General features: G+C 37.6%; 2 pseudogenes; both read right to left on the reverse strand.

Moving 5' to 3' along the window:
- Positions 1 to 26,406: 26,406 nt before the first annotated feature.
- Positions 26,407 to 29,026, reverse strand: LOC124917334 (annotated as a pseudogene).
- A 14,571-nt stretch (positions 29,027 to 43,597) lies between these two features.
- Positions 43,598 to 48,738, reverse strand: LOC124917335 (annotated as a pseudogene).
- Between the last annotated feature and the right edge of the window lie 23,351 nt (positions 48,739 to 72,089).

The raw sequence follows: 72,089 nt of genomic DNA on the forward strand, positions 1-72,089 counted from the left end.
CCAGTTTTTATCATTAAAACACAAACATTTTATCAACCATTAAATCAAATAATCTTATTATTTAAATACCAAAATTACACTCTAATTTAATTTAATATTATTTTTATTAATTACCTTAAATAAAAATTAAAACTCAATAAAAATTCAACTTAACACACTATATTATCTAATATAATATTTAAATTTTAAATAATTCAAATAAATAAGTAATTATACTAAAAAAATAAAATTAATATATTTGACTAACAAATATTAATTAATTTATAAATATACCTTATTTCTTATATTTATATGATTAGATTATAAAATTTATTTTCATATAAAATAAATTAATAACTTATATTATATTTAAATTATAATAGTAATGATTTATAAAATTAGTATTTATTTAATTTTTTATTTATGTATTAATAAAAATTAATATTAACATATCTTTAATTTTTTATTATTTATTTTATTATATTTTAAATTTTAATTTAATTTAATTTAATTTAATATAAATTAAATTATTCTATTTAAAAAAATATTATTAATTATAATACATATATAGGAGAGAGAGGAGGGTATAATTGGAAAACAAAATTAAAAACCTAAACTTTTATCAATTCCATCAAACAAAGGAAAACTCAGACTTTATTCAAAAATACCCATCCATGAAACAAGCTCTAAAAGATATTTGATGACCTAAAGAATATGTATATATAATATATTATACTATAAAAAATAAAATAAAAAATACTTTGATTGGATGGGCTTGACTAGGCTTAACTCTCATCTAACTTATTTAACTCCCTATATATATATATATATATATATAAGTATAATATATATGCATAAACAAATTAATTTGACTAGGGTGAGCTTAAGTTCCCACAGCCTCCTCATACATCGCTCTTCAACACCACTACAAATAAATGAAGTAGCGGACTAGAGGAGAAACGACGCACGATTAACGTCGTTTATTATTTGCGAAGGTTCAGAAGATGGCGTTGAAGGGAATCTTTGGACGGACGAAGATAACAATCCCACATTGTTAGGGTTTCCTAATTTTTTTTCTTTGTTGTGTATAAATAGGGATTAGGGATTTTGATTTTGGGCAAGATTTTTTTGGAGAGGGAATCCTTGAGGACTTGCTCGACATTTTTGACTTATCAAAGTTTGTTTTACTTATGCGATTTGAGTGTGAAATCCGGCGAGAACATTTAAGGACATAATTTTTTTATATATAAATATTATTTCGTAGATGTGAAAAATTAATTAAAAGAACAAAATAATACATTAAATAATTGGACGGATGAAGAGAGAAATTTGATGAAATGATCCTAAAGATTCGCTTAATTGCATCTGTGGTCACCGCATTATTTTTAATGCGTTGGTGACCACTTTAACTTTTTTGGACGAAAATACCTAGTCGCGAAACGCGATGGATTTTCACGTTTTGCGAAAAAAAAATGTGTGAAAAGTCTAGAATACCTTTACTATTTAATATAATTTCGGTATATTTTTTCATTTCTCTTCTTCTGCTTCTCTCTCTTCCCGTTGTTCTCCTCATTCTCTGTAAACGGCGGCGATCAAATCGACGGACAGCCACGGCGACGATCTTCGACGGACACCACAATGAGAACGACGAGTACGAGCACTGTGGCAACTAGTACGTTTGTTGTTTTATTGTTTATTTAAATGCATGGGGACATCCTTCGGTTCTGATTTGTTTCTAATTCTGAATCGGTTCTAAATTAAATCACCACCACCATGATGCTCTGATTCGGTCCCTTCCCGTTTCACAAAGGTCCCTTCCCATTTCGCGAAGGTCCCTTGGTCTCTTCCCGTTTTGCAAAGGGTCCTTCCCGTTTCGTGAAGGGCTTCCCTTTTCGCTTTTAATGAATAATTACATGACTTCAATAGTATTATTTATCCGTTCATGTTTTCTCTTGTATTTGAACTATTCGTTTTCTATAATGGAGAGTGAAAATTTACTACTGATGGTATAATGTATTTTCATGTAACTTCAATCAAAACTTTGGATTTACACCAAAATACTACATTTGCCGAATTAGTTGATATCCACTATGATAGACAAAACGTTCAAAAATTTACGTATGATTTAGTGCTTCAAGTTAAGTATGATATTCCGCATATCACAAATCCTCCCCTTGTTGTTATTGATCAAGACGAGGATGTGAGCACATATTTATCACGGTTGATTTTGGGTCGCACTGTGTCACCATTGTGTGTCTTTATAGTAGAGAAGTCGACACTTACTCAAGAAAAGATACCACTACTTACATACCCAACTCAAGACAGTATACTACCACCATCACTTACTCAAAAAAGTCTACTAGGAGTTGTACCCTCGAATGTCTTTGAAAGTCAAAATGAAGCAGGAGAAAACTCTTTACCTCATTATAGGATACTTACTCAGGACTTGCATGTTACTACTAGTGTCACATCAGCAATTGCACCCACACCTCAAAGAACATCAATACTACACCATCTAGTGTAAGAGCATCAATGGATACACCATCTAGTGTAAGAGCATCAATGGGTACACCATCTACTGCAAGAAAAACATCAATGGGTACACCATCTAGTGCAAGAGCATCAATGGGTACACCATCTAGTGCAAGAGAATCAATGGGTACACTATCTAGTTCAAGAAGAGCATCAATGGGTACACCAACGATAGACACATCACCAACAGACCCCTCATTTACGATAGCATTAAGTAGTGAAACCGTATTTGAAGTCGGTGCGTTGTTTAATAATAAAAAAGAACTTCAACTGAGGTTATATAAATATGTGATGGCTAATCATTTTGAATTCAAAGTGGAGAAGTCAAGAAAACATCTTTGGTATGTGAAATTTTTGGATGAGACATGAGAGTGGAGATTCCGTGGTGTGAAAGGTAAATTATCTGAGATGTTTGAGATTCTGAATTTCAACCAACAACACTCATGCTCAATTTTGTCGAGGGCGGAGAAGAAAATGCAAACACCAGCATGGGTTATTGGGCAGTGCATGAAGAGTAAATACATGGACCATCACTATGACCACTTACCTAAGAAACTAATTGAAGACATGCAGACAACTTATGGAATACATTTGACTTATAATAAGGCTTGGAGGGAAAGGGAAAGATCTTTAATGGCGATGCGAGGAACGGTAGAGGATTCCTATGTACAATTGTCTTCATACCTTTACATATTGGAGAAGAATAATCCGGGTACCATAACAGACATCCAGACAGACGAGTTCGGCCACTTCGGGTATATGTTCATGTCACTAGGCCTCTCAATTAGGGGTTTCAAAGCCTCTTGTCGTCATGTACTGTGCATTGATGCCAGTTTTCTTAAGCACAATGTTGGAGGTCAACTATTGGTAGATATTGCATTAGATGCGAATCAGCAACTATATCATGTCGCATTCGGCGTTGTTGATTCAGAGAATAATAACTCCTTGACTTATTTCATGAAAAAATTGAGAGAAGCAATTGGATTAGTTAATGATCTCGTCTTCGTATCCGATAGACACCCAAGAATCGGCAAAGCCTTGTGTGCTGTTTTTTCCAGAAACAGACCATTGTGCGTGCACATATCACAAAAAGATGAAATTTATGGCCAAATTCAAAACTGATTAATGTCATCTGAAGTTTGATTTGGCTTCTCGTGCGTACACTATCTCCAACTTTAATTTGTTTTTTGACAATATCAGGGAGTAGAACATTTTTCCCTAGTAAGTGATACAATCAACTCACAAGCAATTATACTGAGAGTTTTAATAGTTAGAACAGGGAAGCCATAAAGTATCTCATTTCAACAATGGCTGAGTATTTAAGATTCACAATACAACATTGGTTTAATGATAAAAGAGAAAAAACGTCCCACCACCAATAACTTTTATCTCCAACTTATGAAAAGTTATTACGTTAGAAATTAGAGATAGCCAAATTCTATACTGTATCATCGCTTAACCAATTCGAGTTTTATGTGCATGACAATGAGCCGGGAGCGAGATGGGCAATTGATGGGTTACAAATTCGACCCATGAATTTGAAAGACATGAACTGCACTTGTAGGGTATTTGAAGTATCTGGTCTTCCTTGTACGCATGCACTAGCTGTTGTCCGTCAATAAAATTTGGTTTTTTATGACTTCTACTCAAGGTATTATTCAACGCACATGTTCAATCTATTTACCCAATTTTTTAATCGTTCTATTTTACTTGCTCACAGGTATTACACAACTGATTCTTGGATGAATGCATATGCGGAGACATGTTATCTTTTTGTTGATGAAGACAATTGGAATGTTCCTGAAATTATCAAATAATGCGTGTGTCTAAAACCACATGTTAAGGTCAAGAAAGGGCGGCCACAAACAAATCGTAGGTCATCCCAAGGTGAGGTCTGTAAGGTCCCGAGACAATGAAGCTTAGGTTCTACATTAGGACATAATAGGTAAACATGCAAAGCAGTGATGCATGCACCATCTACTACAAGAGCATCATCATCTCAACAGTATAAGTCATCATCTTAGCAGCATGAGTCATCATCTCAGTAGTATGAGCCTTTAGCTTGAACTAGTTATTATTGTAACTCCTCTAGTGTACTATATTTTTAAGATTGTGGTGGTTTGGGATATGTCATATTATGTTCATTGAACCATTTATTGTAAAGTGTATAAAGTTAAAGCTACACTTCTTTTGGGTCCCTTCTTTTTATGTTTCTTTTCTTTATAAATAGAGGTAAAATTTATATTGAAGGTTATCTTCAAGATTTTTCATTAAAGGTTATCTTCAAGTCTGAATAACAGTCAAGGAAGGATACTCATTTTAGGATCCTTCCTTGTTGCTTTTCAGCCTTGAAGTTTCTTTACACGCAATGGTTTTACATTGAAAGTTATCTTCAAGTCTGAAGTTCAGACATGGAAGGATACTTTGATTTAGTATCTTTGGTATGTTTTAGATGTAAAGTTAATGTTCATTTGGTATCTTTGGTATGAATGTTTGTATGTTTTAGATCTAAAGTTCACGAATCCTGAAGTCCATTCGCGAAACGGGAGGTACATTCGTGAAGATCATTCACGAATCGTGAAGTCCATTCATGAAGACCATTCGCGAATCGTGAAGTCCATTTGGGAATACTATTCGCGAATCCTGATGTCCATTCGTGAAGACCATTCGCGAATCGTGAAGTCCATCGTGAAGAACATTCGCGAATCGTGAAGTACATTCCCTAGATGCTTCAAGTACAAATTATAAAAATTGTCAAATGTAAATAAGCCAGATATTCTACAAAATATACAAAATTCACTTCAAATTCACTTCAACTTCAAGAACAAAATATAAAAAATATTAACATTGTATCAACTTTACAAAATATAAAAAATACAACAACTATGGTTCTATAATTTGATGGAATAACTTGACCTCCCACTTCTTTCAAAAATTCATTTCATAAGAGGTCACATTTTGTACACCATTGTTAGCAGTCAAGTATTCTATATACATTAGTATGAACATACCACAGTCCCCGCTCTGTGTTGCTTTAAGGACATCCCCTTTCTTAGCTTTATTTCTTGCAGAAGAGGTTGTCTTTATCAGTAACTGTGGAATCATTTCACATAATGGTCTCAAGTATGGAACAAGATTCTTAAAAATATATGCATCGTAGTCATAAATGTCAATGCGCCTTTGTTGTTGACGAGCAACACACAGTATCCAGTGCTAGTTAATAATGTTAAGAGGAATATATATATTGTCTATTGATGCCCAATCAGGCATATATCGATGTTCAGTACCCCAGTAATAATCGAGAAATTCTTCATTGTTATATGTTTCAGGATCTTTATTGCAAGTACCGTACTTTCCCCTAAGTTTATCTCCGAATAAGAAATCCCCTATTGTTACTTTAGAAATCTTATATGTCTTGGGATATACTGCAATTCTTTTCTCAACAAGTGGCAGCATGCGTCGATTTCCTGCACAATGGGAAAACATTCAGTAAGTATATATATCAAAGAACCTTGTTATAATAAAGTTAATGATGACTAACACGACTTACCATATCTTGAAGCCATGTGAACCTTGTTAGAATTCTAACAAACACCTCCTTCCCTGATTCGCATGTATGGACATTATTTTTCTCATTTATGGTATATGGATCATTCATCCATGTTTGTACTTCTTCGAGCAGCTCATCTTCAAATTTTTGAAGGGAATTGACTGTCATTGGATCTTTGATGTATTTCAAGAAGTAAAAATATAAGCGTCCGAATATGTGCCGTAAATCTTGTTTGATTTATCCATGTGATTTGTTTGATATTATATATTTAAAATTTGATTAGAATTAAATTAATGATAATTTTATTGTTTATTTTCCAAAGTTAGTATTCCAATAATATAATTAAACACTAAAATATAATATAATAGAATTAAATATTTTTCAAATTCATTAAATATGTTTTCCCTATAAACTAATTAACATTAATATAACCTTATTTAAATATGAACAAAATAACATTTCAACTTGTCAAGTTTTGCAACTTGTCAATCTTCGCTGGTTTTACTTTTATAAAAAATAATTTAAAAAAGAAATAAAAAAATAAAGAAAAGCTGGTCAATGGAGTCAGCATCACTTTTATGAAATGACCATAATAATGCTTTCTTTTTTTGGAAATGACCAACGCTAGATAAAGTTCACAAAAATGATCATTTAGACGAAAATATCTCTTCGCGTCACGTAACGCAACGTGATGGTATGTGAAAGGTCAGAATACCTTTAATATTTATTATAACTAAAATGATTTCCGTGCAATGCAAACGGACAAATATATATAAAAAAATCAAAATTTATATATAAAAAATTTGAATCACACCCTATAATATATTAATCGTTGCTATATTCAATAGTTTAAAAATATTTAATCAAATATAATAAACATAAATTTCACTTTAATTAAATTTTGTTATATAAAAATTGACACATTTAAGTTTAATATTTTTTTTATTACATATTTCACTGGTGAAAAAGGGGTAAAAAATGAGAGTAAAAACTCTCGATTTTGACCCTATAACTTTCGATATAGACACATTACCGAAAGTTTTGGTAACTCTCTCCATCCTTTGGTATTGACCCTTTCGTTAAAAACAATTGGACATTTACCGAGAGATATCGTAGAGTTTTCGGTTTAGATACCCTAGAGTAAAACCGAAAGTTAATTGAAAAACTTTCGGTTTTTCTACAAAGAGGAAAACCGAAAGTTTTACAAATAACTCTCGGTTTTACTCCTTAGGGAAAAACCAAAAGTTTTACAAATAACTCTCGGTTTTTCCATTAGATGAAAACCGAGAGTTAATTAGAAAACTCTCGGTTTTCCCCGTAGGAGTAAAACCGAAAGTTTTCTAATTAACTCTCGTTTTATCCATTTGAAGAAAACCGAAAGTTAATTAGAAAACTTTCGGTTTTACTCATGAGGGAAAAACCGAAAGTTTTCTAATTCACTCTCGGTTTTCTTTAAATGGAAAAACCAAGAGTAAAACTATCGGTTATACTCCTACAGGGAAAACCGAGAGTTTTCTAATTAACTCTCGGTTTTCTTTTAATGGAAAAACCGAAAGTGTTCATATAACTCTCGATTTTTCCATTTGAAAAAAAATCGAAAGATTTCAATATTACTTTCCGTTTTTTTCCTGTAAAATTTTAAAAATATGCTGATTATTTTGCTCGCAACCAAAACCTGTTCATCCAAACCAATATATCAATGTATGTGTCATTTCTTTTATTATTGATATATTGGTTTTTTTTTCGTTCTAAAAAAAACAATATATCAATAATAAAATAAATGACACATACATTAAACGATCACATTAAATGATCATTATCATTACAAAATTCGCAACCAAACTAATAATCCGAACAATCTGTTATAAATTCAAATCGACACAACTACTAATGAAAATATGTTTTGAATCGAAAACAACCAATGAAAACGTACTAGAATTAGCTTGTGGGGGGAGGAGGTGGTTGTTGCCTTATAAACAATTCGATTCTCTCCATTCTTGCATTCATTTCTAACTTCTCCCTCTTCATTCTTGTCACAATTTCTTCTTTTTCCGCTTGCATTTCTTGAATTGTGCGCATTCTTTCTTCATCCCTCTTCTACAGTTCCTCCAGCTTGAGCGCCATTCTTTGATTCTCTTCAAATAATCGCTCATTGTTTCGTTGTGAACTGTTTCCACTTCGACGATCCTCATAAAAGTGTGTGGGCCGGACGCCTGATCCCATTCCGAACACTACCCCGTGTTTTTGTTGTTCGAACACCCTCTCCGTTAATTCAAAATTAGATATTCCAGGTTCGTTACTAAGAACCTCCTCCATCTCAACCTGCACAATTGAAATAAAGTATCATTTCTATAATAAAAAACTAGACATATTCAATTCACTTACAATTTTCTCTTGCACGTGTTCGTCTGGGACGGGTGTTGGGTTTTCTTTTGTCGGTTTTGGGGTACGGGTCCTCTTGAATACTTCAATGACAGACGGTGCCCGTCCCATTTCAATCGCCTGTTGAAATAAATGATTTATATAATTAATAACAATCTTTAGATTAAATTATTACAAATAATGTACTTACCAACTCTTCTTCAATTTGTGCAAACGATCTACTTCCCGTGTGATGTGGGAATTTCGCTTCTTCATGTTAATCATATTTGTACGACTGTTTTGCTGTATTTGAATTAAAAAATGAAGTTAGATTAATTAATATTAACTTTTATTTGAATTATGAAACCGTACCTTAAATTTTTCTGTGAAGAAATGGTTGCGACACACAAACTCCCAATCATCTCGATCGTAGTCTGGTGGAGGATTAGCCAGTACCGCCGCCTCGTCTCCTTTGTGGACGCGGATATATGACTTGTTCAAATATGACCGCCATCTATCCCATATCTGCCTGGCGTGTCCCAATCTGGTCTTTCGAAATGAATCAATAGAACCATTAGTAGCTTCGAACGGATCCTGAAAAAAATAACATTCAAATGTTTAAAATAATTGTTTAATTAATAATGTATAATTTAGTAATAATTATTTCTTTGATAGCAGTCCAAAGTGAATCCAATTGGTCCGCACTTAATGCCTTCCACTTTAGAAGACGGTGTGAGACGGCTGCGGGGTTCCGGATAATCGACCCCACATGTCTAGACCACCGTGTTGTTCACACGTCAGCACCATCTAGCCTCCCATCTCTCTCTCTAAAAGTTAGAGGAATCCTTGTCCCCGCTACCCTCTTAGACAGCGCAATATTCTTGTTCTTCCCCCGTCTCTTACGGGCAAAAGATTCTTCAAAATTATCAAATTCATAATTAGATATGTGAATTAATTGAAACAATAACTAATTTGTAAACGAGTTACCTGTCGATGATGGGTCGGAAGTGGAACTGTGCTCCTCCTCGTCATCCTCCTCGTTAGGCTCCTCGAGACCCTCGTCTTCAGTCTCATCGTCATCCACCATATCAGCAAACGTGCTCTCTATAAACTCTTCGGCCTCCGTAACCTCAACATCCTCGTCTGTTGGGGGAGCAGTAGCTATCGGGACCACAACAATAAGTGGTTCATCTCTAAAAGACAATCCTCGGAGCCTTAAGTTCTCTAATTGGGAAAGTAAGTTCTGGTATGGCTTTAATAATTTGTTGGGTGTTTTCCTCATACTCTTCCAAGTTTCTTTACGACCTTCAGACATTCTTAATGCATACAATTAATAAATGACAGAATAATTGAAATGAAGTAGTAATAAGAACGAATATAAAGTAAAAAACATAAATCTACCTAATTAATTAACCTGAACTATATGTTTGTAAACCGCAGATTTATTTTTGTCACAATCTTCCAATCGGGTCGGGCTGACATATTAGGGGCGTAGAATACTTGTTTCGCTTGACTGGCCAATATATACGGGTCTTGACTTTGGGTTTTCAAAATTTGGTTTACATTTACACTTACGAAGCCATATTTATCCACTTTCACTCCTAGTTCCCCTGAGTGTGTATCAAACCACTTACACTTGAATAAAACAACTCGTTTGTGAGAAAAGTATTTTACTTCGATTATATCCGTTAAAACTCCGTAGTATGACATAGTTTCAGACCCGTTATACCCCTCAACAACCACCCCACTATTTTGAGTGGTCAAACCTTCGTCGTGTTTTTCTGTACAGAATTTGTATCCGTTGACTTTACACCAAACATAAATAGACGAGTACATACTTGGACATTCTCCTAAGATCTTGAGGTCTCTTGATATGTCATTAAATTCTGCTAAATGGGAGACCTATATGTATATCCGAAATGAAGTTGTTAAAATGAATAAAAAGAGTTAGGATATATGGTTTATATTTTACTCACTCGATGCTTGAAATAGGCGGAAAACGTTTCTCCACTGGACTCGTTGTTATTGCAATACTGCATATAATCTCTGCAAATAGATCGAATATTAAATAGCACACTCTTTAATGCTAATTAGTAACAGCAACATAGAAACTTACATGTAAAAAGGTTCTGCTTCGGGGCAATTTTTTAAAATATAAGAATGAGCTGTCACTCGATCGATATAATCCAAGTTGTATATTTTCCCGTTAGATAAGTCTTTCAACGATGCAAATATTGAAATGCCCGAGATTTCAGGTTCTGCATTTTCTTGCTCTTCTTCCTCCATATACCTGGCACATAAACTAATACTCTCATTCACAAGATAGCTCTCATTTATAGAGGCTTCGGGGTGGTTATTATTTCGCAAATATCTTTTCATTGTACCTATGTAATGTTCAAACGGATACATCCATCGATACTGAACAGGTCCTCCAAGAAAAGCCTCAAATGACAAGTGAACCGGGAGATGCATCATGATGTCGAATATTGACGGCGGAAACATCATTTCAAATTTGCAAAGTGTTAATGTAATATCCATGTAAAATTGTTCGAGGTCCTCTTTAATCAACTCTTTGAAGCACAACAACCGAAAGAAACGAGACAAATTTACTAACGCATCATACACATTATCTGGAAGTAATCCACGAGTTGCTAAAGGAATAAGATATTCCAATAAAATTTGACAATCATGACTCTTTAATCCCGAATTCTTTTTCTCTTCCAAATTTTCACAACCGCCGATATTTGAGCAAAAACCATCAGGCAACTTGAGATCTTTCTAGAAGTTACAAAGACGTTTTTTATTTTCGGATGTCAAAGTGAAAGGCGTTTTTGGATAATGAACAACTCCTTCATCATTTATAGGATGTAACCATGATTTTATGCGGCAAATCTTGAACCGTAGAGGCGTTGGCGGCTTCAAGAGGGCGGCATCTTTGCGGCGTTGTCTTCTACGGGCGGCATCGTCTTCTTCATCCGGAGGGAGTCGGATGGCGGGAGGCGGCGAGTCTTCTTGTAGGCGGCGCTGGCGAAAAGAAGCGGGGAGAGAGAAAGTGATTAGGAAAAGAAACGGGGAATAGAGAAAGAAGGGTTTTTTTAATTAAATAGGTGATTCTGAGAGTTATATGAAAACTCTCGGTTTTTATTTAATTAAATCCGAGAGTTTTCATATAACTCTCGGTTTTTATTACCAAAATAAATTCCGAGAGTTATATGAAAACTCTCGGAATTAATTAAATAAAATCCGAGAGTTTTCATATAACTCTCGGTTTTGATTATTTTTTTAACATTTATACAATTAAATTTAAATACACAAAACCGAGAGGTTTTGGTATATCTGTCGGTTTTTATGCATATTTCCGAAAGTTATATATATAACTTTCGGTTTTAGAACATGACAAATTGTTAAATTATTTGGTTTCTCACTTTCAAAAAACGTTGAACAACATTAATTTAACACATTTGATATCCTTAAAACATTTCACAATCCATATGATCAAACATTACACAAATAAATAGGATAATCCTACATAAACATTCATATACACTTCTCTATATGATCAAAACATTCATTAACATTTTAACATTAAACACAATCTAAAATTTTAAAATAAACCACACACTTGATAATATTAGTTAGAAGTCTAGATTACAAGGTAGAAAACCAATTAATTTAACAATTTGTGAAATAGTAATTCCGAGAGTTAATAGTAAAACTTTCGGTTTTTATGGGTATTTCCGAATGTTTTACTCTAAACTCACGGAATTACCATTTCACAAATTGTTAAATTAATTGATTTTTAATCTTCTAATGACTTTGAACAGTGTTAATTTAACAAATTTGATAACCTTAAAACATTACATAATCCATATGATCAAACTTTATACACATTCATGCGATCATCAAACACAAACATATATATACACTTCTTTATAAAATCAAACACAATCATAAACATTTTAACATTAAATACAATCTTAATTTATAAAAAAACAACACACACTTGATTAGATTATTTTGGAGTCTAGATTAGTATGGGAAAAACCAATTAATTTTCCAAATTATGAAGTGGTAACACCGAAAGTTAATAGTATAACTTTCGGTTTTGATTGGTTTCACCGAAGGTTTTGAACAAACCTCTCGGTCCTGACCTTAAACAGAATGTTTTTGGGAAGGGACAACACCGAAAATTCATTTGAAAACCTTCGGTTTTTAACCTTCCCAACACTTAGAAAATTTTCTGTTTTTTTAAACAAGGATCAAAACCAAAGGTTTTCAAATAAACCTTCGGTTTTTACCCTTCCCAACACTTAGAAAATTTTCTGTTTTTTTTAAACAATGGTCAAAACCGAAGGTTTTAATATAAACCTTCGGTTTTTACCCTTCCCAACACTTAGAAAATTTTCTGTTTTTTTTAAACAAGGGTCAAAAACTGAAGGTTTTTAAATAAACCTTCGATTTTTACCCTTCCCAACACTTAGAAAATTTTCTGTTTTTTTAAACAAGGGTCAAAACCGAAGGTTTTCAAATGAACCTTCGGTTTTTACCCTTACCCATACTTAGAAATATTTTCTTTTTTTAAACAAGGGTCAAAACCGAAGGTTTTCAAATAAACCTCCGGTTTTTACCCTTACCCGTACTTAGAAATTTTTTCTGTTTTTTTAAACAAGGGTCAAAACCGAAGGTTCATTTGAAAACCTTCTGTTTTTACCCTTACCCATACTTAGAAAATTTTTCTGTTTTTTTAAACAAGGGTCATAACCGAAGGTTTTCTAATAAACCTTCGTTTTTAACCCTTACCCATACTTAGAATTTTTTTTCTATTTTTTTAAACAAGGGTTAAAACCGAAGGTTTTCAAATAAACCTTCGGTTTTTACCCTTACCCATACTTAGAAATTTTTTCTGTTTTTGTAAACAAGGGTCAAAAACGAAGGTTCATTTGAAAACCTTCGGTTTTACCCTTCCCAACACTTAGAAAATTTTCTGATAGGATCGGCTTTATCGTTAGAGACGGGGGTCTGGCTAAAGATGAAGGTTATGAAAAACGGTTTGATAGAAATCCTGTTAGGGATTAATATCTCTTTCTATTCTACGCAAACTTGTGTAAACACTTGAAACAGATTCAAGGCGGAATTGTTTACTTGGGTTTGAAGCACAAGATGAAATATGAAAAGATGACAGAAATGAAGAACACAACAGTTTGTTTATGGATGTTCGGAGAAACTCTCCGACGTCACCCCTTCTTCCAACCACCGGAATGATTCACTATAATATGATGATAATCAAATACAGTTTACACACACTTAGCTCACTATTGAACAAAACACTTTCTGTTCAATTACAAGATGAAGAATATCACTCAACTAAAGGTGTTTTGATTCTAGCTCTCTCTCTCGATTCACACTAAGTACAATCAGAAAAAAGCTTCACAGAATGAGTTCAGTAAGCAAGATGATTGAGTAGTCTCTCTCTGCAAAATCAGAATGCTTGTTCGTTTGTATTCGCTTGTTCGTTCGGCAGATTGTCCGTTTTCCTTAGGATTTGATAAATACTGAGCAGGAGCTAACGGTCGAATCTTCAAGAATGATACGTGGCACTCTTCAATTGGAAGGCCTCCATTGTACACAGCAAGTTCTGAGCACAAGGATCGTGGCCGTACCGAACTGGTAGTGCGTCGGATATTCCATCAGGGATGTACATGCAAAACGGGTAATATGAGGAAAATTCTCTTACGTGACATTCCTTGATTGGATGCATATAGCTGTTGTACTAATCTTCACTGGAAAGTGGAACAGAAGTAGGGTACAGCTATAGCACATGGGTAGTAGAAATGCTAGATTCAAGCGTACTACTTAAGTAGAGCATTAGACGTATTTCAGTTAGACGGATTTGTGAAAATCAGTCTAATGAAATAAGTCAAGTCCTTCTAATGAAAAACGTCTATTAGACCGCCTGCTCTAGTAGAATTAGATTCACGTCTAATTATAATAACCATTAGACCGGCATGTCTAACTCCACTGAGTTAGACTGACGCGTCTAATTCTGGTTCTACCTCAGACTTGTCTGAAGGAGTTAGACTCACATCTAACTTTCACTAATTAGACCACACGTCTAATTATTCAATAACCATTAGACCGGCACATCTAATTCCACTAAGTTAGACTGACGCTTCTAATTCCGGTTCTACCTCAGACTTGTCTGAAGGAGTTAGACTCACGTCTAAATTTCACTAATTAGACCACACGTCTAATTATTCAATAACCATTAGACCGGCACGTCTAACTCCACTGAGTTAGACTGACGCGTCTAATTCCGGTTCTACCTCAGACTAATCTGAAGGAGTTAGACGCACGTCTAACTTTTACTAATTAGACCACACGTCTAATTATTCAATAAGCATTAGACTGGCACGTCTAACTCCACTGAGTTAGACTGACGCATCTAATTCCGGTTATTCATTAGACTTGCGTCTAATTCTTTACATCTATTAGACTACACGTCTAACTCCGATGAGTTAGACTGTACGTCTAATTCCGTGTATTCATTAGACCATCCGTCTAATTCTTTACATCTATTAGATTACACGTCTAACTCTGATGAGTTAGACTGTACGTCTAATTCTATTAGACTCACGTCTAATTCTATTAGACTCACGTCTAATTCCGTGTATTCATTAGACCATCCGTCTAATTCTTTACACATCTATTAGACTTACACGTCTAACTTCGATGAGTTAGACTGTACGTCTAATTCCATTAGACTCACGCCTAATTCCGTGTATTCATTAGACCATCCGTCTAATTCTTTACATCTGTTAGACTTACATGTCTAACTCCGATGAGTTATACTGTACGTCTAATTCTATTAGACTCACGTCTAATTTACACGTCTATTAGACTGCACATCTAACTCCGATGAGTTAGACTGTGCGTCTAATTTTATGCGAATGAAAATCAACATCGGTCTAATGGCCATCATTAGATCCAAGTCTAATAATATGTTGTCTCAATACACCTGTATCAAAACTCATAAATTATTTCATCATCAAAATATCAGTGGGTAAATTATTTCAACACTTACTCAAAATAATTTGACCCAACATTTTCTGTTTTTTTTAAACAAGGGTCAAAACCGAAGGTTTTTAAATAAACCTTCGGTTTTTACCCTTCCCAACACTTAGAAAATTTTCTATTTTCATTAAACAAGGGTCAAAACCGAAAGTTTTCAAATAAACCTTCGGTTTTGTCCCTTCCCAACACTTAGAAAATTTTATGTTTTTTTTTAAACAGAGGTCAAAACCGAAGATTTATTTGAAAACAATCGGTTTTGGCTATGCTGTTTTAAAAAAAAAGGCGAAAAGCAAACCAAAATAAAATTATTCATGAAAACATATTAAAAACCAAACCAAACATAATAATAATAATTCATAATTATGAAAACAAAAGACATCAAAATGTCATCGGTTCGTACGGAAAAGAAAACACATAATTAATCAAACGATATAATCTAGAAATTATTAGATGGGGGGAGGAGGGGGTGGTTTATCCAGTCGACTCCTCAACAATTCAAGTTGTTGTTCGAGATTCTCCAATTTGTGTCATTTCAGCCCTGTCCGCTTTAATTTCACTCAGCAATTGGCCTCTTTGCGCATTTCTCAATCGAATTTGCTCCATTTCCAGCGTCATATTTCTCACATCTTCCTCACGTGCCGCAATTTATGTTTGTGCTAGCAAATTCTGGTAACACCGAGACAGTTTCTCCGGTGTACGCCGAAGACTGTGCCATGACTCACCCATCCTAAATGCATTTAATATATATATATATATTAATCAAACAAAATAACTGTAACCTAAATCTAATATAACTTAAATCAAACACAATAACAAATCTAACAAAATCATATATATTTAACAAACTAACCTAAATCTAATCTAAACAATAACAAATCTAAATCAAACTACCAAACAAATAATCTAAACTAGCCTAAATCTAGATAATATAAACTACATTATAAGAAATCTAAATCTAAAAATAAAAAACAAAAAAAAAAACGAATTTAACCTGAACGCGAGAAGATAAAGAAGAGAAGCGGCGGTGGAGGCGGCGGCTGCGGCGCGGGAGAGAGTCGAATGAAAAAGAGAAGGGTTAGGGTTTGTATTTATAGAGGTAGTTACCGAAGGTTTTCATATTACTTTCGGTTTTGATATTAGTCAAAATCGAAGGTTTATTGAAAACCCTTCGAAAATAACCATCACCAAACTTAGAATTATTTTTAATTCTTTTGGGGTGAGTCAAAACCGAAGGTATAAAGAATTTCAGAAAAGGTAAAACCGAAAGTTCTTTGAATAACCTTCGCAATTAAAAATCTTAGGAATTGCAAAACCCAGGGTTTTTTTAAAACCTTCGCAATTAACCCACATCCAACACTTAGAATTATTTGTGGCTTTTTGGGAAGGTAAAAACCGAAAGTTCTTTATAGAACTTTCGGTACTAATTAGTAAAACCGAAGGTTTTACACCCCTCTCGGAATCTATTTTTAATAACGAAAGATTTGTTCCTCTCGGGAGTATTTAGGAGAGTTTTATAAAACATTCGATTAAAACCGTCGGTAAAGGTCAATTTTTTACCAATGTTTTCACGTGAATTATAAAAAAACTAATAATCATTTAAATTTTATTACATAAATTTTACCATTAAATTGTGTTTGACATTAACTTTATAGTATAATAATTGTTAGACACTATATATATTAAATATATAAGTTTGAGAAATTTTCATGTTGGGTATGTATTCTTTCACATTTCTATTTTTATTAATATTTTGTTAAGTTATCTAATCTCAAATTTTTTATAATTTTTCATTATAGAAATTTTTTTTAAATACAACTAAAATAAAATAATACATATATGGTCATTTATTCAAAATTTTAGTTTTTTCGTTCTATTAATTTAATTTAAAATTTCTTTTTTTTAACGTGAATAATCACATTATCTTAAATTGGCGAAAATAATATTTGAGAAAAATATGTTTGTATATTTTTCTCTTTTGTACATAATTATTTCAGCTTCTATTATATCCTCTCAATAATTTCGAAAAAAGTTTTATACATTAAAAGTCAAAATATTAATTAAAATATATGTGAAATGTCTAATATTGAATCATCTTTTTTATGTCAACACCATAAAATTCTTGTTTCAAAACTGCATATATATTTATACTTAAATGTTATTATATATATAATTTTATTTTGGTTAAACAATAACATTAATTATTATTTTTATTAAAAAAAATAATATTTTAATTTTATAATATTTTGTATAAATATATATATATATATTTATAATAATATTATAAATTAAATTAATAAATATTTATCAATTGTTTAAAACATATCAAAATATAGAATTAAATATATTTTGTATTATATATATATATATAAATAATTAAAATATTAATATTATTCATTAATATACAATTTTATTTATAATTTTATTATAAAATATCTTAATAGGTTTCGTTATAAAAAAAATTAATAAAAAAAAAATTATAAATCCTTGGAGGCAGAGAATTATCGGGTTTCTCTTGATTTCAAATTCTCGTCTTCTTTTGCTTCCCATTTTTCATCAAATCAAGATCGAATTTTTTCCTATAGGTCTCTCTTACGTCGTCGTCGCGTCATCATCGCCCATCTCCTCTTCTTATGCTACTTATACCTAAGGAGAAATGATAGTCAATTTAAGAAAGACCTAGACCTAAAGAGAAAGGAGATACGAATTTGATGAGAAATTCATATAAAATGTGTAAAAAAAAAATAATCATTTTCTTTTCTAAATTTATGGAGATAGAGAATGCTCGTCTTCCTCTTGATTTTGAATCATCGTCTTCATTCGCCTCTCATTTTTTTCAAATCAAGATCGAATATTTTCCTATGTCTCTCTTGCGTCGTCGTCGCTCTCCTCCATTGCGTCATCGTCACCCTTCTTTGTCACGTCGGCGTCGCCCTCCTCCTCTTCTCGTGCTACCTATGCCTAAAGATAAAGGAATGTCGATTTAAGAAAGACCTAAACCTAAGGAGAAAGGAGACGAATGTAACGCGAGAATTTGATAAAAACGTGAGAATTTGATTAGAAATTCATATAAAATGTGTAAAAATAAAAAATTAATTAATTTGAAATTTGAAAAAAAACTTTTCAAAATCCACGGAGGTAGAGAATCATCGTCTTCCTTTTAATTTTGAATCCTCGTATTCATTCGCTTCCCGTTTTTCTTCAAATCAAGATCAAATATTTTTCTCTGGTCTCTCTTCCATTGTCGACGCCCACCTCTAATTCTCGTGTTAACTATTCCTAAGGATGTTGTGTCAAATTATTTTGACTAAGTGTTAAAATAATTTAACCACTGATATTTTGATGATGAAATAACTTATGAGTTTTGATACAGGTGTATTGAGACAATATGTTATAAGAATTGGATCTAATGAGGGTCATTAGACAGATTTTGACTTTCATTGCATAGAATTAGACGTACAGTCTAACTCATCGAAGTTAGACGTGTAGTCTAATAGACGTGTAATTAGACAGATGGTCTAATGAATACACGGAATTAGACGTAAGTCTAATAGAATTAGACGTACAGTCTAACTCATCAGAGTTAGACGTGTAGTCTAATAGATGTAAAAAATTAGACGCAAGTCTAATGAATACATGGAAATAGACGTAAGTTTAATAGAATTAGACGTATAGTCTAACTCATCGAAGTTAGACGTGCAGTCTAATAGATGTAAAAAATTAGACGCAAGTCTAATGAATACACGGAATTAGACGTAAGTCTAATATATTTGTAATTAGACGGGTAGTCTAATTGATATTTGGAATTAGACGTACAGTCTAACTCATCGGAGTTAGTCGTGTAGTCTAATAGAAAGTGAAAGTTAGACGTGCAGTCTAACTCAGTGGAGTTAGACGTGCAGTCTAATGGTTATTGAATAATTAGACGTGTGGTCTAATTAATGAAAGTTAGACGTGCGTCTAACTCCTTCAGACAAGTCTGAGGTAGAACCGGAATTAGACGTGCAGTCTAACTCAGTGGAGTTAGACGTGCAGTCTAATAGTTATTGAATAATTAGACGTGTGGTCTAATTAATGAAAGTTATACATGCGTCTAACTCCTTTAGACAAGTCTGAGGTAGAACCGGAATTAGACATGCAGTCTAACTCAGTGGAGTTAGACGTGCAGTCTAATGGTTATTATAATTAGACGCGAGTCTAATTCTATTAGACTAGGCGGTCTAATAGACGTTTTTCTATTAGAAGGAAAAGACCTATTTCATTAGACTAATTTTCACAATCCGTCTAACTGAAATACGTCTTATGCTCAGTTTAAGCAGTACGCTTGAATCTAGCATCTCACCTACCCACGTGCTATAGTTGTACACTACTTCTGCTCCACTTTCTAGTGAAGATTAGTACAGCAGCTATACGCATCCAATCAAGGAATGCCACGTAAGAGAATTTTCCTCAAATTACTTGTTTTGTAGGTACATCTCTGATGGAATATTCGGCGCACTACCAGTTCTGTACGGCCACGATCCTTGTGCTCAGAACCTGCTGTGTACAATGGAGGCTTTCCAATGGAAGAGTGCCACGTATCATTCTTGAAGTTTCGACCGTTAGCTCCTTCTCAGTATTTAACCAATCCTAAGGACAACAGATGAATCACCTTACCAGTTACTTGCCAATCTTGCTTACTGAAACTACAGAGAATTCAAGCCTTTGAATATTGTGAAGCTTCTTTCTGATTGTACTGTGTGTCAATAGAGAGAGAGAGTTAGAATCAAAACACCTTTAGCAGAGTGATATTCTTCATCTTGTAATTGAATAGAAAGTGTTATGTTCAATAGTGAGCTAAGTGTGTGTGTAAACTGTATTTGATTGTAATCATTTTATAGTGAATCCTTCCGGTGGTTGGAAGAAGGGGTGACGTAGGAGAGTTTCTCCGAACATTCATAAACAAACTGCTGTGTTCTTCTTTTCTGCCATATTTTCATATTTCATCTTGTGCTTCAAACCCAAGTAAACAATTCCTCCTTGAATCTGTTTCAAGTGTTTACACAAGTTTGCGTAGAATAGAAAACGAATTAAATCCGTAACAGGATTTCTTTCAAACTGTTTTTCATAAGCCTTCATCCTTATCCAGACCCCCGTCTCTATCGATAAAGCCGATCCTATCAATTGGTATTAGATCCCTGTTTCTATTCTCAAGCCTTTCCTGAAATATGTCGAACATACCCAAAGATGCCAGTGCTACATCCATTCCAACCTTCTCACGTGAAAACTACATTGTTTGGAAGAAAAGAGTTCGTGCTCATCTCTATTCTCTTCATGATGACATGTGGAGGGTTTTCACAGAAGGTCCTATCAAGATTGATAAGGAGAAGGCCGACTGGACCGCTGATGAAAAGAGGCAGAATAACCTCAACAACATGGCTCTTGATGTTCTGTACAGATCTCTCGATGACAGTATGTTCAACTACATCATCGAATGTGACACTGCCAAAGAGGTTTGGGACAGACTCAATAAACTGTGTGAGGGCAACGAGCAAACCAAAGAAAACAAGATCATGGTTGCTACTCAACAGTTCGACAGTTTCAAAATGCGTCCTGGTGAAACAATAAACGATTTCGACACCAGATTTAGCAAGATCGTCTCCTCTCTGTCCATTCTAGGCAAGACATATAGCAACCGAGAGCTTGCTATTAAGGTCATGCGTACTCTTCCAATAGAATGGGACATAAAGACTATGGCGATGAGAGAATCCAAAGATCTTAACAAGATCTCTCTCTTTGATCTCTTTGTTGACCTGAAAGCCTATGAGTTCGAGCTGTAGGATGGAAGAAGGTCAACCCACGTCCATTATCATTGCCAAGGTGCTGATGACTGCTGAAGAGCCACCAACCGCTCCGAATGTGAAGATGGCAGCTCAGCAGCTGAGCAGCGATGCCATGTCTCTCTTTGTGAAGAAGTTTGGCGATTTCATGAAGAAGATCAACTCTAACTCAAACTCTTCAAATTCTAATGATAATAGAAAATCTAAAGCTAATGTTACTTGTTTTAACTGTGGTATTAAAGGTCATTATGCATCGAAATGACGGAAGCCAAAGCATGAAGACGCCAAGGATGATGGAAAAGAGTTGAAGGCTCTTATGGCTGGTGATGGAAAAATAGAGGAAGCAGCCGTGGTTCGTACTTCTCATCCAGTGAAAGTGATGAAGAAGACGTGGCTTGCTTCATGGCCAAAGAAGATGAAGAAGGAACTTAGGAGACTGAGGCATTTGATTTTTCTTCCGAAAGATTTTCAAGAGAACAATTGGTAGCTGCACTAGATGACATGGTCATCGAGTATAGGAAACTAGCAGAGTCTCTAAATTAAACTAAATCTTCATCAGATTTAAATAAACCAAATCTGTCTTAAGAGGAAGAGTCAAATGATTCTGAAAAGAAGATTGAAGAGATCTCATCTGAGAATGAGATACTCAAGGAACAAATTCACAATCTTTCATCTGAAAATAAAAGGCTTAACTATGTTGTCAATGCATGGACAAGATCTGGTGATGTTGTCAAATATCAGATCAGCATAATGAAACCTGCTAGATCTAGATCCGGATTGGGATTTGTCAGCAATGATCTTAATTTGTCATGCAAAAAGTAAATACCAAATGACAAACTTAAGCCAATAAGTTTTGTCAAAGGAATTATGACTGACATTGAATCTGATCCTATTCATGAAGAAGTTGCTTTCAAAAATGAAATAGTTTACGTTCCACCGACGGTTAGCTGGCTTAAGAATAAGCTAGAAAAAGCTAATAAGTCTGGTAATTTAAAACCTGACTTTAAGTCAATGAGTTTTAAAAGAAAACCTTTTTCCAAAGTCAAAGGATTAGTGGCTAGAAGGAAGTCATCTGCTAAGTCAAAATCTTATGCATTAATCACAACACAAAATGGGAAATACATTAGAATAACTCAAATAGGGATTCCTAAGGGACTAATTGATCGAGGACTCAATTAAGTATGGGTACCAATGTTTCTAAATAGTTTATTTTGTAGGTGATGCAGGAGGATAGCAAGAAGGAAGCTAGAAGAGTACTCCTCTGAGTACACAGCTTGGAAGATCAACAATGGCACTTGCCATTCTGGAAGAATAAATGTTTTTATTTGTTAAAAATGTTTTTGGTCTTTAGACCACAAATTTTTTTTATTAAACCTTAAATGTCCATATTCATAATGAGAGGGAAAAATTACCTTGGAAGTAAAGATACTCTCTAGACGAATATCCTTAATCGGTCTAATTAGACAAGGGTGTCTAAAAGAAACAGTATGTACTTAGACGTATTTTTGCTCATAATCCATACATCTAAGTCTATATGTTGAAGTGTTATACCTACGTAATTAGACGGACACGTCTAATAGACGTTAGACGTTTTTACGTCATGAGCAAAAGGATGCTCACGTCTAATAAACACACGTCTAACACGTGGTGTTTATGCGAAATTAGACATACACGTCTAATAAACATTAGATGGATTTTTATAAACACGGAATTAGACGTATTCGTCTAATAGACTCATCCGTCTAATAGACGTTGTGTAATATAGATTTGTGGAGTAAGAAAAACGTCTAACTACGTGCCGATTAGACTGATCAAGGACTGCTGTCCCACGTTGAGAGTTATCTGCTTTTCCCGCTCAAAACATCAAACATGAAGACACATGTCTATCAAGTTAGAGAAAATGACTGATATACCCTCATTTTTAATGATGATTTTTTGAAAAAGGATGTCTAACATTTATTAATGGGCCATACCCCTAGAATAGACGGTTATTCTGTATTTCCCTCTTTCATCTATATAAGGACATTTCTGCATGAATTTGAAAGCTTCCAATCTCTCGAAATCTCTAAGAACCCTAGCTTTATTTGCAGTTCTCTCACTAAATTTCTCTGAAATCTCGTGTTGATTCATATTCTCTCAAAAATGGTGAAGAAATTCACTCTCGGTCACTGTACTTTGCAGGTGAACTTTCCATCGGTGTATTCGTTTGATCAACCGGAGGTGGTGAAGATGTTCCAAATCCAAGAATATTCTGGGTTAAGGAAGTATCTGGGCGGACCGTTCATCTTCTACGAAGACGAAGTTCGCGAGTTCTTCAAAACGGCAACTATGGTGGATGATTCCATCGTAGCAACCGTCAACGGAACGAAGATTTCTTTTGAAGAAGCAGTCTATGCGGAGTTCTTTGAACTTCTGACGGAGGGTCCTCTTTTCGACTTGGTTCTCTCCCAGAAATCATGGAGGAGATGAAGACAACTTTCTCTGAAGACAGTTCAAAAAACCATGTGAATTAATCCAAAAAGATATTCAAACCGCATTTCATTCTTCTGAACGATGTGGTGGCGAAGGCGCTGCAAAGGAAAGTTGGCTCCTTCAATCTCTATAGTCAAGACCACTTTGACTATATGTGTGCTATCTCAAAAGGGATCTAGGTAAACTGGGCGCATACCCTTTTTCAGAACTTGTGTTATTCAATCTGTCAGACGAACAAAGAAAGTATTACATATGCCGCTCAGTTGAGCCACTTGTTGAAGCATTTGGGGGTTCCCGTTGGTGAATCGGTGCAGATCAATTCTCCACGAGTTTTTACTGCTCTTACAGTGGCTAGTACACTGACGAGGTTGAAGAACAACCTTGAATCTGCATCTGGTGCTTCCAGCTTCCAGACCGGTGGAAAACCTTCCACCCAATCCAAGCCTTCTACTTCTGTTATGTCAACAGGGGCAAAGAGAACCAAAACAGTGAACGAATCGGAGGCCAGTTCCTCCAGTCTGAAAAGTCCAAATCAGAAGGACTCTGAATCTGTTGATTCAAGGTTGAAGCAAGGTCCATGCGTACTTGCTGCAACTCCAATGTCATCACTATCCACTCCCTCAACCTTTTTGAGGAAACTTTCGAGGTCTTGTGCCTCAAAGGAGAAGAAGACAAGGGCGCCCCGAGCGTCTAAATCTGCAAAGGTGAAGTCATCTAAATCTTTATGCCGCTGTCCCTAAATTTGATGTTCCCGTAGTGGAACAAGCTGAATCTGTATTCTCTCCTTTGAGAGAATCTGCTGAAGGGCCTGCTGTTGAGTCAGCCAGTCCAAATGATGAAATTGTTGACAGGGTTAAGTCTCCTGTTGTTCAAAATGATCTTGCAGCCGCTCGTGCTACAGAGTCATCGCAACCAGAACAAGGTGCTGTTCTTACCCTTGTGGCTGGTGAATCCATTATTCCTGTTCCTAAAGATCCTTGGTGGCCAGGAAAGTTGTTTGTATGGAGCATCCTGCTGAGCTCTGTAAGAAACCACAATCTGCTTTCGAACTTTTGCGCTCCAGAAAAGGGACACGTGGAATTGTGATTGGTGAACCAAGACCCGCTCCAAAACCCGTAGAGGTTGTTGGAAAAGGAAAATCCATTGCAATTCAAGCTCCTGAGAAGGTATTTGAGGCAACAGGTATCGTTGACCTTATTTTGGATCAAGTTAAAGTTCTTAATGCTGAGAAATTGGAAATTTATGAGTCCTGGTCCATGGAGAGGCTATCCTCCAAGTACAACGACTCTCTGTCAAACGCTGCCATAGTAAAAGAATGGAAGAAGAGGGTGGCAAACGAGAAGAAAGTCTTGAAATGGGCAAGAACTTCAGATGTTGGTGAGGCTCTGAAGAAAAGAGAACTGGTGGAAGCTTGCATTCTTGGAAAAGCTCTTTTTCCAATTTTGAAGCTAGGAAAGCTAACTTCAATCCTGATGTGAAAGGAGTTGATGTTGAAGTAAAGGTGTAGACGTTCATTTTCGTTCCCTTCCGGTTTCTAGCGCGTATGCCCCTTTTTTAATTGGTTGATTGGCATACGCTCCCTTTTTTCCGAATTGAATTGGCCCGTACAGGTTTTAAATCAATACACTCGCAAATGTATCGATCTAATTGACTTGACAGTCGCCACTTTAGTTTACTTCCCAAAGAAACTAAAGAAAAGAAAAATCATAGATTCGTTTTAAGAGTTCGGTGTTTGGTTACGTATTAGGAAAGGGCCTACGGCGCTATGTCCTATACGCCTGTCTTTACAGACAGTCTCTACTCCTATGTAATTGGCCATATGATGTTTGAAAGATTATTACGTTTTCGTTCTGAGTTCAGAACTCTTTTGCTTGTGTGAGAAATCTTAATCATTTTGCAAGGGTCTAGTCCTATTCATGGGGTATTTGACAAGGATAAGGCATTGAAAAGTATTAAAAGGCATTGAAAGGCATCAAAGAGCATTGCAAGGCATAGAGCAACCTTGTCAAAGAAAAATGAGAATCAGAATTCCCGAGAAAAATCAAATGAGGATAGATGAGGAGAATAACAATTCGATTGGAGGACTGGAATTTTATTCTTTTGCTCAAAGGAGTGAATAGAGTGGATTAACTTAAGGTCCCAAGTGTTTCCCAGTTTAAATTTTTCAGAGTTAAAGAGAACTCCGAACACAACACATTAAAATGAGTCATTTTCAAAAATAATTCCCAAAATCCCAAAAATTTCATATGATAGTCAAAAAATATTATTAAAAGCTCACAGGAATCAAGTTTAGAATTTTCGGAGTTATAGAACCCCTGGTATGACACTGCAAAGATAGAAATTTTTCCAAACGGGCCTTAAAAATTTCGGAAAAAATTATTTTAGAATTTTGGGAAAAATTTGAGGAAGTTTGAAAGTGATTTGAATGTTAGATTCATCATTTTAAGGTGGTTTGTTAAAATTGGGAAACAGACAGGACCTAAGTATATTTTAATTTTTTTTTTTAAGTTTTAAATTAAAATAAAAGGAAAAGAAAGTTTAGGGGTCCAATTAAAACATCAGGAAGAGATCAGGGACTACTTTAATTTCGAATTAATAAATTAATTCGAAATTAAAGTTTTCCAGTTATTTTAAAACTAAAAGAGGCCCAAGGGCCTCTTTACAACTTAAACAGAACTTGGAGGAAACCAAACATAACAAAATAAAAAAAACAGAACTCCAACTCCATGATGTCCCAACAGAAGACGGTTTAAGTGAAAAAAAGTGCCTCCAAAATCGCCAGCATCCTGTGGGTATGACGAATAGCAGATTCTATACTACCTTTTACCTCATTTGAAGAAACGTTAACTTTTGCCGTCTTTACAGCATCCAAATTGTTTCTCGCTTTTGAGATCAAAGGAAATAATTGAAGTTCATTGGAAAGAGCACAAACAGCTGCAAGTACATAAGAGTCGAATGTGGCCACAGGACCTTGTTTTCTTGCCTTTTTAATTCTCGCATTCTTCTGCTTATCGTAAACTATTTGCAACTCCTCAATGGATCCATTAAGAGGGAAGTTGTATTCATCCTTGTGTTTCTTGGTTCGATTGATTTGAGCATCATGGCTGACGCACACAGTTATGACAACAAAAAGTAAACGCGAAGCCAACTCCACAGAGGCACATGATTCTAGAAATAATGAATGAATCGTCGTACGAAGTTCTGCCACGAAAATATTTTTTGAAGCAGATCCCAGGCTAAATAAGTGTCTAATTTTCTTAAACTCTTCTTCAGAAGGCTCTGATGGGAATGTCCTATGAAGAATGGCTTCAACAGTGGCAACAAATATCTTCATTAGACATGCTTCAGATGGACTTCCACGAGGAAGATACTCCAAAACCTTCAGAAGAGGTATGTACAAGTTCCAGGATAGAATTGGAGGTTGCAATGGGGTTGCAACCACGATTTCGGGAAGATCAACAACTGAAGAACTTAAAGGAATAAGTCCATAAGCAGCTTCCCGAATGGTACATATTCTCCATTCAACTTCAGGCCCATGAGCACATAGCATTGATGCTATCCCTTGGGCAGTTGCTTCAATAGTTGCCTCGGATTCTGGTGCTTCTATCTGCTTTTTGTAGGATGAGGCATAGCTATCCAAATGTTCGTACTGAACTTCAACTCCTTCAACTTGCCTCAGTGGAGGAAAAAACAAAGCAAGCTGTGAAAGTATGCGAAAGAGCAGAGCTGCTGCCGCATCTACAACAATACCTCCTCTCATGGACATTGCTGTCTCAATTGCACACAAGAAATGAAAATGCATCCAGTTCCTTGGAAGCCGCATTCCAGATGCATAATCTTCTGCAGCTCTTAGAAGTTCCACCAGTTGTACAGCGGCGTCAAGTGCATCTGGAGCCCAAGATGGCGGTGCTTCTAGTAATCCAAGTAGAAGCCTTTGGGTGGCACTTGTACTAGCAATTGCACAATACTGATGGAACAAGCGTGCATATGGTTCAAGAGCAGGTAACCCTGCAACAGGATGCTCATCCATTGGAGTTGTTGGAGGCGGAAGTAGAAGTGCAGGAATAGCAGCCGCTGTTAAGTTTGTAGTCTCGTAATGAGCAACTTCATCATCACAAACACTTAATATCACGCCTGCACCGTTAGCAACAACCCATCTAGGGGTTGATGGTATAAGCTGGGGATGTTTTCCTGATCCACGAGAAGCGGACGTTGAAGGAGGCTTGAGTTCTCCAGCAGCATATTTTCCCATCACACCTCCACACCAGCGGGAATAGTCACTTCTAATTTTAGAGGCGCAATAATCAATATATCTATAATCCAAGGAGATAAGGGGCGAAACGATTTTCTCTCTTGCTATACATCATCCTTTGTGGAGAAGCTGGTTACACCACTTCTACCACCATCACTTGTTGTTGCATTGCAGCCATTGTCCCTTTTATCTATTTCACTAACTAGGTTGTCAACGTTAAAGATTGGGCGATTATAATGAGTTAATATTCTTAAAATCTCTCCACATGCTAGAGTCCACTGTTTAGAGTATTCATTCTCACTACTTGGGCAAACTAAGGATATGAACGAAGAAAATGGAGGAGAATTCCTATCATATTCCACCGTACCGTCAATGATACATGATATGATAGGAAGCATGACAGAATGTCCATGTTCCGGATGATGAAGAACAAAAATTGATAAAACTTCATCAAAAAGACGTGTTTGCTGGGACGGATAATGGTTGTGGATTAGCTCAGCTATGTCATCAGGAAATTGTTCTGATGTGAACTGACCTAAGTACTTCACATAAGCTGTAACTTGGGCCTTCCGCTGCAACACATCTTGAGGAGGAGGCCAGAAAAGAGATGAGAATTGAAGACCATCAATCCACCTTTCACATGATTTAGCCATGAAAAATCTTTCTTTAAAAGAACTTTAATCACACCAACCACAAAAACTTTCCCATTATGGCCGTTCAGCTACCAACAAAGGATCATCAGACAACAGATCAACGGTCAAAGACACAGAAACACCTTGATTTTTCCACCACACAATGGTCAAATAAATCAATAGATAGTTATTCAACTCGGTATCAATTAGTCTCTTATCCCTGAAGGCTGGATCAATGATTTGAAGCTATAATGTGAAGAATCTCAAACTTGTATTTTGTTTCTTGTCCTTAATTCAGTCTTCTCTGTTTGATTTGAGGCCAAAAGTGTGGTTGTGATCTTTAGAATTGAGTACAGAGATGGTAGGATTTTGGTGGAGAGAAGGTAGAGAGAGAGAGAAAGAGGGAGAATATTTGGAACGAGGAAGATGGTGGCGTCGAGGAAGGGAAATGGCGGAGCCGAGAGAATCAAGATGACGGTTAGTGATTCCTCTCAATCGGCAGAATCATCACAGTTTCATCAAAATGAAACTGTGATTTTGGACAGAGCTTGTTTTAATCCTATCCTCAATCCTAGCTACTCCTAATCAAAGATCTATCAGCCAGAATCTAACGAATATCAACCAAGCATTCAATCAATTGGAAATAACTACAGCAGCAAAGGAAACATACTTGAAATTTGAATGAAACAAACTGTAATCACACTTCCAATCATCAAGCAGCATCGGTGTTCATAATCGATGCCTCCAATCAACCTTTGAAGAACATCATTCAGCTTGAATGTTTACCTGATTAGCAAAGGGAGATGAAACAAAATGAAGAAACGAAATGAGTCAGCCGGATTCGAAGAAGCTTCAGCCAAAGTTTCTGCCGTTCTTCGCGTTCGTCGATCCAATCGTCCAAGGCAATGAGCTCGGATTACTCCTTCTCTTTCTTTAGCGATCAAAGCAATATCCAAAACTCTCTAGGATTTTTGTAACCGCCCCTCTAGCTCCAAGAACTGAAAAAAAACTGCCCTCCCAAAAACCTTTTTTCCCCCTTTTTCCCCAACTGCTCCTTCCCTTTTTTTAATTTTATTACAGGGGTTCATCTGTAATTAGCCCAGAAATTGAAGGGCAAGCTTGGAAGAAAAAAATATACATTTTCCCTTTTTCCGTTTTTCCTTCTTTTTGAGCATTTTCTGCACAAATTTGCAAACAATAACATTATACTCAAAATTCATGATTTTTCAAAACGTACAACATGAACGTGTCACGGATAATAAAAAACCCATTTTCAAAACGCCTCTTGGACAGATTTTGAAGAAAAAATACTCTTGTTTTCATAAAACGTGTGTCCAAGCCTGAACAAATAGGCGCCGCATTTTTATTTTTATTTTTACCCCGAGCTGAATGAATGAAAGAGAAAAGAAAGATACAACCTGACAGTGTTCTTCAGTAATTTTTCTCATTTAGCCCTTTTTACATGTGAAGAAACCAGAGGCATGAGCCATGCAACGATCCTCGTGGAGTACCTGTAAGAGAGAGTGAGACATTAGAACAAGTTTCGTATCAAAGCTTACATAGGAATTTTGGGAAGAAAGCATCTTGTCATGATCAGATTCAACAATAGATTGTCATGAGCCATCTTTTCACAGTCGATCTTGTGTGAATTCTCGTCAAGTGAAAGTTCACAAGTAAAAAACCTGCAAAACAAGAGAAACACAATGATAAAGCCAATAGGCTGTCAGTTTAAGAATTAGTTAATAAGCCTCTGTCGTATATCCTTATCAAGGAACCCTACGACTCAAAACGTAATCTTTTAGGTTCAGCGGACGACAAAATAGTCGTTCGTTGAGACCTTCTAGAACCATGTACCCCTCTGAGGGTACTCTTCAACAAAGCAACACAACCCTTTGTCTCCAAAGGATTGAAATCATCGAGTCTTAGATAGTCTCGATGAAGAAGGCAATATGCCAAAATCCGTGGAGGATCCTTGTGGCTTCAAACATTCATAAGAATTTTTTTTTGTTTTTTTTTTATTTTTTTATTTTTTATTTTTTTTATTTTTTTTTTATTTTTTTTTATATTTTTTTTCACGTGAACACCGAAACGATGACATTCGCAACGATTAGGGATAGATAAAACAATCGACCCCCAACTCCAAGAGCAGATCGGAGCAGGGGGTTTCTCCGATGAATATAAGCGAAGAAAACAATCGTCACTCCGGCTGCGAGAGCAGACCGGAGCATGGTTTTTCTCTATTGAACGATGATGAAGAAAATAATCGCCTCCCCAACTGCGAGAGCAGATCGGAGTAGGGATTTTCTCCAATGAACGGCTACGAAGAAGTCAATCGCCCCTCCAACTGCAAGAGCAGATAGGAGTTTGGGTCTTCTCCAATTAATGGCTATGAAGAAGTCAATCGCCCCTCCAACTGCACGAGCAGATCGGAGTTTGGGTCTTCTTCAATGAATAGAAGCGAAGAAAACAGTCGCCACCCCGGCTGCGAGAGCAAATAGGAGCATGGGTTTTCTCCGTTGAATGGTAATGAAGAAAACAATCGCCTCCCCGACTACGAGAGCAGATCGGAGCAAGGGTTTTCTCAATTGAATGGCTATGAAGAAGTCAATCGCCCTTCCGACTGAAAGAGCAGATCGGAGTTTGGGTCTTCTCCAATTAATGGTAGCGAAGAAAACAATCGCCTCCCCGACTGCAAGAGCAGATCGGAGGGTTTTCCCCGTTGAACGACAATGAAGAGAACAATCGCCTCCCCGACTGCGAGAGCAGATCGGAGCAGGGGTTTTCTCCAATGAATGGCTATGAAGAAGTCAATCTCCCCTCCGACTGAAAGAGCAGATCGGAGTTTGGGTCTTCTCCAATTAATGGTAGCGAATAAAAAAATTTCCTCCCTGACTGCGAAAGCAGATTGTAGCAGGGGTTTTCTCCGTTGAGCGACAATGAAGAGAACAATCGCTTCCCCGACTACGAGAGCAGATCGGAGCAGGGGTTTTCTCCAATGAATAGAAGCGAAGAAGACAGTCGCCACCCCGGCTGCGAGAGCAAACCGGAGCCTGGGTTTTCTCTGTTGAACGACGATGAAGAAAACAATCGCCTCCCCGGCTGCTAGAGCAGATTGGAGCAGGGGTTTTCTCCAATGAACGGCTATGAAGAAGTCAATCGCCCCTCCGACTGCACGAGCAGATCGGAGTTTGGGTCTTCTTAAATTAATGGCTATGAAGAAGTCAATCGCCCCTCCGACTGCAAGAGCAGATCGGAGTTTGGGTCTTATCCAATGAATAGAAGTGAAGAAAACAGTCGCCACCCCGGCTGCGAGAGCAAACCGGAGCATGGGTTTTCTCTATTGAACGACGATGAAGAAAACAATCGCCTCCCCGGCTGCGAGAGCAAACCGGAGCAGGGGTTTTCTCCAATGAACGGCTATGAAGAAGTCAATCGCCCCTCCGACTGCACAAGCGGATTGGAGTTTGGGTCTTCTCCAATTAATGGTTATGAAGAAGTCAATCGCCCCTCCGACTGCAAGAGTAGATCGGAGTTTGGGTCTTCTCTAATGAATAGAAGCGAAGAAAACAATCGCCACCCCGGCTGCGAGAGCAAACCGGAGCATGGGTTTTTTCTGTTGAACGACGATGAAGAAAACAATCGACTCCCCGGCTGCGAGAGAAAACCGGAGCAGGGGTTTTCTCCAATGAACGGCTATGAAGAAGTCAATCGCCCCTCCGACTGCAAGAGCAGATCGGAGTTTGGGTCTTCTCCAATTAATGGAAGCGAAGAAAACAGTCGCCACCCCGTCTGCGAGAGCAAAGCAGAGCATGGGTTTTCTCCGTCTAACGGTAATGAAGAAGTCAAACGCCCTCCGACTGCAAGAGCAGATCGGAGTTCGGGTCTTCTCCAATTAATGATAGAGTCTCAGGCACAACAATACGTAAACTCCCAAAACACGGAGTTCGCGAACAATGGTAAAGAGAGCAACATCTCCTGACCATAAGAACAATCGAAATAGGAGTTTCTCGAGTAAAGGAATTAGAACATCCGAATCGCAGACACTAGGTTCTAAACCAAGGATTACAAAAGAAACACATAAAATGGAAGACTAGTATTAGCATGGAACTTTGAAAATTGCTCCTGCAAAGACTAGAGTATTCTGACCACATGATGTGAAATATAAAGACACAATCAGCACGAGGCTTGAAGATATGAATGCATGTTGTTGTTTTGTTTGTTTTTTAAAAAAAGGTCCCTAGTGAAGACGAGGGCATTTAACCTCTGTGATGCAAATACAATGAAGCAGCTTGCACAGGGCTTTGAAAATGTGAATGCATGTTTCTTTTTTTGGAAAACTGCCCCTAGTTAAGACTAGGGCCTTTTATTAAAATGATGCACAAACAGTGAAAGAAGACTTCGATTTCTATGCCGCGTGGTTAGCTCTGGACCGAAACATTTTCAGCGAATAAGACTTGCGGAAGGTTCTGGACTATCTCAGCCAAGACGAAATCCGACTTCTTTCTTTTCCTCTCAACGCAGAAAGATCTGACTGATAAAACCCCGCATTTTGCACAAACGATTTGTTGTGAAATGGTTATCAAGTGACCGAATTTCTGGCTCGGGGTAGGGCTTTGGTATTCATTTTTTAGAACCACCTTGAGCCGAGTGTTTCAGAGTTTCATCTGCTTCCCTCACAACATTATTTTAGTATCATCGGTATATCTGACCGAATCGATACGCCTAGCGAGGTCGCGCAGCGGTGATTTCAAAGTCTCAACCTTCTGATGAATACTTTGCTCATCGATTTCTTTTTTTTAGTATCATCGGTATATCTGACCGAATCGATACGCCTAGCAAAGTTTCCCAGCGGTGATTTCAAAGTCTCAACCTTCTGATGAATACTTTGATCATTGATTTTTTCTTTAGCATCATCGGTATATCTGACCAAATCGATACGCCTAGCAAGATCGCTCAACGGTGATATCAAGGTCTCAAGCTTTTGATGAATACTATGTTCCTTGATTTCTTTCTTTTGAGCTAGTCTCTTTTCGCGAAGCTAGACAATTCTCCTAATCCACTCAGCTTTCAGGTTAGGTTCGGGTTCTGCTATGTCTCAAATGGCTTGAAAACCAAGAATTTTCAACAATCGCGAGGTATCTTTGAAGGCAGTTGACAGACAAGACCTCCCTACGTGAGTCTTTTAGAAAGACTTCGAAATCGCTTTTGGAAACAGTCCTCGGTTAAGAATTGGTCTTAACGCTTACTCATTTTATAATGTCCTTGTTGGTTCATGACAACAAAGATCGCTGTCTTCTTCACACTAAGGACAAAAATTTTTTGAAAGATTTGACCGAACCTATTTGATAGGTTGCCTACCTATCCCCTGAGGATGGGGAATCAGGTCCAAAGGTAGTTCAATAGTTCTTCCTTCAATTCTGAGTGCAATGGATTGAAAGGAAAATGAAATAAATTCTCTTAGCGCGCTTGCTAACAGGTTCTCAACATGTTTTTTTTTAGAAGCTTGACCTTAGCAACCATGTTGAAAGATTGTTTTTTCGTTTTTGTTTTTAAATGCATTTGCAAAAATGCCCCTAGTATAGAAACTAGGGGTTCGAAGAAAATGTCATGAAATGCATGCTTGTATGCAAATGCAGAAAAAGATGTTGAACTCATGATATGCATTTTCCGAAAATGCCCTTTGCAGAAAGCAAATGGGCTTAGGAATTCACCTCATTTGGAACATCTTTGACAATCATGGAACACGTGAAATGAGAAAACCCCCTTGATTTTTTTTGGAAACAAATCAAAACCATGTCGTTGATTTCTTTATCTCAGGCATAGTATTTCTTGAGCGTGTAAAGATTAAAGGGTGATGAACACTCATCGCCATCAAGAGTGGCGAGGCGAACAGCTCCACCTGAAAAGATCTGCTTGATGATGAAAGTCCCATGGCGGTTGAAATTTTCCTCTAGGGTCCTGCAGCTCTCGGGTCTTTCTAAGAACAAGGTCTCCTATAACAAGATGCCTAGGCTTGACCTTCTTGTTGAACGCCCTTGCCATGCGTTGTTGATAAGCTTGTGTCTTGCATAGGGCATCTAGCCTCCGGTCCTCCATGAGTGATAGTTGATCGTATCTGGACTTCAGCCAATCTTTCTCGATGACGTGGCTCTCCAAAAGAACCCTAAGAGTAGGCAAGTCCAACTCAATGGGTTGAACTGCCTCCATGCCATATACCAACGAATAAGGAGTTTCGCCTGTGGAAGTCCGAGCGGTGGTTCGGTAACCCCACAGAGCATAGGGTAGCTTCTCATTCCAATCCTTATATGTTTGTGTGGTTTTCTTCAAGATTGAGATCACGTTCTTGTTAGCAGTCTCGACTGCCCCGTTGGTTTGGGGTCGATATGGTGAAGACTTATGATGCTCGATTTTGAATTCTCTTAAAAGTTCGAGCACGTTACCTTGAAAGTGTCGTCCATTATCGGAAATCATTGAATGGGGAACCCCGTATTGACTAATGATATTATTGCGAATGAACTTTGCCACGTGGGAGGATTTGAGGATTTTGAATGAAGAAGCCTCAACCCACTTGGTAAAATAATCGATAACGACCAATATGAATTCATGGCCATTGGACGCGTGGGGATAGATTTTCCCAATGATATCAATTCCCCATGTAGAAAATGGCCATGGAGAAGTCATGTTATAGAGGAGAAAAGCGGGAGTATGCTTTAGATTAGCATAAATTTGACACTGGTGACACTTCTTGACGAACGCAATGCAATCCTGTTCCAAGTTCTGCCAAAAGTAGCCTAGTCGAAGGACTTTCTTGGCAAGAGCCATGCCATTCATGTGGGAACCGCAATTCCCAGCATGGACTTCTTCTATGATGGTAGTAGACTCCGCCTGATCTACACAAAGCATGTTTTGTCCATCAAACGATCGTCGATAGAGACATCCTGCCACAACCACATAGCTAGTGGCAAACTGACGGAGAGCGCGGCGCTCTTTCTTCTGAAAGTGGGCAGGGTATTCCCCCCTTTCGATATATGATTGAATGGGCTCGAACCAATGTTTGCTTGAGATACTAGTGTTAGCAACCACTAGTTTCTCATAGATGCGATTGCACCTCTGTTGGATTTTGAGTGGCTTGATCTTGATTCCTTCGGGAATCTTAGTCATTGTCGCGAGAGTTGCAAGGGCGTCAGCGAAACGATTCTGACTCCTTGGAGCATGGATGAAAACAACACTTTCGAATTTGGCGATTAAACGCATGAGGAAAGAATGATAAGGTTTAAGATTGCCGCCTTTGACCTGCCAATCTCCATTGGCTTGTGAGATTACAAGATTCGAGTCTCCAATAACCTCTAATCTGCTAATCCTCTTCTCGCTTGCTAACTTGATCCCAACAATACATGCTTCGTACTCAGCTTCATTGTTGGTGACACTATAACTCAACTTAACAGAAGTAGGATTATATGTGCCAGCAGGATCGATCAAAAGGATACCAATACCGTAACCCTATCTGCCCGACGCGCCATCGAACATTAACTTCCACGTTTCGGATTGAACCACAATGATCTCATCATCTGGAAAGACCATTTCTTTGTCATCGTCACCAACGGTGATTGGTTGATCAACTAGGAAATCAGCCACTATGCTCCCCTTAATTGACTTTTACACGGTATATGTGATGTCATATTCTGAAATCATCATCATCCATTTAGCAAGACGCGGCGAAAGAAGAGTTCTTTGAAACAAGAAACGAATGGGATCGATTCTTGACACTAGCATGATTGGGTGGGCTTGCATGTAGTGGCGCAACCTCTTCGTTACCCAGGCTAGTGCCCAACAGACTTTTTCCATAGAAGAGTAGTTCAACTCGTAACCGGTCATCCTTTTGCTGAGGTAGTAGATTGCTACCTCCTCTTTCTTCTCGTTCTCTTGGGCCAACATGCTCCCCATGGATGATTCGGTGACGGTGAGATAAAAATCAAAGGAACTCCTGGCCTCGGAGACATGAGGATAGGAGGGGATTGCAAATAAGCTTTTACCTTATCAAAGGCGTGTTTACAAGCGTCACTCCAGACGAATTTTTGATCCTTCTTTAGAAGCTTGAAGAGAGGATCTCAAGTGGAAGTGAGTTTACTGATGAAGCGACTAATATACTGGATTTTCCGGAGAAATCCTTGAACCTCTCGCTCGTTCCGGGGTGTTGGCATGGCCGTGATGGCTGTAATTTTCCTAGGGTCGACTTCTATTCCTCTCTTAGTAATTAGAAATCCCAGCACCTTACCGGAAGTGACACCGAATGTGCATTTCTTTGGATTTAAACGAAGTTGGTATTTCCGAATCCTTTGAAGGAACTTCTCTAGGTTTATAATGTGTCCCGCTCGATTCCTGGATTTTACAATCATATCATCGACGTAGACTTCGACCTCCTTGTGGATCATGTCGTGGAGAATAGTAGTGGCCGCCCTCTGATACGTGGCTCCAGCGTTCTTCAGCCCGAAAGGCATTACACGGTAGCAGAAGGTGCCAACTTCAGTGATAAAAGTAGTCTTTTCTTTGTCCTCAGGCGCTATCAAAACTTGATTATAGCCTGAGAAATCATCCATGAATGATAGGAGCTCATGACCAGGCGCGTGGTCAACAAACACGTCAATGTGTGGGAGTGGGAAATTATCTTTGGGGCTAGCTTTGTTGAGATCACGGTAGTCCACGTACATACGGACCTTTCCATCTTTCTTAGCAATGGGGACCACATTAGCGACCCATTCCGGATATTCGACAACATCCAGAAAGCCAACTTCCAATTGTTTCTGCATCTCTTCTTTAATCTTGTCGACCATGTCAGGTTTCATACGCCGGAGCTTCTGCTTGACGGGCTTGGCATCCAGGTACAACGGAATACGATGTTGGACAATTTCGGGGTCAATGCCCGGCATGTCTTTATAGGACCATGCAAAGACGTCTTTGTTAAGATTCAACAACTCAACTAGATGATGACGCTCGTTTTCATCTAAGCTTTGGCCTATCAAGACAATTTGTGGATCCTCCCCCGAACTCAAATTAATTTCAATAGTTTCTTCTGCGGAAGAGACTTGATTCTCATTTTCTAAAAATCGTTTCATTTCAAACGGAAAATCGCTATCAACAAACATATCATTTGAATTCAATGTAACATCATGCATTGCATTAAAATGGACATTAAAATCCTCAACAACAACATCCGATTCGGAAACGAAAGGAGAAGGAGGATCGACTAGAGCTTTAACAAGATTTGGAAGGGATGTAGAAAGAGAAGATGAAGCAGCAGAAAGAGACTCTTGCTTAGTGAATTTCTCAGATATAACTTCCTGAACTATGGTTTTCCCAGTATCAAAGACACGCGCCCATGTGGACCTGGTGATCGACTTGGATGCGGGTGTAACCCCTTCATTATCGCTTGAATCATCCGAGTCAGAAAAGATTAGTATGTCGGGACTGGCCTCCATCGAGCAAGATCCTGTTGTACTCTTTGATCGCTCTCGACTTTGCGTGGACATCTCTGGTTCTCGGAAGAGCTCCTTGAGTCCTCCCATGTAGTCTGACTCTTCTCTCTTGGACTGTCCACTAGATAGAATGAAAATATCAGGTTGGAGAACACAATCAGAGAATATCTCGAGTCCCGAAAAACACTTTCGTGCCACAGGGCAAAGGAAAAGTTCCGGGAACCCACAAAACGGTGTATTCTCGCCTGCCTTGACAAGCGACCATTCAAAGATGCCTTAGACAAAGCAAGTGAATGATTATATTTAGATTTTTGCTTTTGGGTACAGACGTACCCTAAACCCATTTTATTATTTTGACCCCATAAAGAAATAGGGGTCTTACTACCCGTCCCATATGGGCCTAAACCCATACCGGGGAAGTAGTTCATCTTATACATCATGTTTAAAATGGGTGGCCCAAAAATGCGATAATCTAGTTCAGGTAAAAAGGTACCTGAATCCTCGATCACGTTAACCTGAAACTCATTGAGTTCCACTTCTTGAGTGATATGCGACGAAGTCATTCCGATGGTTGTGCAGTTCTCCCCATTAACCACAATGGTTTGCCCCTGATGCATGAATTTCAGCTTTTGATGCAACGTCGAAGCAATAGCCTGGGCCTCGTGCAACCAAGGCCTCCCGAGGATCAGATTGTAAGAGGGTTGTATATTAAGCACCACAAACTCTATCTCGAACGGGATATTAGCTACTTTGATGATAATTTTAAGGTTTCCCATTACTTCACGCTCAGAGCTATCAAAGCCTCGAACGCACAAGTCAGAGGGAAGAAGACGATCATTTGTGACTCCAATCCTTGCTAGGGTGCTCCATGGGAAAATATTCAGGGCTGACCCATTAACAATCAAAGACATAGGTACAACGTTCCCTTCTAGATAGATGGAAATGTATAGGGCTTTAGCATGACTAGGGCCCCAAGATGGGAGATTGGAGTCATCAAAAGTGATGGTGTAGCATGACACATGCGCAAACATCATAGCAACAACTTCCGTAGGGGTGGTATCGAAGGATACAGACTTCTTGCTTAATTCGGATAACAACGTCTGGCGTTGATCTATAGAATACATCAACAGCTCCCAAATAGAGATGTTAGCATTGGTTTTCTTGAGCTGAGCTAAGATGCTGTTGGGAAGAGGGACTTTTGCAGTCGCATTTGTTGGCTTTCGGACGTCTTCTTCCTTTTCTGCTTCTTTATGTTTGTTAGCATCCATGGCTTTCATGAAAGGAGCCCTGTAATCAACGCCAGACCTGGTGAGGTTGACACTTGCATCCTCTCTCGACGAGTTGTTATTCGTTGGTAGAATCACCCAAGGACGGGCGACTTTATCAGATCGGATGGGTTGTTTTTCAGATAGAGGAAACAAGGGTGAAGAAATAGCATCAGGTACATTAGACAATTTTGGCACCACTTCCCATGCACGAGGCCCTACCGTTGCAGAGATAACCGGGGTAGTTTTATCAGCAACGTAATCCCATGGGACATCACTTGCAGCACTAACCTTCTTCTTCTTTTGCTTAGTATCAGATGACACCATCGCAATTTCCATAGGGTCAACATGAATGAGGGAAAGGAGGAAATCAGCAGAGAATGAGTCTTCAAAAGTTTCGATGACATTGACCCCGTGATTAGGAAGAGGGTTCTTGACAACGTTAGGCTTAGCCATGATCCCTACATCGATTAAGTCTTGTAATTTAGCTCTCAGGGCATAACAATGGTTTGTTTCGTGACCGTGGGCCTGATGGTATTCACAAAAGTCTTTCGGGTGTTTTCCAGCTATTTCCCTTCCGGGCCGAGGAGTCAACGGAGTGACGAGTTTCTGGGACACCACCACTTCTAGAGCTTTACTAAGAGGCATTCCTAGATCATCATATTGGCGAGGGGGAAAGGTATTGGTACGATTAGGCGCGTTGCGGGAAGTGTTCGCGGGATAGCGAGGCGGGGCAGGAGGCACACGCTCATTAAGACCTTCCATCTTCACTTCTGAACTAGCCTAGGTGCCAGCCAAATAATGGGTAGCAGGGGCCCTCGGTTTAGGCATGGGATATGATCGAGAATGGGGATAGGAAGTGATGGCTTTGTTCTTCAAGCGAGCCTTTGATCGGTCTATGTTCTTGCCCGTTTTTATAAGAGTGACCATGCTGGTGAAGATGTGCGAGGCTAGCCCGCTGTTGTACACGTCATTTAGGTTTTCAAGCATGAGGTCGATCTGAGCCTGTTCTGAAAGCGGGGTGTCAATGTCGGACACTACTGCCCTCCACCTATTGAGGAATGATTCAAACGTCTCCTTCTCGCCTTGCTTGATGTACTTTAGATCCCTTTCTGTGATCTCTTGAGAAATAAACATCTTGTACCTTTCCGCAAAGGCGTCCCCTAGCTCTTTGACAGTCGTGCAGCGTGAGATTCGGTTCCACAGGTACCACCTCAATGCCTTCCCGGTCAAATATCGAGAGAATAGACGAAGCAGGGTTGGTGTGTCTAAGTGTAGAGGACCAATTGCATCAATGTAATTATCAAAGAACAGGGTTGGGTCTTCGGTTCCAGTGAATTTCCCGATATCCGCAGTAGTAAGTCATGGGGAACGGTCCCCTTCTCGGCCTCGTGGAGGCCTTTCTCCCAGTCATGAACAATTTTTGGGGCTCCCCCTTGAGAGATCTGGTTCAGTTGCATCTGCATCTTTTCCTGGGTGTCGGCGAGCTTGGACATCATAGCGTGGTACTCCGGCGGGTATTGAAAAGAGGCGGTATGATTCACAGCGGGAGCCACTCGAGTTTGTTTTTTACGGCAAGAAGAACTCTCTTTGTTGGTGGACAGCGAGGCGCGGCTATGGTTGTTAGTGTCTTCATCATCGGTGTCTCCGTACCATGACGATTCTTCTTCTTTCTCCTCCTCAGAATGGGAACCATAACCTACAACAGAAGGATGAAGAACGCGATTCGTGGCTCGAGTGTTGCCGTGATGCATACCATGGGGTTGCTCCTCCAGCGGGGTTGGATTTGTGGGAAGAACGTCTCGTCGTGCACCCTGAGGTGAAGGAGCAACGGGTTGGGCCACCGTGGCTAAAGTTGGATCGGGTGTGGTTCTTAGCAAGTTAGCGCTAATGACGTCCACATTCTCGGAGAGTCGAGTGACCACCAACATCATGTTCTTCATCATATCACGCATGTCCTGCGACTCCGCGGCAGTAAGTCGTTGGGGACTCGAATGGGGAGTTTCAGCCATCTCGGGAATTGGGCTTGTAGACTTGGTGAACCGTCAAGTCGAAGGGTCTCTTCGAGGTGCCGTGGTGAAAGAATAGAAGATCCTGATTGAACAAGCATTCGATTAAATTGTTTGTTCGCATTATGTGTTCTATTTCGAAACAAATTCACATTTATGTACAAACACAATCGTCATTTTTTTTTAATTATATCAACATCATGCAAACATGCTCCTAATGAATGAACGTTTGATTACGAAAGAGTCAATAAGTTTCTATAACCAGGGTTAACTATCTTATCATCAGAGTCTTAAAGTAGCATAAAAGACATACAACCATATCGAAACATGCGCACAGGAAAGTAAGAGATGACATGATAAACGCGAATTAAAGAATAAAAGTCTAGTCAGAAGCCTCCTCGGGGTCTGACTCATACTCCGAGTCAGGCGCGTGGCTAGGGTCCCCCTCTGAATCACCAATGGGAGACTTCTCTGGCTCCTCCTCCCACTCCCACTCTGACGGGCTCGTGGGATCCTCGTCTGATGCTGGTAAGGGGACTTCCTCCGCTCCTCTTCCTGCTCCGACGGACTCGTAGGATCCTCGTCTGAATCACCTATCTCCTGCATCGCGCTGGGCTCGTGAAACGACAAAAACCTCCAAGGTCCCTCTTCATCCTCGAACGCATCGTCGCCGAGGTCTAGATCTACTGAACCCTCAGAGCTACTCGAGGATGAGCTGTTAGAAACGCCACTGAACGGCAAAGTGCGCCTCATGTCCTCCTTAACGCGTCGGTCCCAATACACAGGCAATTGCTCGTAGTGCACAGCGTGGGTGAGATGGATGTACTGGGCGAGAAGGTCGGCAGTGATAGGCCCCTCGTCGATGGGTCGATCGTCCTCTAACGGAAAAGGGGACCACTGACCAAACTGAAGATACAACAGGTGGGTACAATACGATGTGATCTCCTCGAGGCCGACGAGCATCACAAAGGGAGAGAAGGCCATACCAATCATCATACGGCGGGAATGGCAAACCGTAGATACAAAATGTATAACGTGGTTCTCTTCAATAGAATGAGCGATCTGAGCGGAGCGCAACCTACGCACTAGTCTAGAGATGGGAGAGATGATCAGTCCGAGGTCTGGGTGAGGAATGAAACACAGCTTCTCAAGGAACCACAGGTAGAGAACTAGAGGGGACCCACGCTGAGACATAACGGGGGGAGAAGAGGGGGAACGATCCACACCCATCATGGTCTCAGCCAGAATGCAGCCGGTGAGGTCAGCCCTCTCGTCTATGCCGAGGACAATCTGAAGGATGCGAGCTGAAGGACGGTAGGACTCCTCTGGCCTGAACAGGAGTTGGGCTAGGAGGATAACCAGCAGTTTGCGCCTGGCCATCGGAACGTCATCGAGATGAGCATCGCGCACCCTAAGATCCTGCCACATACGTAAATTTATGCACCTATTTCTTACTAAGAAACGAGAAGTATGGTCGTCATGGCCGAAAAAGTCGGCGAGGATCTCAGCAGAAAGTGGGACCTCCTCAGGTGCGAGAAGAGCACAAAGGTTGGCAACAGGGCTACATAGGATGGCGCGGAACACCTCCACAGTAGGCGCAATGTAACGAGTGCCAATACGATAAGTGTGTGTACGATGGTCCCAGTGCTGCTGCATATGCAACATCAATGATGTGTCGATCTCTATATGCGGGAGTGTGAAGAAATCCCTAAGCACGTGATCGGAGTAAGACTCTCCGGCAGCATGGTACTCCGCCATGCATGCGTCAAAGACCTCTCGTGGCAACAGAGCCATGATCTGAAAGATAATTTTGGATATAGTTAGTTAGATTTGCCTTTTTTCAAACGTTCATTCTCTAAAATGAATGCATCCAAATAACTCGATTATCATGAACATAAATAGCAAGCAAATAGACAAACATAGTTTGCACGATTGTGGTGATGACCCGTGCCGTTGCTCACACAATAACAAACACGTCATAACTCACAAAATGAGTAAAGATAAACCCCATGATGCATCATCTAATATGACGCGATAGTTTAATACAATATGAACCAACATTCATGTACACAAACCTCTTTGCACACATAACGTGGTAGTAAAAATAACAGGGTGTGGATGAAATGCAAATGAAAACTCTTAAAGTAAAAGACTAGTCCTCTGAAATGAAAATCCTCTCATCCGACTATCTAAACGCCAAGCAAGGCCCACCAGGCTCCCCGTCTTCCTTGTTGTTGAAGTCGATGTCGATAATCCTTTCAAAGGTAAGCTGATAGAGTGAGCGCGCGTGGAAGATAACATTGGCCTGCTCCGTGAGAATGGAGATGGATGTGATGGTTTCTCACACATTCAAGTAAGTGCTAAAGGCCTCTAGGGGGAACAGATCCTCATTGGCGGGGGACGCATACCCCCACGAAGACATATGGGCCATCCCATACTAACGAAACAAGAGGACGGTGACGTAGAATGTAGTGCCTCTGATCCCAAGACCTAGATGAATAGACGACCATCGATCTGGTACCGCACAGTGTTGGGATTGTACCACGGGATGACGAAACGGGTGGGGTGATCGCCCGAGGGCTGACAAACGACAGGGCTTCGGAAAGTCCTGATAACTGCGTTTGTGTCATAGTGGGGCATGAATAAAAGGGGAATCGTCCCATGACGGCCTATCCACAAACCACAAGCGAGGCACGATGGGGAGACCCACGCTGAAAATAGAGAGGAGATTCCCCAGGAAAACTCTTGGAGGCCCATGAGGGTCTCAGCCAAGATCGGACCAGCGAGGCTCTAAAGGCGATTCGTCATGTCTTGCACCAATGTCGCTACATGTAGACCGTTAGCCACTCGTCAATCTTAATGTTCCTCAACAACGTGATCTCATTCACACCAAAGGGTGTGAGTAGTCGGTTGTTGCTCTAAAACAAATACCCTAAACTCGTTCGACAACTCTTTTGAAATGTTCAGGCCCATCCTGGCAACACAAGCTTATCAGGCCCTCAGATTTTAAACGTCTCTTCTCTTCTCGTTTTAAGGTTAGCCCTATGAGCGCCTACGTTTCCGCTAACATGCTCAACATTCATCTTTTAAACATTGTGATTGGCTTACAGCGTGGAGAACGCTGTAATAAAAAAGAAGTAAGATGAGAGAGACTAATGTATCTCAGTATTTCAATCGATACATTTTGGGCACATAGCCTGTCGGTGTAGTTAGTATCCTATAGACACTCCTTGACTACAAGACTTCGAGGTAAAATGAGCGTTTGAGCCCGTTCATGTGCAAACAGTGTTTATGACAACGCTTCTGTTTGCACACCCCTTCAATTAAAAGCGTCGAGCTTTGTTGGGTTTTACCCCGCATGCAATTTGAACAAGTAAGCAATCAAGCAAAATGTGAATGCTAGATTCACATTATTCACGGGTTCTCACACCCTCAAGCAAAAAAAAAAGTTGTGAAGTTATAAACGTAACATCCTTCGGAAATTTTGTGGTAGTTTGGCCAACTACATATTTTGAGCTAAACATCTTAGGTATCCCCAGCAGAGTCGCCAGTTTTATGTACGCGTTCATTTTCGTTCCCTTCCGCTTTCTGGCGCGTATGCCCCATTTTTAATTGGTTGATTGGCATACGCTCCCTTTTTTCCGAATTGAATTGGCCCGTACAGGTTTTAAATCAATACACTCGCAAATGTATCGATCTAATTGACTTGAGAGTCGCCACTTTAGTTTACTTTCCAAAGAAACTAAAGAAAAGAAAATTCAGAGATTCGTTTTAAGAGTTCGGTGTTTGGTTACGTATTAGGAAAGGGCCTACGGCGTTATGTCCTATACGCCTGTCTTTACAGACAGTGTCTACTCCTAAGTAATTGGCCATATGATGTTTGAAATATTATTACGTTTTCGTTCTGAGTTCAGAAATCTTTTGCTTATGTGAGAAATCTTAATCATTTTGCAAGGGGCTAGTCCTATTCATGGGGTATTTGACAAGGATAAGGCATTGAAAAGTATTAAAAGGCATTGAAAGGCATCAAAGAGTATTGCAAGGCATAGAGCAACCTTGTCAAAGAAAAATAAGAATCAGAATTCCTGAGAAAAATCAAATGAGGATAGATGAGGAGAATAACAATTCGATTGGAAGACTGGAATTTTATTATTTTGCTCAAAGGAGTGAAGAGAGTGGATTAACTTAAGGTCCCAAGTGTTTCCCAGTTTAAAATTTTCAGAGTTAAAGAGAACTCCGAACACAACACATTAAAATGAGTCATTTTCAAAAATAATTCCCAAAATCCCAAAAATTTCATATGATAGTCAAAAAATATTATTAAAAGCTCACAGGAATAAAGTTTGGAATTTTCGGAGTTATAGAACCCCTGGTATGACACTGCAAAGATAGACATTTATCCAAACGGGCCTTAAAAATTTCGGGAAAAATTAATTTTGAAGAAAATAATATTTTGGAATTTTGGGAAAAATTTGAGGAAGTTTGAAAGTGGTTTGAATGTTAGATTCATCATTTTAAGGTGGTTTGTTAAAATTGGGAAACAAATAGGACCTAAGTTTATTTTAACTTTTTTTTAATGTTTTAAATTAAAATAAAAGGAAAAGAAAGTTTAGGGGTCCAATTAAAACATCAGGAAGAGATCAAAGACTACTTTAATTTCGAATTAATAAATTAATTCGAAATTAAAGTTTTCAGGTTATTTTAAAACTAAAAGAGGCCCAGGGGCCTCTTTACAACTTCAACAGAAGTTGGAGGAGACAAAACATAACAAAATAAAAAAAAATAAAAAAACAGAACTCCAACTCCATGATGTCCCAACAAAAGACGGTTTAAGTGAAAAAAAGTGCCTCCAAAATCGCCAGCATCCTGTGGGTATGACGAATAGCAGATTCTATACTACCTTTTACCTCATTTGAAGAAACGTTAACCTTTGCCGTCTTTACATCATCCAAATTGTATCTCGCTTTTGAGATCAAAGGAAATAATTGAAGTTCATAGGAAAGAGCACAAACAGTTGCAAGTACATAAGAGTCGAATGTGGCCACAAGACCTTGTTTTCTTGCCTTTTTAATTCTCGCATTCTTCTGCTTATCGTAAACTATTTGCAACTCCTCAATGGATCCATTAAGAGGGAAGTTGTATTCATCCTTGTGTTTCTTCGTTCGATTGATTTGAGCATCATGGCTGACGCAAACAGTTATGACAACAAAAAGTAAACGCGAAGCCAACTCCACAGAGGCACATGATTCTAGAAATAATGAATGAATTGTCGTACGAAATTCTGCCACGGAAAGATTTTTTGATGCAGATCCCAGGCTAAATAAATGTCTAATTTTCTTAAACTCTTCTTCAGAAGGCTCTGATGGGAATGGCCTATGAAGAATGGCTTCAACAGTGGCAACTAATATCTTCATTAGACATGCTTTAGATGGACTTCCACGAGGAAGATACTCCAAAACCTTAAGAAGAGGTATGTACAAGTTCCAGGATAGAATGGGAGGTTGCAATGGGGTTGCAACCACGATTTCGGGAAGATCAACAACTGAAGAACTTAAAGGAATAAGTCCATAAGCAGCTTCCCAAATGGTACATATTCTCCATTCGACTTCAGGCCCATGAGCACACAGCATTGATGTTAGCCCTTGGGCAGTTGCTTCAATAGTTGCCTCGGATTCTGGTGCTTCTATCTGCTTTTTGTAGGATGAGGCATGGCTATCCAAATGTTCATACTGAACTTCAACTCCTTCAACTTGCCTCAGTGGAGGAAAAAGCAAAGCAGACTGTGAAAGTATGCGAAAGAGCAGAGCTGCTGCCGCATCTGCAGCAATACCTCCTCTCATGGACATTGCTGTCCCAATTGCACGCAAAAAATGCAAATGCATCAAGTTCCTTAGAAGCCGCATTCCAGATGCATAATCTTTTGCAGCTCTTAGAAGTTCCACCAGTTGTACAGCGGCGTCAAGTGCATCTGGTGCCCAAGATTGCGGTGCTTCTAGTAATCTAAGTAGAAGCCTTTGGGTGGCACTTGGACTAGCAATTGCACAATGCCAATGGAACAAGCATGCATATGGTTCAAGAGAAGATAACCCTGCTACAGGATGCTCATCCATTGGAGTTGTTGGAGGCGGAAGTAGAAGTGCAGGAACATCAGCCGTTGTTAAGGTTGCAGTCTCGTAACGAGCAACTTCATCATCACAAACACTTAATATCACGCCTGCACCATTAGCAACAGCCCATCTAAGGGTTGATGGTATAAGCTGGGGATGTTTTCCTGATCCACGAGAAGCGGACGTTGAAGGAGGCTTGAGTTCTCCAGCAGCATATTTTCCCATCACACCTCCACACCAGCGGAAATAGTCACTTCTAATTCCCAGAGGCGCAATAATCAATATATCTGTAATCCAAGGAGATAAGGGGCGAAACGATTTTCTCTCTTGATGTACATCATCCTTTGTGGAGAAGCTGGTTACACAACTTCTACCACCATCACTTGTTGTTGCATTGCAGCCATTGTCCCTTTTATCTATTTCACTAACTAGGTTGTCAACGTTAAAGATTGGGCGATTATAATGAGTTAATATTCTTAAAATCTCTCCACATGCTAGAGTCCACTGTTTAGAGTATTCATTCTCACTACTTGGGCAAACTAAGGATATGAACGAAGAAAATGGAGGAGAATTCCTATCATATTCCACCGTACCGTCAATGATACATGATATGATAGGAAGCATGACAGAATGTCCATGTTCCGGATGATGAAGAACAAAAATTGATAAAACTTCATCAAAAAGACGTGTTTGCTGGGACGGATAATGGTTGTGGATTAGCTCAGTTATGTCATCAGGAAATTGTTCTGATGTGAACTGACCTAAGTACTTCACATAAGCTGTAACTTGGGCCTTCCGCTGCAACACATCTTGAGGAGGAGGCCAGAAAAGAGATGAGAATTGAAGACCATCAATCCACCTTTCACATGATTTAGCCATGAAAAATCTTTCTTTCAAAGAACTTTAATCACACCAACCACAAAAACTTTCCCATTATGGCCGTCCAGCTACCAACAAAGGATCATCAGACAACAGATCAACGTTCAAAGACACAGAAACACCTTGATTTTTCCACCACACAATGGTCAAATAAATCAATAGATAGTTATTCAACTCGGTAACAATTAGTCTCTTATCCCTGAAGGCTGGATCAATGATTTGAAGCTATAATCTGAAGAATCTCAAACTTGTATTTTGTTTTTTGTCCTTAATTCAGTCTTCTCTGTTTGATTTGAGGCCAAAAGTGTGGTTGTGATCTTTAGAATTGAGTACAGAGATGGTAGGATTTTGGTGGAGAGAAGGTAGAGAGAGAGAGAAAGAGGGAGAATATTTAGAACGAGGAAGATGGTGGCGTCGAGGAAGGGAAATGGCAGAGCCGAGAGAATCAAGATGACGGTTAGTGATTCCTCTAAATCGGCAGAATCATCACAGTTTCATCAAAATAAAACTGTGATTTTGGACAGAGCTTGTTCTAATCCTATCCTCAATCCTAGCTACTCCTAATCAAAGATCTATCAGCCAGAATCTAACGAATATCAACCAAGCATTCAATCAATTGGAAATAACTACAGTAGCAAAGGAAACATACTTGAAATTTGAATGAAACAAACTATAATCACACTTCTAATCATCAAGCGACATTGGTGTTCATAATCGATGCCTCCAATCAACCTTTCAAGAACATCATTCAATTTGAATGTTTACCTGATTAGCAAAGGGAGATGAAACAAAATGAAGAAACGAAATGAGTCAGCCGGATTCGAAGAAGCTTCAGCCAAAGTTTCTGCCATTCTTCGCGTTCGTCGATCCAATCGTCCAAGGCAATGAGCTCGGATTACTCCTTCTCTTTCTTCAGCGATCAAAGCAATATCCAAAACTCTCTTGGATTTTTGTAACCGCCCCTCTAGCTCCAAGAACTGAAAAAAACTACCCTCCCAAAAACCTTTTTTCCCCCTTTTTCCCCAACTGCTCCTTCCCTTTTTTTAATTTTATTACAGGGGTGCATCTGTAATTAGCCCAAAAATTGAAGGGCAAGCTTGGAAGAAAAAAAAATACATTTTCCCTTTTTCCGTTTTTCCTTCTTTTTGAGCATTTTCTGCACAAATTTGCAAACAATAACATTATACTCAAAATTCAAGATTATTCAAAACGTACAACATGAACGTGTCACGGGTTGGGAAAATAGAGGGATTATGAAATTCAATCTTTGGATCGTTATCTTTTAAGATTTACCGGGTCGGTTTTCCACGAGGTATTTCTATTTTTGTTTTCCCGGTTCAATAAACAAACGTGAGTATTATTTCGGGCTGGGTTTTTTATTAGGTATCTAGGGTGTAAAAATTGGGTGTCTACAAAAGGTATTGAAGAAGTTGAATGATATCCTGGACAGCTATGTCTCTGCTGCTTCTAGACACATTCATGGCGCCGATTGCTCTGGCGCAGAACCTCCTAATGAAGAAGAAGCTATGGATATTCAAGATGCTGATAATGATACTGATGAGCTAGATGCTGCTCTCTTGATCGAATTCGGGAATCTTTCTACCGAAGAGAGACGAATTCTAGATCAACCCTTCCAAGAACGTCCGAATGAAGAGGAAGAAAATATGAATGTTCAAGAGCCTGAACAAGCTCTTGAGATATATGAAGAAGAAGTCATCATAGAAGATGTGACTGAGGAGGATTTTAAAGGTCCTACTGAAGAAAATGTGATTTTAACCCCTATTGCAAGAACAAAGGGTGTTCAAGAGAAATTGGCCGAGGATACTCAGCCAGAAACTACCAGAACTGAGGGGGAACCCTCCAAAGAGAAAGACAATGAAGATGAAAGTTCCTCATCTGAGGAGGAACAAGTTCAACAAGCAACTTTTGTGAAGCCTCGGTTATTTCCCGACGCCGTTGTGGGAAGTGTTCATGAAAACATCAGCATTCCTCGTCACTACTCTGGAAATCTGCTTGAGAGATTTGAGAGGGCTGAAAAATAAATTGAAGAATAAGAACAAGACAAAGCTGCTAAGAATGCCGAAATGAATCAGCCGGAACAATCCTTGCAGGTTCATACAAACTTTGAGCCTATTCAAAGTATGGTAGGAGAATCTGAAGAAGTTTCGTCTCATGAAGAGTCATCTGCCGGAGGAAACAAAGTGCTAAGATCTATGAGGTCTATGATTTCATCGATTCATAAGACCATGTCTCAAACAATGAACTCAAGGGAAGAAGAAAGGGAGAGCTTTCGCAATATTTTCAAGGTCCTCATTGAGCTGGATAACACCTTGAAGAAGAACACATATGAGACTCATATCGCCAATGTAAACTTCTCAAAGTTTGAAAAGAAACTTGCCAATCGTCAAACCGAGTTATTTGATATTGAAAGGCAAATCAACGATGAACGCCACAAGAAACCTTGAAAGATTTTAGTCTGGTGAAGAATCAGATGGTGGAAATTCAGGGTTGCATGAGTAGGAATGATAATGAACGTCAAGAATTTGCTGACTCCATTGCTAGGAAGTTTCAAGCAAAGGAGGATGCAATAGACAATGCTGAAGGTGCTCAACCTCGACCAATTCAAGGAGAAACAAGCAGAAGAAATGATGGTGTGTCAACTGGCACAGGATCCAGGCGAGCCCTAACCACTGATGACAATACTAGGCCAACCAAGAGAGGTGGTGGTCGAAGCGGTGGTGAGCGTGGAGGTCGAAGTGGTGGTGGCTGGAGTAGGCTATCCAATGTCGATCAAGGTGGACGTACCAGTGGTGGTGAACGCGATGGAAGATTAAATGCAGGCGGTCGTGGTGGTCGCGACTATCCTCCTTTCTTCAACATGCATCCCGGGAAAGAGATGAGTCTAGACGATCCTCGAGTTAAAAGGGAAGAACAATGATTTCTCTTCTTTTAACTTATTTAACTCTTATGAACAATTGTCTTTGATGGTTTCTCGAATACTGGTTTTTGGATGAATGATGTAAGTGAACAAGGTTTTTGTTTCTTTATATGGTGAATGCATTCTTTGAGATATATATGCAGGTCTGCAATTTCTTCATCAAAAAGGGGAAAATTGTTGGGTCAAATTATTTTGACTAAGTGTTGAAATAATTTAACCACTGATATTTTGATGATGAAATAACTTATGAGTTTTGATACAGGTGTATTGAGACAATATGTTATAAGACTTGGATCTAATGAGGGTCATTAGACCGATTTTGACTTTCATTGCATAGAATTAGACGTACAGTCTAACTCATCGGAGCTAGACGTGTAGTTTAATAGACGTGTAATTAGACAGATGGTCTAATGAATACACGGAATTAGACGTAAGTCTAATAGAATTAGATGTACAGTCTAACTCATCGGAGTTAGACGTGTAGTCTAATAGATGTAAAGAATTAGATGCAAGTCTAATGAATACACGGAATTAGACGTAAGTCTAATATATTTGTAATTAGACGGGTAGTCTAATTGATATTCAGAATTAGACGTACAGTCTAACTCATCGGAGTTAGACGTGTAGTCTAATAGAAAGTAAAAGTTAGACGTGCGTCTAACTCCTTCAGAGAAGTCTGAGGTAGAACCGGAATTAGACGTGCAGTCTAACTTAGTGGAGTTAGACGTGCATTCCAATGGTTATTGAATAATTAGACGTGTGGTCTAATTAATGAAAGTTAGACGTGCGTCTAACTCCTTCAGACAAGTCTGAGGTAGAACCGGAATTAGACGTGCAGTCTAACTCAGTGGAGTTAGACGTGTAGTCTAATGGTTATTGAATAATTAGACATGTGGTCTAATTAATGAAAGTTAGACGTGCGTCTAACTCCTTCAGACAAGTCTGATGTAGAACCAGAATTAGACGTGCAGTCTAACTCAGTGGAGTTAGACGTGCAGTCTAATGGTTATTGAATAATTAGACGTGTGGTGTAATTAATGAAAGTTAGACGTGCGTCTAACTCCTTCAGACAAGTCTGAGGTAGAACCGGAATTAGACGTGCAGTCTAACTCAGTGGAGTTAAACGTGCAGTCTAATAGTTATTATAATTAGACGCGAGTCTAATTCTATTAGACCAGGCGGTGTAATAGACGTTTTTCTATTAAAAGGAGATGACCTATTTCATTAGACTGATTTTCACAATCCGTCTAACTGAAATACGTCTAATGCTCAGTTTAAGTAGTACGCTTGAATCTAGCATCTCACCTACCTACGTGCTATAGCTGTACCCTACTTCTGCTCCACTTTCTAGTGAAGATTAGTACAGCAGCTATACGCATCCAATCAAGGAATGCCACGTAAGAGAATTTTCCTCAAATTACTTGTTTTGCAGGTACATCTCTGATGGAATATTCGGCGCACTACCAGTTCTGTACGGCCACGATCCTTGTGCTCAGAACCTGTTGTGTACAATGGAGGCTTTCAATGGAAGAGTGCCACGTATCATTCTTGAAGTTTCGACCGTTATCTCCTGCTGAGTATTTAACCAATCCTAAGGACAACGGACGAAGCACCTTACCAGTTACTTGCCAATCTTTCTTACTGAAACTACAGAGAATTCAAGCCTTTGAATATTGTGAAGCTTCTTTCTGATTGTACTGTGTGTGAATCGAGAGAGAGAGAGCTAGAATCAAAACACCTTTAATTGAGTGATATTATTCATCTTGTAATTGAACATAAAGTGTTCTGTTCAATAGTGAGCTAAGTGTGTGTGTAAACTATATTTGATTCTAATCATTTTATAGTGAATCCTTCCGGTGGTTGGAAGAAGGGGTGACGTAGGAGAGTTTCTCCGAACATCCATAAACAAACTGTTGTGTTCTTCTTTTCTGTAATCTTTTCATATTTCATCTTGTGCTTCAAACCCAAGTAAACAATTTCGCATTGAATCCGTTTCAAGTGTTTACACAAGTTTGCATAGAATAGAAAGCGAATTAAATCTCTAACAGAATTTCTTTCAAACTGTTTTTCATAAGCCTTCATCCTTAGCCAGACCCCCGACTCTATCGATAAAGCCGATCCTATCAAAGGAGAAATAAGAGTTGATTGAAGAAAGACCTAGACTTAAGGAGAAAAGAGAGACAATTGTACCTCGATAATTTGATGAGAAATTCATATAAAATGTGTAAAAATTTGGTAGATATCACCCTTAATTTGTAGTTTTAAACATCATTATATATATTGTCTCCATTCGAGCAATTTGTACATATATTACCCTTACCTTTCCCACAAATTCACACACGCATTAATGTAAGGACTCGCATATGTCATATCGACCACAATTTCAACCACTCATACGCATTTACGTAGGGACTCACACATGCCATCCACATCGACCACAAATTCACCCAATCAAACACATTTACGTAGGGACTCACACATGCCATCCATATCGACCACAAATTCACCCACTCATACCTACATGCACAGTCATCACACATGTCATCCACATCGACCACAAATTCACCCACTCGTACCCACATGCACAGTCATTTATAAATTCGTATAAATTGAGACTCAAAATACTGGTCTCTAATATGAAATGTGAACACTTTAACCATTAGACTACTTGTGTTTTTTGAATTTAATTTAAAATTTTATGTATGTAAATATTTAATCCTTGTTAATTAATAATAGATTAAATATATAATGAATAAAAGAAAATTAATTAATTAATTATATAAATAATAAATATGCATAAAAGGATAATATGAAGAAAAAAATATATTAATATAAAATTAATGATAAAATATACTATAGATTTTAGGAAAGAGAAACGCGTAATATTAATTTTTAAATAAATTAAAATTTTAAAAAATTTTATTTTATTAAAAAAATATAAAAATTATGTGTAAGAAAATATGAAATATATATATATATATATATATATATATAAATGAGGAAAAAAAATAAAAAATAAATTAAATAGTGTTACAAAACGGAAATTAATTATGAAAGATATATTATAAATATGAGAGAGAAAGTAATATAAAAGAGAAATTTATAATTTTATTTTAAGTTTAATAAATCATTTAAACGTTATTATATATTATATACAGTATTATTATATATTTTATAAATATATATAAATAATATTAAATATAAATTTATATAAAATTAATGAAGAAAAATAATATATACAATTAGGAAAGAAAAATTAGTAAAATAAAATAAAAATTAATTAGAAAAGATAAATTAATAATTATGGTATGAGAGATAAATTAGTAATTATGAATAGGTAATTATGACAAGAGAGAAAAACTGTTATATAATATAATAAGCCTATATGAAATGTGGTTAAAGCGTGAATATCACCCTACATTTTATTTATTAAGCATCATTAGATATATATAGATTTCCTTTTTTTCATTTCTTTCTTCCCCGTTCTCTCTCTTCCTGTTTTTTTCTTCCTTTTCTCTAAACTCAAACCCTAAACGGCGAAAGACGAAGACGGAATCCCAACGACGGACAAAATGACACACAACGACGAAGACAACCACACAACAACGAAGACAACCATGAGCGTTCGAGCCGATGGTGCTCCTTTCGGACACAACGACACAACCATGAGCACAAGCACAATGAAGGTTAATGGTATATTTCTATTATGTTTTGATATAGTATTTGTTGTTTGTATAGTTTTGATAGCATGAAATAGTTGTTTGTTTTGTTTTGTTTATGTATATATGTTTGTTTCTTGATATATGCAATTGTTCATTATAAATATTTGTTTCTAGACGCGGCCATACCATTTATAATGAACAATTCACAAAGGCGACAACACACTCGTAACACGGTTGCGGCACACAAAACGTAGAAGGCCAAGATGCGACAACACAATCGTGACACACGAATTATGGAAGGAAAAGAGACGACACAATCGTTACGTGAAGACATATTTATCACGCGACGGCCTGCAATGGTTGGGCTTGCATTAGAGAAGGCAACATGGAGATTGGTTAAGTATGTCATTATGCAAGCAGTCATACTCATGGCTTTAAGTCCATGAGTAATTTGGTTCTACTTTAAGTTATTCATCAGTCATTTTCTCTTTAAATTATGCTTGTTTTTTTTGTTGTCTTTAATTATTATTATAAAAGACTTGTGTTTGGTAATTAAGGATGTTGTTTGTGTGTAAATTTTTCACTTAATTGTGTATTTAGAGTGTCACAACTATCAAGAGTTATTTCAAGCTCTTTCTCTCCATTTGTTTAATAACAATAATAATCTCGTAGTGTTTCGGTTGCGACTAAATTGTTGAAGTGTGTTTGAAAAAAATAAATCAAAATCAACATCGATTTGTAATAACAAATATTCACTCCACTTAAACTTTTAAATTCAGGTATTTTAGAATTATAACAACAAAAAATATGTCAGGGAATGCTACTGATTATTGTAACTAATAATCAGATAAATATATAACAAAATAAATGAATTAATTTGTATCTACATCCACACACCAAACTCATTTTTCAATATAATGGAAATTGCAAGTGAATTAAAAACCTAACATATCTTAAAATAAGTGTGCCGCGAACGTGCCATCGCGAGACGCGAACGTGCCACCTCTTTTCCTTCCACGCTTCGTGTGCCGCGACCGTGCCACCTCTTCACCTTTCAATTTTTGAAAAGGGCCAAAACCAACAGATTTAATATAAATATGTCGGCATATCCCATCCTAAAAAGGCCCAAGACTTGAAGTTTTTTTTTGTCTTTTAAAGGGCTAAAACTGACAGATTTAGTCTAAATTTTTCAGCATATTCCCTCAAAAAAAAGATAACACTTATAAAAAAAATTTCTGTTTTTTCGAAAGCGCATAAATCGACTAATTTAGTCTAAATTTTTCAGCATATCCCCACCAGAAAAAGACAACATTTGAAAAAAAAAAATTGTTTTTTGGATCGGACAGATTTATTCTAAATTTTTTGGCATATCCTTTCTAGAAAAAAGCCTAACATTTAGAATTTTTTCTGTTTTTGGGAAGGGCCAAAACCGACAGATTTAGTTTAAATCATCCGACATATCCCCACTGTTGGGGAAAACCCTAACAGAAACCACAAAAGAAGAAAAAACAAACTGAAAGAACACTAACAGAATTTGATAACGAAGTTCGGCCAAAATATTGCCTACGTCTCCGAGCACTAAGGCTATCAATTAATAAGGAAGAAGAGATACAAATTTGGGTGCGATAAACCAAAGAGGGGAGAGTTTCTTTTATACACTAAGAAACTTCCCCAACTCCCATCATCTTCCGATGTGGGATTTATGCTAATTGTGAATATAGTTTCTTTTATATACTAAGAAACTTCTTTCACTCCCATCATCTTCCGATGTGGGATTCTAATTGTGCCAAAAACAACAAATCTCCACCTTGGCACAATATCCAAATACTAATCTTCAATATTAAAAATAAACCTTCAGTGCTTCCAATTGGCGCTCTTCAACGCCGACTCAAACGCGGAACATGTGTACCAAATCTAAACAATTAGATTTGGTTTTCCCCATGTCTTTCATCTCGAACTCTTTACTCAATTGAGCCTTCAATTTGTCAACTTCATATTGGCTCTTTGATGCTATCAACATATCATCAACGTACAAGAGTAGATAGATGTAAGACTCATCTTGCAATTTGCGCAAATACACACATGAACTAAATCTGCTTCTTATGTACTTGTGCTCCATCATAAATTTGTCAAGTCGCTTGTACCATTGTCTCGACGATTGCTTCAACCTGTACAATGATCTGTTCAACTTGCAAACCCAATTTTTTTTATCAGCAACTTTGAATCCATCTGATTGATAAATGTAGATTTCCTCGTTCAAATGACCGTGTATGTCTGCGGTCTTCATATCTGGTTGAGCTAGCTCCAAATTCATCTGCGCTACCAAGGCCAACAAAATTCTAATGGAAGAGTGTTTAACAACAGGAGAAAGTACCTCATTATAATCACCTCCTTCCTTCTGAGCGTAGTCTTTAACTACCAATTTTTCCTTGTAGCGAACATCAAATTTTTCAGGAAATTATTCTTTCTTAGCAAAGATCCATTTACAACCAATAACCTTCTTCTCTTTTCGTAGATGCCTCAACTTGCATGTCTCATTCTTCTGAATAGATTGCATCTCATCTTCCATAACACCTCTCCTTTTTCCATTTTCAGTACTTCGACTGACATCTGAAAAAGTGGATGAAACATCATCTACGACTAGAAGTGCATAGGCCGCCATGTCAACAAACCGACCTTGTTTTTGAATAACTCGTCTTGGCCTATTAACAACAATTGATTCACTTTGTTCTGAAGGTTCTTGGGTCAGAACCTCTTCCTCATTTAACTCTTCGTCTGTCGTCGGAGAGTCACATCTAATTGGGCTTATCTTTATCTGTTCAAACTCCACCTGTTGCGGAGTACAATCAATCTTGTCTGGTGTTACCATATTCAACATTGAATAATCATCAAAAGTAACATCTCTTCTGATAATTGTTTTCTTTGCATCCAAACACCAGAGGCGATATTCTTTAACTCCCGTATTAAATCCCATAAAAAGAGCCTTCTTTCCTCGTGGATCCAACTTTGATTCAACTACATGATAATATGCAGTAGAACCAAAAATATGCAAAGAATCATAATCAGTTGCAGGTTTTCCAGACCATACCTCTAATGGAGTCTTGCCACCAAGTGCAGACGATGGTAGGCGATTTACCAAATGTTGAGCGTATGACACAGCTTCTGCCCAAAATTTCCTGTCTAACCCAACATTAGACAACATACATCGAACTTTCTCCACCAATGTCCTGTTCATACGTTCCGATACTCCATTCTTCTGTGGTGTTTTTCTAACTATGAAGTGTTGAACTATGCCACACTCTTGGCATAACTTCTGGAATGGATCATTCTTGTATTCTCCACCGTTATCAGTCCGGAGAATTTTGATCTTTCTTCCTGTCTCGTCTTCAACTTGAGTTTTCCATTTAAGAAAAATCTCAAACACTTCATATTTGTTCTTCATCGTAAACACCCATACTCTTCTGGAAAAATCGTCAACAAAAGTAACAAAGTAATGTTTACCTCCAAGAGAAGGAGTCTTGGCAGGTCCCCAGACATCTGAGTGCACATAGTCCAAAATACCCTTGGTATTATGCATTGCAGTGCCAAATTTTACTCGCCTTTGTTTTATTAGAATACAATATTCACAAAAATCTAACTTACAAACTTTTGTACCTTTCAATAATCCTTGCTCGACAAGAGTTTGCATAGATTTCTCACCAGCGTGCCCCAATCGCATATGCCATAATTTTGTTGCTTCTAAATCCTTACTGCTCCCGGAATTTGATACACATGATATCCCATTAACTGTACTACCTTGATAATAATACAAATTATTACTCTTCCTGATAGCTTTCAACATCACTAGCGCTCCAGATATTACCCTAAGAACTCCATTTTCCAATTTCACATGTAGGCCTTTCGACTCCAAGGCCCCCAAAGAAATGAGATTCTTTTTCATGTTCGGTATGTACCGAACATCTCTAATAATTCTGGTGGATCCGTCATCATTCCTCAGCTTGATTGAACCTATCCCCTTTATTTTATATGTATTAGAATCTCCCATGTAAACAACTCCACCATCTAGCTCCTTAAAGTCAAAGAACCACTTTCGAACTGGTGTCATATGATAAGTGCATGCTGAGTCGAATATCCACGCATTAGGATGTGATGTTGTGTGTGACATCGATAAAGAGTATTCTGAATCTGCATCACCTTTGTTTTCTGTAACATTCGCATCTTCAGAATCTTTCTCTTTCTTCTTCAACTTTGGGCAGTTAATCTTCCAATGTCCTTTCTCACGACAGAAAGCACATTCATCTTTGGCAACTCTACTTTCAGATCTTCTTCCTTTCCATTTTTATTTGCTCTGCTGACGGCCCCTGACCATCAATGCTTCATCTTTTGTACCTACTTTGCTTTTTCTTTTATCCTGCTTTCTCAATTCATGACTATATAAAGCAGAACTTACAGCATCAAGAGAAACATTTCCCTTCCCATGAAGTAACGTTGTTTCTAAGTGTTCAAATTCATCAGGAAGAGACGATAGCAACATCAACGCAAGATCTTCATCTTCAAAACTAACGTCAAGGTTTAACAAATCTGCTACCAATTCATTAAACTTAGTTATATGCTCATTCATAGTAGTACCTGATTGGTAATCAAATCGGAACAGTCGCTTCTTCATAAGGAGCTTATTCTGACCACTCTTCTTCAGAAATTTATCCTCCAATGCTTGCCACAGTTTCTGTGCAGAAGTTTCATTCTTCACAGCATACTTCTGCTCTCTAGACAGGCACGATCGAATTGTTCCGCACGCCAACCGTTTCATGATACTCCACTCTTTTTCTTCTATACCATCTGGCTTTCCGACCTCAATAGCAACATCTAGACCCTGCTGAAAAAGACAGTCTAGAACCTCACCTTGCCACATGCCGAAATGCCCAGTTCCATCAAAGATCTCCACTGCAAACTTCAAATTCGATATCGGTGTCCTCGTCCAGGATGACGAAGGAGTTGACGCCCCTTTTGAAGACTCCACCATGCCAAGGACGAACCTTCGGCTCTGATACCACTTGTTGGGGAAAACCCTGACAGAAACCACAAAAGAAGAAAAAACAAACTGAAAGAACACTAACAGAATTTGATAACGGAGTTCGGCAAAATATTGCCTACGTCTCCAATCACTAAGGCTATCAATTAATAAGGAAGAAGAGATACAAATTTGGGTGCGATAAACCAAAGAGGGGAGAGTTTCTTTTATACACTAAGAAACTTCCCCAACTCCCATCATCTTCCGATGTGGGATTTATGCTAATTGTGAATATAGTTTCTTTTATATACTAAGAAACTTCTTTCACTCCCATCATCTTCCGATGTGGGATTCTAATTGTGCCAAAAACAACACCCACCAGAAAAAGTCAAACACTAAGATTTTTTTTTCTATTTTGTAGAAGGGGCCAAAACTGAAAAGTTTAATCTAAATCTTTCGGCATATCCTCTACAGAAAAGCTTACCACTTCGATTTTTTTCTGTTGTTTGGAATGAGCCAAAATCGTCAGCATATACCATCCAGAAAAAAACTCAACACTTGGAAAATAAATTTAAATTTTTTGGAAGGCCAAAACTAGTAGAAATAGTTCAAATCTTTCGTCATTTCTCCTTAAATTTTTATGTGTTTTTTGGAAGGAGACAAAACAAATTTGTCAGCATTGCATGACAATACCGACATATTTTGTGCACCTATCGGTATATGTTCTTATTTACAAAAGATTTATTCATTACGATATTTATACAGACAAATTTATATATTTTTCGGAAAAATATATCGGTTAAAATCCAATTTTTACTAGTGTTGTTTAAGATATTAAGAAACGTCTTAAATTTAAACCTTTCAAGTTTCTAGAAAAATGCCGGGTAAAAAAATATATTCAAAATTCGCTAATTAAAATTAACCAAACAAACAATAAAGTCATTAATCGTACGAAGTTATAATCCAATAAAATTGATCAATGGTTAAAACAGTCCAAAATACATATTATCTTTCCAATTTCTCGATATTCTGAATGACTGATTTGAGATATATTTGGTAAGCAAATCTCGTTGAATACATCACCGAATCTTTCCACACACAACATGGCTCTTCGAATGAGTTTGGCCCTTGGAAAAGACCATCGATGGAGTCAGTCTGATCATTCATAGTCCTTAGCAATTTTAAGCAATGTAGACCCTCTAGATCAATATTCAATTTATTCTAATCGTCCTTTCATTCTAACAACTACAATTCAACAACATTAACATTATAGAATAAATAATCATATAACTAAAGATAAATATTAACATAAATTATAATTAATTACATTTGGAACTTCACCCACGGCGTTGCTGTAGAAAACTTCATAACGTCCATTAATAATGAATGTTTTTCATAAACAACTACAAATTATTTATATGACTTAAGTTGTGCTTTCACCCTTACGACTCTTTTTGTCTCTATGGCCCTCATGCAAACAAATTTAAATGATAAGATATATTTAATATAAAATATAATAAATAGAATATTTTTTATGATTTTTAGAAGGGCCAATACCGACAAATTTAGTCTATCCCCTCCTGAAAAAGCCAACATTTAGATCTTTTTTTTCTGTTTTTTGGAAAGAGTAAAAAACAACAGATTTAGTCTAAATCTTTCGAAATATCCGCTTTAAAAAAAACTCTAACTCTTAGAAAATATTTCTTTTTAAGAAGGGGGCCTAAACCGACAAATTTAGTTTAAATATTTCGGCATATCCCATTTAGAAAAAAGCCAACACTTATAAATTTTTTTTCTATTTTTGGAATGGGCCAAACCGATAGATTTAGTCTAAATCTTTCGACATAATCTCTTTAGAAAAAGGTAACACTAAGATTTTTTTTTATGTTTTTGGAAGGGGACAAAACCAAAAGAATCAATCTAAATCTTTACTCCATAAAAAGCCCAACACTTAGAATTTTTTTATGTTTTTTGAAAGGAGCCAAACCAATAGATTTATTCTAAATCTTTCGGCATATATCTTCGGAAAAATCCTAACCCTTAAAAAAATTATGTTTTGTGGAAGAGGCCAAAATTGACAGAATTAGTCCAAATAATTCCGCATTTCCCCTCCAATTTTTATGCGTTTTTGGAAGGAGTCAAATCTATCGGTATTGCATGACATTATCGACCTATTTTGTGCACCTATCAGTATATCTTCTTATTTACGGAAGATTTATTCCCTTCGATATTTATATAGATAAATTTATATATTTGTCGGAAAAATATGTCGGTTAAAATCCATTTTTTACTAGTGTTGTATAAGATATTAAGAATTTTCTTAAATCAAAATCTCGTTAATACATCACCGAATATTTCCACACATGACTTGGCTCTTTGAATGAGTTTGGCCCTTGGAAAAGACCGTTGATGGAGTCAGTATGATCATTCATAGTCCTTAGCAATATTAAACATTGTAGACCCTCTAGATCTATATTCAATTTATTCTGATCATCTTTCAATTCTAACAACTACAAATCAACAATATTAACATTATAGAATAAATAATCATATAGCTAAAGATAAATATTGACTTCAATTATAATTAATTACGTTTGGAACTTCACCCACGGCGTTGCTGTAGAAAAACTTCACAACGTCCATTAATAATGAATGTTTTTCAAAAATAGCTGCAAATTGTTTATGTAATTTAAGTTGTGTTTTCACCCTTACGACTCTTTTTGTATCTATCGCCCTCATGCAAACAAATTTAAATGCTAAGATATATTTAATATAAAATAGAATAAATAGAATAAATAGAATTTGGGTTTGGGACAAATATTGTCCATCATTTAGTTAGAAATAAAGCGGTGCATACAACCGGGATGGAAGCCAGTAGATGAGCGGAAGAACCAGCTACGCGAGCAGGAGAGACATTTGACCGACTTAAATCTTCAGCGGGCTTCTAAGCGCTTTCTTCAAAAGCCTTTAGCACTTGTAGCGGCTATTCCAACGCTCCCTACTACTGCCCATGCGCGCAACCAAGGAAACTAGCTAGATTTAATGTCTAGCTAGGTTTGCCTAGGGATGAGTCGGTATAGTATACATTAATATTTTATCCATACCTATACCTTACCGAAAATTTTGGTATTCAAAAAATGCATACATTTACCTTACCTTGATTTCGGTATACATTAATTTTCGTATAAAAAAATTCATAAATTTACCTTACCTTGATTTTGGTATACCTTAATTTCGGTACGGTATCAGTATTATAAATTTGATACCTAAATAACATATTAACTTAAAAAAAATCAATCTCATTGGTAAGGTGGAGATTGTATATATTGAATAATATTTTAGTATAATTATATGTTAATATTATTCAAAAATTATATTTCTATAATTAAATTAATATCAAATATATTTAATTATTTCCTTATAAATATTATATATATATATATATGTATTATATATATATATATATATATACTAACTTATAAATAATATTTCGGTATATCTCGATTTACCAAAATTTTAAAAATCTCATACCTTTATTTTACCAATAATTTCAGTATCAGTATCATACGTTATATTTTTTTCAGTATACCTTAAAAATTGATATTTTCGATATATCGTGGTACGGTATTTTTGATATACCTTTAATTTCGGTAATTTTTCTCACCCTTAGGTTTGCCGACACTTCTGACCGTGGGAGGTAGTTGCTGGATAGCTAAAGTCACATGTATGTTATACCCCCGTGCCTCGTTTTCTTCTTAGAGCTTCTTTAAAAGATTTTTTGGAATTTTCTTCATCCGCCTGTTGGTGGTTGCCACATGACTGAGGAACTTAGTCGCTAACTAATTTCCCGTCACTTTTGACCATGAGAGAAGGATACCCATCTACTACGGATGTTGTTTCTCGTCCGACCAATGGACTTAATCACTAACAAAGTTTCTCGTCACTTCCGACCATGAGGGAGTTCTACTCAATGGTTGTTGCTGTTGGTTTTCATCTAACCGAGCAATGGAATGCCTTGGCTCATTTTCCGCTGCATCTAACCTATAGAATCCATTAGGTTTGTGTTTTTCCACCCGATAGATAATCTCCCATTGTTGGCTAAGTTTGTTGGCGCTTATCACCGATGGAGAGTTAATTGTTGTTGATCATGCATTCGATGGAAAGTTACTACTACATCTGATTGTGAGGAGGAGTAGCGACCGAGAATTCTACACCCGATGGAAAGTCACTATGGCAATGGGGCGGTTCAGGGCGGGGATTGCATTTACCATTCCCACCCCATTTTAATTTCGGGGATTTTTTTAATACCATCCCCGTCCCGTTCGATTTTTTCGGTTTCGGGGAATCTCGCATGCCACCATTAATAATTGTTTTTAAAAATAATAAATAAAAATTATACAATAAAATTATATAAATGATTTTTTTAATTTAATATATATTGTAATATATTAAATTTTTATATTATTATAAAGAAATAACCTTATTACTCTTATAAAATATAGTGAATAAATAAATATATTGGTGATTTAAAATATTTAATTATGTTTATGGTGTTCGGGGTAGAATCGGGGCGGGTCGGGGCGAGGGACACAAATACCATCTCCACCCATCCCCGTTCGATTTCGGGGGAAAACCGTCCCAAACGGCGCAATTCAATTCGGTTTTCGCGGGGCGGTTTCAAATTTAGTCACTAGTACATCCGACTATGAGGAGGAACAACGAACGAGAATTGCACACCAAATAGGAGTCTACTACACACTACCAACTGAGGGGATGCACCAATCGTTTCTGCTTCGACCACGACAGAAGAATCACACCAGCTTCAGCGTTTGACCGAGCATAACTGAGGACATAGTTCTTTAAAAATAAAAAAGTTGAAGGCTTCCGATTTTCAGATGAAAAGGAAGAGACATCTCTCTTGAATTAATAAATAAATAAAAATTTAGTGCATGCTATTATTTTTTAAATATTTTATTAGAGTATAATTACATTTATTCGTTCAAAAAGTTATAAATAATATTTACGAATTCAAATGTGGAATCCACTTAAATCGAAAAAGTTAAGGTAAAGGTTGATATATCTTTAATACTTAAAAAATAATTATTTTAATATATTAGAGTATTCATTTAGATGAAATAATGTTCTAAAATATTTTTTAATTAGATATATATTAACAAATTTAATAACATTTTTTCATTCAATTATAAATCTACCCAACTTCACATATATCTATTTCTAAACATGTCTAGAACTATTTATTATGAATGTCATTCTAATGTTATATTTTTTAATGAATGATTAAAGAATATTCTTCTATAAAAGATTTGAGATAATATTGTATATTGTTATTCAATTATAATACTGTTGAATTTATTTTATTATATATTTATTTATTTATTTATTTATTTATTTGAATATAAATTATGTGATAATTAGATAATAATTTAATAAAAATTAATCAATTGTATTTTTTGTATAAGAAATTTATTATTTTTAATTAAATAAATTAAGGAATAACTTATTATAATAACAAATAAGAGTGTTTTAGCTAGATTAAGAATTTCTCTCTTAGTATATTTTTACTAATAAATAAAAAAGTTATATTTATATTTATATAAAATTTGATAAAAACTTTTTGGTCTAGATTAGGGATATTTAATTAAATATCATTTCACTATTTCACTATTTTTTATCGTATCATTTAATTCATTAATCAAATCACTAAAATAATATATATTTTTTTTAGAAAAATTAAGTAAGTTAATTTCTAAACCGGACAAAGAACTTAACCAGTCTCAATATTCCTTTTGAAGGTAACCGCACCGGACCGGTTGAGTCACCCTGTCTCAAAGAAATCCGGACAATCAAAGAAGAACAGTCCTACTCTCCCAACCGGATCGGCTAAAATGAAAAGTCGGATGAAGCATCATTTTTCCGGCTGGCTCAAAAATCGAAGATCTTAAGGCCAATGGGAAAATATTCAAATCGATGAAATCTGTGAAAGATGACGTAGTGAATTTCTTGAATGATGAACCTAAGAAGGGTCCGTGATATGAGTCAGAAACATGCAACAAAAGAAATGATGATTAATTATCCAAGATCTCAAGCAAATCTCTGAAACATGCGGCCGACTAATGCATGTCTGCCATGTGTGCAAAATGGAAAGCGTGCACGCAACCTGAACCTGACCGGCGCAGCTTCAGATGACCAATCCAGCGGAGAGAAAATTATGACTGTTGTCATATTTTCCATATAAAAAGAAGCTCATGGTGCCGAAGACAAATACGTGTGAAATCACTACGAAAAGTACACATACAGACATACCCGAAGCTTTTCATATATTCAAACCCGAAGAACATTCTGAGTTGACATAACTATTCTGTTCTCAAAGTGAAATTGTTCTAAGAAGAAATATGTGTATTTTACCAAGTGTAAAAGTATTACATTACTGTGTGAGTGGTGTAACCGACGGGCAGTAAATAAGACTTATTCGGATTGTGTTTTGGGTTGTGTAATATTCCATTTAAGTGAATATCCTTCTCATTGTTTGAGAAGAAGGGGTGACATATGATATTAAACTCTGAACATCCATAAAATCTTGTCTCTTGTTCTTCATCTTTATATTCCGGCTTACCTTCTGTAACCAAACCAAAATACCTAAAAACTCAACCAAAATAACTAATAACTTCCTTGACCGAACCAGTTTTCTCCTTAAACCGATTTCTCCTAAATACCTTCCAAACATAATCGCATACGTTACTTCAGATTGAAACAAACATTTTCGCCCTAAACCCGGTTCAGGAGTCTGACAATCTGTGTAGTGTTAAGAGCAGTTCTAGTCTCTAACCGGATTAGTTCCATTTGGTGTGGTATGTTGTAAGTAATTACCGATTAGCCAAACCCTAGTCCCCTATCGGCCATCTCGATCCTAACAAGTGGTATCAAAGCGAGGTATCTTAACACTCAAGCAACCGAAGAAGATGAGAAGCATGACCCACAGCGATAAGCCACCAATGCTAAACAGCGAGGCATTCAGCGGCTGGAAGGTTCAGATGTATCTACATCTGATAACTTTGGATGATGAGATGAAAACCATCCTAAAGGAAGAACCGATAAAGATTGAGAGGAAGAGTGGAGCATGGACGGCTGAAGATAGAAGAAAAAATAACATGGACAACCATTGCATGAGACACATCTCCAAAGCTATAGACGATAATACGTTCAACAAAATCAAAGATTGTCAAAGTGCAAAGGAAGCTTGGGAAACTATCATTCAGGTTCATGAAGGAAACGAAAGGACTAAGGAAAACAAAATCTTTGTGGCAACTTAAAAGTATGAGAACATCAAGATGAAGCCGGGAGAAAACATGAAGGAATTTAGTGACCGGTTTACCAGTGTGGTCAACGAACTGTACACACTTGGGAAAACATATGAAAACCGGGAGATCATTGTGAAAGCATTAAGATCTCTACCAAGTGCATGGGACATAAAAACCATGGTGATGAGGGAATCAAGCAACCTCGGGCAGATGAAGCTGCACGACGTGTTTGAGGACCTTAAAGCTTATGAATTCGAGATGAAATCTCGGATCGAATATGAAGCAGCAACATGAACCGCAACCAGAGCTCTGGTGACATCGGTTGAACCAGCGGTACCTGTATCAACCGCTCCGGCTCCCGTCAAAAGCGCTGACCAGATCAGTGAAGACGTGATGGCCATGCTAACACAGAAATTCAGGAGATTCATGAAGAAAAATCAACCATCGAACAACAACTACAACTATAACTACGCAGATAAATCCAATGTAAGATGTTTTAACTGTGATGGTTTTTTTTTTGGTGAAAAACGACTTAGCGTCATTTCATTAAAAATTCCGAAAAACGGGAAAAAAACCACGAGTTTAAGAGATCATTCTAGACAGGCCTAGAATGATTTTAAAGTCGTAACATTCTGAATAAAAGCTAAAAAGATAAAAACGTAAATGAATTATCTATTTACAATACTTTCAATTCTAGTGAGTTTAAAAACGGTAAATTCTAGTTCCTGCAGATATTCCAGTTCTGCTCCGTGCTTGGAATTCTTCTCCACGTTCCCGCGAGTGCGCTGCAATCCGATACAATATCTTTCCATAACTCATCAATGCTCCTGCGGGTTCTGTCATATACCCTTGCATTCCGTTCTTGCCAAATGTTATACATCATTGCTCCAAAGCCACACTTGAACACATTTGTTGCAAATCTATTTCCCTTGGCTTTGAGTAGTGCTGCTTCTTTGATTTCATTCCATTCGCTCGGGAAACTGATCAGCTCCAGGCTTTTATAGAATCTGTCCCAAAGCTCCGAAGCAATACAACAGCTCCCGAATAGGTGATCTATGGTTTCTTCATTTCCTATGCATAGAAGACAGCTCGCGTCCGGGATGCTCATATACTTACTGATACGATCACGAGTGCTGAGTCTTTCCCAGAAGGTGAGCCATAGGATGAACTGGTGTCGAGGGATAATCTTCATTGACCATACAAGAGGAGCCCATTCTACTTTCTGGGCTTTTTCCCGGATTACCTCCCATATTTTTTTCAATACCAGCTTCCCATTGTCCTCAACTTTCCATTCATGAATATCCGGTCTGTCGTGTAGTTGTATGTTACTTATATGATCAAGTATCCTCTTTCCTTCTAGAATTCTTCTCAAGAGCAAGTTCCAATTCCCGTCTTTGATGTCTCTAATTTTCGCTTTTGCGCAGTCCCTTCTGATACGAGTATTTTGAAACTCCTCCTTGTCGATGATAGGCTGGTTTTCAAACCAAGGGTCGTGCCAGAATAAAGTGCATTTCCCGTCCTCAAGTCGGATATCATAAAGATCTTTTTTAGAGACCAACTCATACCTTCGTGAATTTTGCAGGTCCAGATGCTGGTTTCGTGTTTCATAAACCTCGTATGCACCCATTTGATCCATAGTGACTCCTGATTGCGCTCCAAAGCCCATAGATGCTTGAAGGTTAGAGCCTTGTTCCACTCGATACAGTTCTTCAAGTCGATGCCTCCCTCGTCCTTCGGTTTGCAGAGGGAGGTCCATTTGACTTTCTTTCCTCCTCTTCCACTACTACCCCAGATAAAGTTTCTCATCTGCGTGTCGAGTTCCTTCATTACCTTCTTCGGAATGACCATTTGCTGCGCCCAATAGCCAACTATGCCCATAACCACGGTTTTGATAAGTTCGATCCTACCTGCATAAGAAAGTTTTTTCGCTTCCCAGCCAGATATCGTGTTTTTTTACCTTTTCAATCAGCGGCTTGCAATGTGAGATCTCGATCTAGTTCGCAGTTAACGGAATTCCTAAGTACCTTATGGGAAAGCTGCCTTCCTTGATGCCCATGATGTTGAAAATGTCCTGCTTTGTTTCGTCCATCACGCCTCCATAAAATGCCACACTTTTGCTTTCATTAATAGTTAAACATGTTACCTCATAAAAGAATGTTAGTGCAGCCCTAATAGTTTTAATAGAATCAACGTCTGTGTGCGCTAGAATGAACAAATCGTCAGCAAAGCATAAATGTGTTACCTCCTCTACCTCACAGAATGGGTGAAAGATGTATGGACAATTTTTTCGGAACATTGCGAAGATGCTCTCAAAGATCGCCATGATAGCTACGAAAAGGTAAGAAAAGAGGGGGTCCCCTTACCTTACCCCGTTTTCACCCTTGAAATAGCCTCTGTGGACTCCATTGACGCTAACAACAAAGTAGGATGATGAAACTCATTGCATAATCCAATCGATAAAAATCATAGGAAAAGCAGAAACAACCAGAAAGTCTCGAATGGCTTCCCATCTAACAGAGTCGAAAGCTTTCTTGATATCTATTTTTAAAGCCACTCTCGGGGATATTTTCTTTTTCCCGTAGCCTTTTAATAGGCTCTACATGAGAAGAATATTATGAGAGATTGTCCTACCAGGGATGAATGCAGATTGATTAAGATCTATTATTTTTCCTATTACATTTTTAAAACGTTTAGAAATGATTTTTGAAATTATTTTATAAATCACATTGCAGTAGGAAATTGATCTGAAATCTTGTAATTTTTCAGGTACCACAGTTTTGGGGATCAAGGTTAGGACCGCTGTATTCCATTGCTTTAACATCTTCCTGTTTTTGAAAAAACTTTAGAACCCCATCAGTAATATCTTTACCCACAACCGACCAATTATCTTTGAAGAACTGTACATTAAACCCATCAGGACCCGGACTTTTATTCTCATAAATACTAAACAGAGCTTCTTTAACCTCAACCTTCGTGACCACCCTTATCAACTCGCGACTATCTTCTGCAGAGATTTTCCTATCAATAATTTGATACAAGGTATTCAGGTGACTTTGATGCTGTTTTCTTGTACCCATAAGCTGCTTATAGAAATCAATAGCCAGATCTTGGACACCCTTTTGACCCTGAACATATTCACCATCATCATTCTTCATCCTGTACACATTGTTTCTCATGTTTCTAGCCTTGCATTTTCTATAGAAGAAAGCTGTGTTTTTATCACCCAACAAAAGTCAGCTCTGTCTTGATTTCTGTCTAACAAAATTCTCTTCAAACAGACTCAGCTTCCTGAAGTTTTCATGAGCATATCTTTCTGTTTCATTGAGTTGTTCATCACTATCATCCCTTAATAACTTTTTATGAACCTCTTCCAGTTCTTCTCTAGCAGCAAGAACTCTATTGGAGATATTGCTGAACTTCTTCTTGTCAAAGTTTTGGAGATGATTCTTCAGGAGCTTAAGCTTCTCAGAAACCATGTACATGTTGGAACCTCTGACATCTGTTGACCATACGCTTTCGAGAATACCCTTGAATTTATCATTATCCATCCAGAAATTGAAAATTTTAAAGGGCCTTTTGAACCTTTCTTCCTTTTCCCAAAACAATTTAATCGGGAAGTGATCAGATATACCATGATTCAAAACATGAAGTTGACTTCTCGGAAATTGGTTAATCCAGTTCTCATTTACCAGACGTCTGTCAATTCTACTTTTTCTAATTTGCTCATTCCCTCTCGTAGAAGACCAAGTGAAGAAGTTCCCAGAATTGGTAGGCTCGATACAACCCATATCTCTGATGCAGTCATTAAAGTCAATCATATCCCGAGTAATTTCAGATTCTGGGATACGATCAGATTCGTTTCTAGTTACGTTGTAATCACCGAGGACAGCACAAGATTTATCAATATCGATCAAGTTTCTAAGACAATTCCAGAGGAGTCTTCTATCAGTGCTTGAGTTGCTACCATAGACAATAGCAAGATTAAACACGATTCTTCTAATTCTGTCTTTGACCTCTACCAGGATTGCTTGATCATTCGAAAAGAGAGTCATCACCTCAACAACTTTGTTATCCCAAATAACCCAGATTCTGCCTGTTTTGTCATTTGAGTTGTGAATGATTTCCCAGCTACTATCAATACACAATTTGCTAACCTTCTCAACGTTCCGACTTTTGACTTTTGTTTGAAGAATACTCATAATAGTGATCTTCTGATTCTCAATGATCCTCCTAATTTCTTTACATTTTAGAGGGTCATTGAGTCCCCTTATGTTCCATGTCACTATATTCATGAATGAATATAAGTGTTGGGTTCCTGAGTTTCCAGACTGTCCTGGACCTCTTCATCAAAGAAATCATAAGCATCATTTGCCGCACTATCCTCAATGGCTACAGTTTGATTTCATGGAATACTATTTCCATTGAGTGAGGGTTGCCTCATGTAGATCTCATCTTCTCCCGTGATAGATTTAGTAGTTTCTGGATCCAGGATCTTTCTACTTTGTCTTCAATTTTCATCTTGTTCTACTTTAGTAGGTCTTTTCTGACTTTGAACCTCTTCACTACTAAATTCATGTTTGTTATCGGTTTTAATTCGCCCTACTTCAGAACTAAGGCTCACTGCCTTATTCAATACCAAATTGTCTTCTTCTGCACTTGATCTTTTGATTTCACAAAACCCAAAATTTCCTATTCCATTCTCAAGAGCTTCTTTATTACTTATTCCAAGATTCTCTTGTTCATCATCTCGAAAGGTGGCTC

This window comes from Impatiens glandulifera, unplaced genomic scaffold (genome assembly GCF_907164915.1).
Source record: "Impatiens glandulifera unplaced genomic scaffold, dImpGla2.1, whole genome shotgun sequence".
In the NCBI taxonomy this organism is placed as follows: domain Eukaryota; kingdom Viridiplantae; phylum Streptophyta; class Magnoliopsida; order Ericales; family Balsaminaceae; genus Impatiens; species Impatiens glandulifera.